Source organism: Triturus cristatus, chromosome 8, assembly GCF_964204655.1.
Source record: "Triturus cristatus chromosome 8, aTriCri1.1, whole genome shotgun sequence".
Classification (NCBI taxonomy): Eukaryota; Metazoa; Chordata; class Amphibia; order Caudata; family Salamandridae; genus Triturus; species Triturus cristatus.
In genome coordinates, this window is record NC_140591.1 from 329,639,278 (window position 1) to 329,711,366 (window position 72,089).

The following is a 72,089-nucleotide window of genomic DNA, read 5'->3' on the forward strand; positions in this document are numbered from 1 at the left end:
TCCATCCTGTGTCATGTAAGTTGTGCAGTAACAACGGTCTTTTACTCCTCAGCAGTGCTATTCTCATATCCTAGGTGAATCTTTGTTTGTGATGAGAATCTCAATTTGTGGAACAATAAAAACTGCTCAGAATATGCACAAGATCAGTCTCATGATGATTCTTTTGGCTCTAGAGAGATAAAAGTACTGTACAATTGATATTTTGAATGGGATCACTGACACAATTTCGAGAACAACATTGTGAGAAAAAATATTGTGTAAAAAATATTGATTTCAAAAATATTGTTTCCCTATACTTATAATGGTAAGTACAAATTTGATTTTTTTTAAAGTATTGTTTCACACAAATATTGTTAAAAAACATACAACCATATTGTCTTTAAATATATAGTTTAAAATAGTAAATCTTACATATTTTAATATATAACAATGACATAATGTAATTTAAACCTATTTAAATAATATGTAATACTATATTTAAATATATACTTATATTAACACACACACATATATTTATATATATATGTGCATGTATGTTTCTATATACATATATATAATATAACACTTATATTGAAAATATCTAAATTACATTATATAAAAAAATTGTGAGTTATTTTTTTATTTACTAATATATATATATATATATATTATCTACTGGCGGTCGCCAGTAGATAGTTATAGTTAGGACTGAGTTCCCATAGGAAATCTGAAAATTGTATTTTGAATAACTTTGGCGCCGGTTGACTTATGTTCGTGAAATTTTCAAAACTAATGGGGCGCTCCGCTCAGCTCCTACCCTGAAAGTCTCGGGGTGATTCGTCAAGCGGGGGCTGAGAAAAAAGGGGGTACCAAAACGCGTTTTCCCCATGCATTTTCCCATAGGACCTTTAGTCGCAGGTACAGCCCGAACGGCTGAACAGAATTACATGAAATTTGGCAAAGAGGTAGTCCTCAGGTCAGGCATGTGCCTTTTGCATATATGGTGTCAATCTGTTCAGTAGTTCCTGATAAAATTGCAGTTAAACGTACATAAATATCTATATGCGCGCACCAAATGTCCGCGAGCGTAATTCTGATTGGTGGTTAGATGTCAGTCAACATTACAATCGGTCGAAATCAGGAAGTGTCGGACTCCATTTTGTGTGTGACAGTGAAAAAGAAAGGTGGAGAACGTGAAAAGGGGGCAGGGTAGAGAGTTCCTGACCCCCTAGCCTTTGTCAGGGGGTCCCCGAAGGATCCCGAAGGGTGAAAAAAACATTTTATTTTGCTGTTGCTAAGTTTATAGAAGATATTAACTATGCTGTTCAACTTTATCCAAATTCAAAATAAAAGAACTGAGCCATTCCATATTAAAGGATACAGTCAATCTATAACTATATACATAGGTAGTTTATTGTAAAAAAATATAATAATACATACATAAATTAGCATTTAAAAAACCTTACAAATTCACTAAAAAAAAACATAGGTTTCACACACGCTATAGTTAGGAATTAGCATTTAAAAAACCTTGCAAATTCACTGAAAAAACCATAGGTTTCACACATGTTATAGTTAGCTGGACATTTCATTCTGAGGAAATATGAATTTTCATGGTCAATTGTGTCCCCTATCTTAGACCCCAACGGCTCCATGTACATGCTATAAGTACATGTATGTTCCCTCCAGTTCCAGCTATGAAGACGCAAATACATGTGCGTCCAACGTCAACATGCCCTCTTTCAGATCCGCCATGAATGGGTCGAATATTCCATTCCTAAGTATGATTGGCCACCGACTTTATATGGTTCACTTTTCTAGTTTTACAGTTCAGGCTAGTAGGCCCTGAATTCTGCCATCAAGCCTTTTTCTGCTTCTGCCTCTGAAATGCTCCAGCCTGGACCTGCATCCGTGTCCATGAACTTTGTCTTACTCCCTGCGCGGCTAGCGGTGCCTGACGCGGCCTGTTGCCTGCCAAAAACTGTATTCAGCCTTCAAGTTATCTGCTCCGCTCCTTATCCAATGCATTCCTGTCTAGTAGTTTAGGTAAACATCCTTCCAGCTACCGAGCAAAAGGCTCGGCCTCGCTATCTCTATGCAAGTAATTCATAGCCCCTGTCACCATGGAAGATTCCTGCCCCCTCGCATCTCATGTAGACACATAGACGCTTGTACATGCACTAACAGTCAGTATAGAATAGATTCCGTCCGAGAGACCTTTCCTTTTGGATAAACCAGTTCCTTAAACAAAGATATTAGATACAATTTGGGATTAGGTTGACCTGACCCCCCAGACTTCTGTCTCCATATGTAGAGCTAAATGTCAATTCCCCTTCACCCTCTAGTTGCACGTCAATCACACGTCATGCGGCTGCGCGCGCATCTCTGCCAAATATTTCTGCTGACACTGCAGGATTCTCTTATGGATCCACCCACTTGTGACATCATTTTAAATGACGTTTCTAGTATACGCCTGTATTTACGCCTATTTTCATTACGTATGTGTATTCTTATCTGTATTATCGGCTGTTACGCCTCCTGCATCTGTCTTAATGCAATGCTTTTCATATATATATTGTTACTTGTCAATAATGTATTGCCTATCCCTTCCTGAACCTTCGTGGTGATGGAATAAGATTGCCTGGTTCGAACCATAATTCCTTTGTAAGGAATAAAGTCCTTTTCAGAACCTCTAATACCACGGATTCTGCCTCTTATTTTGACTGAGTTATTCTTACTAGACTTTACCGCATAAAAAATAGTACAGGTAATTTAAATATTTACCACATAAATTGGCGCCCGAACAGGGACACTTTCTCATCTCACGCGCCGGAGGTGCGTTGCAGGCCCGGTCCCCTGCCACAGCTGAACGGACAAAAACGCGTACCCGCAGGATTTCCTGTATCTCCCTCCGGCCAAGCGGGGGTGACTGAGGCTGCGATCAACACCCAGACGAGGCGGTGAGAAGTGCGAAGTATCCCGACCAGAGCCTAGCTGAGAGAGCAAGATCCGAGGTATACAGAGGCCCACCAGGTTCCGAAGTTCCGAGTCGAGTCGAGTCCAGTCCGGTCCAGTTCAGTTCAGTTCCGAGGCCTTCCGTTCCGTGCTACCCGGTGAGTACCGTTGCTGGGGAGTCATTTAGACGTGCACATTAATTTGTGCCGGTCCTGACGGGTTTGGGTACACAGATCCGGTCTGCACTGTTTTAGCAGTGTATCTGTACTGTTTAGCAGTATATCCAGTATGTTCATGTATATAATTCAGTATTATCTAGTATTAGTATTATGTCAGTAACTAGTTTTCTTCTAATTATCATTGTTCGTTAAATGTTAAATGTTTTACTGTGTTCAAAAATTGTGGTATGAATGAGTGTTCATTATTGTGTTTATCGTATTAATTGTGTTCAAGTCCAGTTTGAGTAAGAATCAAGTAGGAAGGTTTAAAGATGCCGTTCTTTTCAAAATTAAGACAGATCAAAACTAGAAAAGGAGTACTCGAAGAAGCTGTTCCCATTCCACCTAGGGACACTCCAGGGTATTTTATGTATCATAAACATGGCCTAGATGCCGTATTATATCTTGACTTATGGGTGGACTACACCAAGAATCTAGCAGAAAGTCAGAGGTGGCCCGCAGCTGGGACATGGGATACAGATTGCATCATGAGAGTAGAAGAAGAATTATGGAAAAAGAAAGCCAGACAGTCACAGAAAGATGCTATTGAGTTATGGCGTAAAGCCTATTGCTGCAACACAAAACACGACACAACAGATGTACCAGTATGCACAAAATGACTATCCAGAGTATCAGCGCTACACATGAAATAGCCTAGAGAGGGAAGTTGGCCTACCCCTTATCGAGGTTCCCGTAGATCAAGAGGGTCCTTATGTACAGAGTCAAGTGTTAGGGAAAGACCGAAAGTTTCTACTCGATACAGGGGCAAGCAGAACCACTATCAGTCATAGCGAAGTTCCAGGGGCACCCCTCTCAGGCTCACAAAATATTTCCCTTGGTTTTTCAGGAAAGCCCACTATTAACGAAGTATCGCAACCACTTGCATTCACAGTTGGTCCATTGACACGAACTACAGATCTATTGCTTACGAAATCATGTCCAGAAAACTTGTTAGGTATAAAAACATTGAAAGCTCTAGGAGCTATAATATGTTGTTCTCCGGAAGGAGTACGATTATTTTTGCGTGACTTTAAAGGTCACTACGTGTCTAGAGACATGGATCACCGGTTACAGAATCTACCTGCACATTTATGGGCGCAAGGCCCCACTGATGTAGGTTGTATGCACATTACACCATATCGAGTCACACTCAAAACAGGAGTGGTACTACCACGAATGCGACAATACAAATTACCACCAGATGCTGTAGTGGCTTTGCTGCAAATCATTGACGAGCTCATTGTACAAGGAGTGGTCGTGGAAACCGACTCCAATGTATGTAATTCCCCGATAATTCCGATTCTTAAACGAACTGATCCAAAAGCACCGCCAGTATATCGATTAGTTATTGATCTGCGCGAATTAAATAAATGCATTGTACCACAATACCCCGTGGTCCCAGATATCTCTTCATTACTAACAGCCATAGATTCAGAAGCAACGTTCTTTACTGTAATTGACCTCAAGAACGCCTTCTTTAGCGTCCCAATCGACCCGGAAAGCCAATATTTGTTTGGATTCAGTTTAAATGGACGAAGTTTTAAATTCACACGCGCACCTCAAGGATTCACAGAAAGCCCCAGCATCTATAGCCAAGCACTGAAAAGAGAACTTGACAGTATCCACATGCCAGCTAACACTGCCCTGCTTCAATATGTCGATGATCTGCTGATCACCGCCCGAAGCGAACCTGAATGTGAAAAAGCTTCACTGACGGTTTTACATTTCTTAGCCGACAAGGGGCACAAAGTGTCCCCTTCGAAGTTGCAATTTTGTGCCCAGCAAGTTGTGTACCTTGGGCACTTGCTGTCCAAGGGGGGAAGACAGCTTACACCTGACCGTATCCAGTTAATTGTAAACATGCCGCCACCTAAGACACAAAAGGAGGTACGAGCATTCATAGGCCTCACTTCGTACTGTAGGCAGTGGATCCCTCAATATGCATTTCTAGCAAAACCACACATTCAGTTGACAACACAGGAGACAGCGACATCGACTGTCCTCCCTTGGACTCAGGAACATACGCAAGCTTTTGAAAGCTTAAAGAAAGCTTTATGCCAAGCACCTGTTTTAGCAACACCATGTTACAGCAAACGTTTTACACTTTTTGTTACAGAACGTGAAGGTACTGCTTTGTCAGTACTCACGCAGGAACAAGCAGGATCACACAAGCCATGTGCTTATTTTTCTAGTACATTAGATCCCGTAGCTCAGGCTCTTCCTGCATGCCTGAAATCAGTCGCAGCAACAGCTTTAGCAATCAGACAAAGCGATGCCATAGTGTTAAGACATCAATTGACAGTACAAGTACCACACGCAGTAGAGGTTCTCTTGAACCGGACCCAATCACAACACTTGACTATAGCAAGACTGACGGGTTATGAATTGACATTGTTCCAGCCACACATAGAAATCAGACGTTGTAGTACATTAAATCCTGCCACACTTTTGCCATTAAGTGGAACAGACCCATTGGCACATGACTGTATTGAAGTTATTACTATTACGACGAAACCCAGACAAGACTTGACAGATATTCCATTATCAGATCCAGACCTGACATTATATGTAGATGGTTCATGCATGAGAACAAATATAGGAGAGTTAGTGGCCGCTTATGCAGTCACAACAGACACTGAAGTTATTGAAACAAATTGTATCGATACCTTGTCAGCTCAAGCAGCAGAGCTCATCGCTCTGACACACGCCTGTATTCAAGCCAAAAATAAGAAAGTCAACATATACACAGATTCACGTTATGCATTCGGAGTCGTCCATGACTTCGGCGTACTTTGGCGAGAGAGAGGTTATTTAACTTCTCACGGTGCCCACATTCAGCACGGTCCCCTTATTCAAGCTCTGTTAGATGCAATACATCTGCCGACTGCAATATCGATTATGAAGTGTAAAGCCCATACAAAAGTGACTGACATTATTTCTCAGGGTAACGACCTAGCTGACAGAACAGCTAAACAGACTGCTCAGAATCAGACTCATCCAATTGACACGACAAAGACAATAGTTCCGACACCAACACACTGCATGACAGTTAAGGATCCCGCCCTTGATGTAATTGACATACAGACACATGCTACACCAGAAGAAATAAAGAGATGGACTGAATTAGGAGGGATCCAAACGGATCAAGGATGGATGACGAAGGGAAAATCTATATGGTTTCTCCCCGACTCAATGGTTCAGGTCATCATTAACACAATACATAGTCCAGCGCACCTAGGAGAGAAAGCTATGCTAGACAGCATTCAACACATTTGGTTCAATAAACACTTGCGAGCAGCAGCTAAACAGAAAGTACGTACCTGCATGATTTGTTGTCAGTTCAATCCAGGAAAAGGCGTACCTGTAGAACAGGGTGGATTTCAACCCCCCGATCACCCTTTTGAAGTCCTCCAGATGGATTATATCCAGATGGAACGATGTCGAGGATTCAAATATGTCCTCGTAGTTGTATGCGCTCTTTCCCGGTGGACAGAGGCGTATCCCGTCTCAGATTACACTGCCCCGACTACTGCCAAACAGTTAGTTCGAGAATTCTTCCCACGGTATGGTTTGCCCCGTATCGTGTACTCAGATAATGGCCAGCCATTCTCATCCGAGCTAATGAAACATGTTTCACTTCTGTTAGGCTATCAATGGAAATTCCACTGTGTCCGACATCCCGAGGCAGCAGGTCTCGTGGAGCGACATAATCAAACTCTGAAAATTAGACTGTCCAAAGTATGTAGAGAAAAAGGTGTCGACTGGATAGTAGCTTTACCGGTTGCGCTCTTTTACATGAGAATGGTAGCACACTCTCGAACAGGGCTATCCCCGTATGAGGTGATCTTCGGTAGACCACCAAATATGTGGGGGACGCCTATACCTCGTAAAATAACTGATGTTGATTGTAATATGCTGACAGATTACCTGGCTTCCTTGATGTCTGCACTACAATCTTGTCGTTCACAGGTAGCTGCAGCTTTTCCCGATAACACTGAGGTGAAGCCCCATGACGTGGTTCCGGGAGATATTGTACTTGTAAGGAACTTCGACAGAAGGAACCCGCTGGAGCCTCGCTGGCAGTCGCCTAAACTCGTCTTATTGACCACAAGGACAGCTGTAAAGATTGAGGGACGTAAAGGGTGGTTGCACTCGAGCCATATCAAAAAATTTCATGGACTATCATCCGACTTGAATTATCAGCCCTGCATTCCCTCACAGACTGACTCAAAACTCCCCCTGGTTGACAAGACAGAAAAAGAAAACTATAAACTGAAACTAAGGTCTAGCAAGTCAGACAATTTGATTGTTTAAGTCCTCTCCAAGGTGAATCGGTTGAATTTGTCTCTGACATGTATCCTCTAGACCGGAATAGAGAGAGAAATAGACAGAAACAGCTCAAGAAACATGCGTACTGTAAATCACTTCGTAGTCACTGCATAGTGACATTGTTAATTATGTTTTTTCTAAGTCTTCTGATTATCATTGCCAGTATATTATTACACATGTATTACCCTATTTCCAAGCGTGCTTCCAATGCTACTGCCGAACATTCTTTTAGCGAATTACCCCCGCATGAGTTGTCCTATAGATTTGCGCTGCGCAACAACACATTAATTAGTATGTTACATCATTCTCATCAGCCCAGCAATGCTACAAATTGTTGGATATGTGGCCGACTCCCTCCCTATCAGAAATACAAGGGAGTTTTGCCCCTCTTTCCGTATCCATTCACACACAATGGCTCCTGTGGAGCATGGTTTAGTTTGATTAATTCCCTAGATTCAAATACAGTAGTTTATCAAGACAACTGGGTATGGGGAAACCTGAACCTAGTTTTACTTAAAGTCTGCTACCCTAACAAGGAGGGACTTCCCAAAAGAACAGGAACTGATCTAGAAAATGAAGTATATGGATTAGGTAACTTTACACTTAATCTCATGATCCTGAATGTTGAATCCGAAGCCACATCAATCTTGCCCGCTATGTCAGTATTTCCAGTTAGAGGCGAATTATGTGTAAGAAAGAATGGTTCAATACACATGGGCCATAGTAAATGTATCACTGTAATAGAATTCAGTGATAAAGGCAAGTCTACATTTAGAGCTTCTCGTCACTCCTATTTCGTCTGTGGTCACACCGCATACATACGCCTACCCCTAGATTGGGATGGTACCTGTTACATTGCATTCCTTCTACCACCTGCTTTCCTAGCCCCGCCTGATTATCATAGGAACACCCATTTAGTACACAATAGACAGCAGAGAGATCTCCCGATTGTCGACTACACTGAAACAGCATGGGAGAAATACACAGATTTCAATAAAGGTTTCTTTCCCTACATAGGTACAGTCACTAATAGTAAGCTGATACGTAGATTAACTAGAACCCTTGAAGCAGTAGTGAATGAAACTACTTCCGCCTTGGGCAACTTAACAGAGGAGCAGTCTGCGATGCGGATTGTTGTTCTCCAAAATCGTCTTGTCCTTGACGTCATTCTGGCCGATAGGGGCGGAGCTTGTAGGGTCATCGGATCAAGTTGCTGTGTTTTCATACCAGAAAATGCGCCGTCAGTATATAAAGCCATAACTCGACTTCATAAGATCGTAAGCCAGATACACCAGAATCCAGGCACCTGGACTTGGTCCGGTTGGTTCTGGAGCGTGTTGTCAGCCTGGGGATGGAGGATCCTATCCTTCCTAGGTATTGGCTTTCTCATACTATTCAGTTGCTGCTTGTGTCTACAATGTGGGCCAGCGATTTGTGGTCTGTGTGCCACATCGTGTATCCCGCCTTCAAATTTTCATTCAAGATCCCAGAAGAAGAAAGAAGAACAAATGATGCTATATGAACAGATTGATGGATTGATGAAGATGGATATTTCATGAGGGTCCGTAGGGGACAAGGAGGGAATGAGGAAATATGAATTTTCATGGTCAATTGTGTCCCCTATCTTAGACCCCAACGGCTCCATGTACATGCTATAAGTACATGTATGTTCCCTCCAGTTCCAGCTATGAAGACGCAAATACATGTGCGTCCAACGTCAACATGCCCTCTTTCAGATCCGCCATGAATGGGTCGAATATTCCATTCCTAAGTATGATTGGCCACCGACTTTATATGGTTCACTTTTCTAGTTTTACAGTTCAGGCGAGTAGGCCCTGAATTCTGCCATCAAGCCTTTTTCTGCTTCTGCCTCTGAAATGCTCCAGCCTGGACCTGCATCCGTGTCCATGAACTTTGTCTTACTCCCTGCGCGGCTAGCGGTGCCTGACGCGGCCTGTTGCCTGCCAAAAACTGTATTCAGCCTTCAAGTTATCTGCTCCGCTCCTCATCCAATGCATTCCTGTCTAGTAGTTTAGGTAAACATCCTTCCAGCTACCGAGCAAAAGGCTCGGCCTCGCTATCTCTATGCAAGTAATTCATAGCCCCTGTCACCATGGAAGATTCCTGCCCCCTCGCATCTCATGTAGACACATAGACCTACCATCTGCAGTGTGATGGACAAATAGGTGTAAATCAAACGATGGGGCAGAAGCTCTCAGTCTTGCTGAGGCTGGTTACAACAAATCAACCCATTCAGCTGGGATTTCACATTTATTTTGCCTGTATGGTGCCAATTGGAGTCCATTCCATTTCAAGTACCATGGATAGCCAGATACCCTCTGTGAAAGAACAACATCAGCATTCTAGGACTTTTTGGAATAAGCTAAGAAAAATCTTCAAGAAGTCAAGATGGCATACACAAAGCAGTCATATAAACACTGACAATCTACAATACCAACCTAGAAATCGAGTTTTGTTAGCCACCAAACAGCTATTGTTACAAGGAAGAACAAAGTTTAAAGCTATGCTTTATTAGATCCCTTTAACATATATTGTATGATTAAGCCAATAACAGCTATGTTAGTTCTAACAGATACTCTCCTTGTGCGTCCTGTTTTTCATGTTTCTTTGCTCAAGCTCTATAATGAATACAGTAGACCTGATCATCCTTTACCACACATGAATGGTCATGTGGAATATAAGGTGAAAGCCATTTTGGACTTCAGGTGCTCCAGAGGGCACTTGTTTTACCTAGTAGGCTGGGAAAGATATATCCCCGAGGACAGGTCAAGGGAGCCAACTAAATATACCAATTGTCCAAGTTCTGTTCATCTATTTCACTCTTGTCATCAAGAAAAACCTAGGCCTATTGGACAGTTTTTTGCTATGGGATACTGTCATGGCTTGTTTCACATGCTTACCCTCACTTCCACACAACTATAGTCCAAGGAATGGTTGGTTGTCCCTTTGACCGCTTGCTTAGAGCATTGTCACTCAGAATGTTGCCAGCATTGAAGTGACAGGAGTCATGTGGCCCAAGATTGTGGCTGTTTCGTGTGTGCTGCCCTGCTCTTAATACCCCTTCTGATTACGAGAACAATCAATGTTGCACTGACGCTCAGCACCCAGAAAGCTGTGATCAAGCACCCCATCTTTTTCGCAGCCTACAGCGGGAATTAAGAATCTATTGCAGGATTTGCAGATGCTGGGATTTGATGGTCTACCACAGGATTCAAAGATCCCGGGATATGAGGATCTACTGCTGGATTTGAGGATTCTGCAGTCTATTAAAGTCACACCCAAGGAATTGCCGGGTGCTTGTCTTTCCTCCCTGTTGATGAGAGGAAACCCCTGCTCAGGCTCTGCTCTTTGCCTGCATTCCTCTACTTGGGCTCAGCTGTGTTCTCCCAGTCAAGATTATCTTAAAGCCATATCCTGAAAACATCTTCCCAGTCATTTTGTGTGTTGTGGCACTTCTTGAAAATACTTCTGCAGCATCCCCTCAAAGACTTTCCCTAGCATCCTTTTAATGATTTGACTTCATCCAGCACAGTCGTCAAACACCTCAAGATAGTGACAGCTAGCGAGAGTTAGATATTACGGGGCAGATCTATATTGGTGATGCGCCACTTTTACGCCGCCGTTGCGTCACTTTTGTGACGCAGCGGCGGTGTAAACCCTGCGCCACGTTGCGCCATATTTACATCGTGACGCATCTATGGAGATGCGTCACGATGTAAAGCCCTGCGCCACGTAAAACCTGCGTCAGGTTTCACGTGGGCGTGTCGACAGAGGGGGGGGCGTTCCGTCGCAGGAACGCCCCTGAAAAGTGACTCAGTCAAATCTATAAGATTTGACTGAGTCACTTTCCCAACGCTGATGCGCCAAAACCCTGCGCCTGCTTGAAGCAGGCGTAAGGCTTGACGCAGCATGTTAGGGATAGGGTAGGTTGGAACAGTGCTGGAGTTGCGTCGCGCTTGCGACGCAACTGAAGCACTGCGCCAACCTTACGCCATCGGATGCGTCACGCATCTGTTTATTCCTGCGCCATGATGCACCGCATTGTAAATGCGGCGCATCATGTGTGGCTCAAGGGTAAACTTGCGTGACGCATCATTCCTGGCGCATCCTTGCTGATTTGCAGGGATGCGCTAGGAAACATAAATCTGCCCCTGAATGTTTGAATGTAGGGACTCCTGTTGTGCCCCTGCACTGTACACTGAACCTCCATCCTGTGTCATGTAAGTTGTGCAGTAACAACGGTCTTTTACTCCTCAGCAGTGCTATTCTCATATCCTAGGTGAATCTTTGTTTGTGATGGGAATCTCAATTTGTGGAACAATAAAAACTGCTCAGAATATGCACAAGATCAGTCTCATGATGATTCTTTTGGCTCTAGAGAGATAAAAGTACTGTACAATTGATATTTTGAATGGGATCACTGACACAATTTCGAGAACAACATTGTGAGAAAAAATATTGTGTAAAAAATATTGATTTCAAAAATATTGTTTCCCTATACTTATAATGGTAAGTACAAATTTTATTTTTTTTAAAGTATTGTTTCACACAAATATTGTTAAAAAACATACAACCATATTGTCTTTAAATATATAGTTTAAAATAGTAAATCTTACATATTTTAATATATAACAATGACATAATGTAATTTAAACCTATTTAAATAATATGTAATACTATATTTAAATATATACTTATATTAACACACACACATATATTTATATATATATGTGCATGTATGTTTCTATATACATATATATAATATAACACTTATATTGAAAATATCTAAATTACATTATATAAAAAAATTGTGAGTTATTTTTTTATTTACTAATATATATATATATATATATATTATCTACTGGCGGTCGCCAGTAGATAGTTATAGTTAGGACTGAGTTCCCATAGGAAATCTGAAAATTGTATTTTGAATAACTTTGGCGCCGGTTGACTTATGTTCGTGAAATTTTCAAAACTAATGGGGCGCTCCGCTCAGCTCCTACCCTGAAAGTCTCGGGGTGATTCGTCAAGCGGGGGCTGAGAAAAAAGGGGGTACCAAAACGCGTTTTCCCCATGCATTTTCCCATAGGACCTTTAGTCGCAGGTACAGCCCGAACGGCTGAACAGAATTACATGAAATTTGGCAAAGAGGTAGTCCTCAGGTCAGGCATGTGCCTTTTGCATATATGGTGTCAATCTGTTCAGTAGTTCCTGATAAAATTGCAGTTAAACGTACATAAATATCTATATGCGCGCACCAAATGTCCGCGAGCGTAATTCTGATTGGTGGTTAGATGTCAGTCAACATTACAATCGGTCGAAATCAGGAAGTGTCGGACTCCATTTTGTGTGTGACAGTGAAAAAGAAAGGTGGAGAACATGAAAAGGGGGCAGGGTAGAGAGTTCCTGACCCCCTAGCCTTTGTCAGGGGGTCCCCGAAGGATCCCGAAGGGTGAAAAAAACATTTTATTTTGCTGTTGCTAAGTTTATAGAAGATATTAACTATGCTGTTCAACTTTATCCAAATTCAAAATAAAAGAACTGAGCCATTCCATATTAAAGGATACAGTCAATCTATAACTATATACATAGGTAGTTTATTGTAAAAAAATATAATAATACATACATAAATTAGCATTTAAAAAACCTTACAAATTCACTAAAAAAAAACATAGGTTTCACACACGCTATAGTTAGGAATTAGCATTTAAAAAACCTTGCAAATTCACTGAAAAAACCATAGGTTTCACACATGTTATAGTTAGCTGGACATTTCATTCTGAGGAAATATGAATTTTCATGGTCAATTGTGTCCCCTATCTTAGACCCCAACGGCTCCATGTACATGCTATAAGTACATGTATGTTCCCTCCAGTTCCAGCTATGAAGACGCAAATACATGTGCGTCCAACGTCAACATGCCCTCTTTCAGATCCGCCATGAATGGGTCGAATATTCCATTCCTAAGTATGATTGGCCACCGACTTTATATGGTTCACTTTTCTAGTTTTACAGTTCAGGCTAGTAGGCCCTGAATTCTGCCATCAAGCCTTTTTCTGCTTCTGCCTCTGAAATGCTCCAGCCTCGACCTGCATCCGTGTCCATGAACTTTGTCTTACTCCCTGCGCGGCTAGCGGTGCCTGACGCGGCCTGTTGCCTGCCAAAAACTGTATTCAGCCTTCAAGTTATCTGCTCCGCTCCTCATCCAATGCATTCCTGTCTAGTAGTTTAGGTAAACATCCTTCCAGCTACCGAGCAAAAGGCTCGGCCTCGCTATCTCTATGCAAGTAATTCATAGCCCCTGTCACCATGGAAGATTCCTGCCCCCTCGCATCTCATGTAGACACATAGACGCTTGTACATGCACTAACAGTCAGTATAGAATAGATTCCGTCCGAGAGACCTTTCCTTTTGGATAAACCAGTTCCTTAAACAAAGATATTAGATACAATTTGGGATTAGGTTGACCTGACCCCCCAGACTTCTGTCTCCATATGTAGAGCTAAATGTCAATTCCCCTTCACCCTCTAGTTGCACGTCAATCACACGTCATGCGGCTGCGCGCGCATCTCTGCCAAATATTTCTGCTGACACTGCAGGATTCTCTTATGGATCCACCCACTTGTGATATCATTTTAAATGACGTTTCTAGTATACGCCTGTATTTACGCCTATTTTCATTACGTATGTGTATTCTTATCTGTATTATCGGCTGTTACGCCTCCTGCATCTGTCTTAATGCAATGCTTTTCATATATATATTGTTACTTGTCAATAATGTATTGCCTATCCCTTCCTGAACCTTCGTGGTGATGGAATAAGATTGCCTGGTTCGAACCATAATTCCTTTGTAAGGAATAAAGTCCTTTTCAGAACCTCTAATACCACGGATTCTGCCTCTTATTTTGACTGAGTTATTCTTACTAGACTTTACCGCATAAAAAATAGTACAGGTAATTTAAATATTTACCACCATTGAAATTCCCCCGTTATAGTTAGTTCAGATAACTATAACTCGCGCGACCGCAATCCACTGCTGATGACCTCACATATTACATCACTCATGACATGGTCAGTGACATCACTCATGACATCACTGATGACATCTCAGATGACATCACTGATGACATCATCCAGTGAATATGTGTCTTTCTGAAAAATAAATATTTTTTATATATGTATGTCTAAAGGTTAATGGAAGAATAAATGGGTAAATAAGTGTCTAAATGGATGTTTTTTTTTGTAAAATTAATTGTATAACTGACTTATTAACAGTATCTTAGTGAATACAGTGATGTAATATGTGACGTCATCAGCAGTGGATTGCGGTCGCGCGAGTTATAGTTATCTGAACTAACTATAACAGGGGAATTTCAATGGTTTTTTACGAGTGAAATGTCCAGCTAACTATAACATGTGTGAAACCTATGGTTTTTTCAGTGAATATATATATATATATCAATACTTATACCTCGGTGCTGAAAACACCGAAAACCGCCTTTTCCCCGCCTCTGTCGATGGCGGTGCGTGGCGAGGAAGCGAACCTCAACAAATGCACCACAGCTGAATTTTTCGGAATACGAAAGTAACAGCAACTAGGGACTCTTCAGGCTTTTCAAATGCACAGGTTTATTTTGCAAAAACGGCCGTTTGCAAAATAAACTGTGCATTTGAAAAGCCTGAAGAGTCCGTGGTTGCTGTTACTTTAGTATTCCGAAAAATTCAGCTGTGGTGCATATATATATATATATATATATATATATATATATATATATATATATATATATATATATATATATATATATATATATATTCGCAAACACTCTCCTTTATCGAACAGTGTCCAACAAACCGAGTAAAGGGAGCACGGACCACAGGCTTCTTGTTAAATATCTGCTTTATTCGTTGACTCAGACAGACAAGATGGCCGTTACGTGTTTCATCCCTCCTGGGGGACTTGATCACATGACACAGATCTACCAATGACATTTGGTTTTTAAAGGTTGCATTTTTTTCTTTTTTTAAGTGTCATTCAACGTGATTGGGCAACAAATAATCCATGCTTTTCAGTGAAAGTAATATTAGATTACAAAGCAGATTTGCATAAATTGTTCAAAGTTATTTTATCCTAATATCAGGATAAATCCCTGTATACTCGTTCAAAAGTCATTTGAAATATCAGTTAAATATGCCAATCATACAGCTTAGTATTCATACCTTCATAAATTCTTTCACAATGGAATGAGGTAAAAAAAAGCTGTCAATGTGCAAAAATATAGCCAAAAATATACTTAAAATTTCTTCCACTTGATCAGGAGACATACATGCTTAATTCTGAATATGTCGTTTTAAAGACAAGAGTAAATACCATGAATAAATAAACATCCAAATTTGACACGATCAATTAAATGGTAAAAGAATATATATATATATATATATATATATATATATATATATATATATATATATATATATATATACACAAAGTACATCTACATATAAATACCTGTAATAAATATTTAAATATATAAATAAACATATATATGCATAATAAATATTAAACATTATAAAATATCTAAAACATCATCACAGATACAATATTCCTTGAAACCATGTTAGAATCATGCCATATGGACACCGTATTTTATATTTGTTCTTTCAGTGCCTCACTAATTGTGGGATAGTATATATTATGGACCTTATAAATTGCAGTATGTTAGGCTTGATCAGGCAAAATGTCTGTTAATAATATTCCAATTTACATTTAATTATATGTTAAACAAATTTATTTAAATGCCCAAAATGTCTAAATCGAAAAAGGGAAAGGGAAGGTCAGGCGGGGACGTGAGGGAGGGGTCTTTTTTTATGCAAAAAATATATACTCAAAATTGTATATATAAAAAACTTGTTAATGTGCAAAATATATTATACACTGCTCCGAGAAGGAGACAAAAGGGTCTGAGGGAAGATTTACCGACCTGATCTAGTTCCAATCCCCCATACTTATATTAAACAAACATGTAGGAACTGATGGTCTAAAGGAAAAAGGCTTCTAAGAAACTGCACCACCTCTAGTGTATAAAGAGAAAAGTAACTATACATCTCCAAATAAACATTACCAATTAAACGTTTAGACAAGACACACCGAGAGTTGTCAGGATTTCCATCAACTGCCAAAGAGAGGCCAGTGTCATCATCTGGTCATCCTTCAATCATGGCCACTTTTCCTCAAAGCCTTGAGGGGAATCATGTGGCTACCAGATTGCAACTGATCCAACAAAGTATAGTCACAGAAGGAAAGAAACCAAAGGTAACTGTTGATTGTAATGTTGAGATATAGTGTGTATTCTCTTATTTGGTGGAGATGATAATCGTGCAGTGCAAAAATAGTGAAAGATAAAAAGGAGTTGGAGAAGAGAGAAACAGCCTTTAATCACTATCTCTATACCACTCCTCTTAAAAACGTGCTAAAGCAACATGGAACAAATAAGTCGCTTCACAGTGGGTCAACTAGTTTCAGCCTAGATGGAACATTGTCCGGCTTTCTTCAGGACCTATATAGCAAGGTGTGCTACTGCACCAGTGAATTTGTGATTTAAAATCCAAAAATTGTCAAAAAGTACAACCTTATATGATGAGATCTCAAAAAGGACAGGGTGATCTTCACTCCTGTACCTTTCTAGATACAGACCTCACCTCACCTGGTCACTAACTCAGGGATAGGGAGACCCCGCTCTGTCCATCGGTGCCTCGGGCTCCCCTGTGTATGTGCAAAATATACCTACTTAAAACCAAGGTGATTAAAACTAATGTGTTTTAGGGAGATTTCGGGGGGAGAAGAGCCATTCAACTCAAAACATCCGAGAATAGAATTTTGGTTGCTAGTGTGCTAAGGCTCTTAACAGTATAGTATGATAGTAGGCGTCTCGTGGATCGCGCAGATCAGGGTAAAACAGATAGACTTGGTAACGTGTTGGTTGAAAGTGATATACAAATAGACATGATAAAGATATATTTCACTGTTACCAAGAAAATGAATACCGCTTTTAAATGCTCATGAACAGGTTATATAGTTTATAGACTAGCATGCAACTCCTCTGAACTGTTAAGCCCATTAGGATGTTTGCTGTCTAAGTTTAAAATATAGTGCATCTCCAATAGTCTAAGGGATTTCTCCCTATCACCTCCTCTTTTGTTCCTTGGGACAGAGTCGATGAAAAAATATTTGAGATCTTTGGAGTTGCCTGCATGTTTTTCATGAAAATGCCGCGCTACCGGGTACGCCTGATCGTTATTTTTAATGGCTCATAGATGTTGGAGTACCCGTTTATGACTCGGTAGTATAGTGCTACCAATGTACCTTAGATTACACGGGCACTCCAATATATAAACCACATAGTCTGTTTTACAATTTAGAGCTTTTGTCCACCAAATTGGGGCCACCAAAAGGAGTAGAGTAACTAGTTGCAGACACCCCATGTTGACAGGCTTTACAGCTCTTACATTTGTAAAATCCATGTCTTTGTGCCAGCCAAGATCCCTTGGCTGGCGTGCCACAAGGGTCATTGTCTACAAGTGAATCTTTCATTGATGTTGCTTTTCGATAAGTTATAGAAGGTTTGTTAGGTACCAGTTTGCCTATAATAGGATCCTGTTTTATAAGGTACCAGTTTTTGTAGATGATTTTTCTCACTGCCATTTGGTGTTGGTTATAGTCTAAGATGAATCTAAAATCACTAGTGGTGTCATTGGGAACAGTTTGCTGTTTGTTTTCTTATTCTCCAACGCCTGGTCTCTATCCTTTAGATTGCTTTTAATGAGAGCCTTATCCAGACATTTTTTGCTGTATCCCCTCGCCCTGAATCTTTTGATGCATTCCCGTTGAGCTTGTTTTAAAGCTTCCTCATGGCTACATATGCGTTTGATACGCAAAAGTTCGCCATAGGGAAAACTTTGTATTAGGTGGTTCGGGTGTGCACTGCTTGCGTGTAGAATTGTGTTCCCCGCAGTGGGCTTTCTATGGAGTCTGGTTTCCACTTTTTCATGTTCCACATATACTTCAACATCCAAAAATACTATAGTCGTTTTACTAATATTAGATGTGAAGTGGAGGTTGAGATCATTCTTATTTAGGGATCCAATGAATTCTTCTGCTTCCTTATCTGTGCCTTGCCATACACAAAATAAATCATCAATGAATCTCCACCAGCATTTAATATTGTTGGTGAATGTTACAGAATGCTTTGCCATGAGGACCTGCTCCTCCCACCAGCCCATGTGTAAACACGCGTAGCTCGGGGAGAAGCTGGCCCCCATCGCCACCCCTCTCAATTGTTGGTACATTGTATTCTGAAACATGAAAATGTTATTCATCAAACAAAGTTCGACCATATTTACAATCATTTTATTGTGTTCTTCAAATTGTATTCCTTTTTTGGCTAGAAAATATTTCATGGCTCGAAGCCCATCATTGTGCCTGATAGAAGTATAGAGTGACGTGACATCCAGGGTAATCAAATAATAGCCATCTTTCCATTGAAAGTTTTTGATTTTAGTTAAAAAGTCACCTGTGTCTTTAATGTAGGATCTTAGATTTTGAACATGTTCTTGGAGAAAGTAATCAACATACTTGGAAGTGTTCTCAAATATACTGTTCCTAGCTGATATTATAGGCCGCCCTGGTGGGTTATTTTTGTCCTTGTGCACCTTCGGTATAAAATATAAAATTGGGATTGTTGGATTTGCTATCCACAAATATTTATATTCATCTGTTGTTAGCAGGCCCTTTTCCCGCCATGCCATTAGGTTTACTCAGACGGATGCATGTGTTGCGTTCCAGGCTGCTCTGTTGCTGTTTCCATAGCATGATTTGTCATCTAGGTGGCTCATTGCCTCCTTAATATAATCATCTCTCTTCCATAGTACCACATTGCCACCTTTATCGGCGCCTCGCACAACTATTTCCTTGTTGTTTTTGATTTTAGTCATTAATGAGTGGTATTGAAGTTCCTGTACATTCTTTTTAACATGTCTTACCACTTTGTGCGTCATTCTATTCAAGCTCTTTAGATCACTTGTGACTTGGTTTTGAAATATGTCAATAGTGTCCTTTATCATCAACGGATAAAAGGAGGAAGGTGGTTTAAAAGGAGTTTTGCACACTATGCCTCTTGTTGGTTGAGCACCTCCCAAATTATCCTCAAAAGGCCCAATTGTTGGATTCCCTTCACAAACTAAATCATATAGTATGTTAATCATAGCCTGTGATTCATATTCGGTGTTAGATTCACTTTCAGTTTCCTGTATTGATGGTTTGTTCTTAGTAGACAGAGTTTCAGTTTCTGTAGATTTTTTCTTTTTTGCTTGTGCGTGGAATTTCTTTAATTTGAGTTTCCTGACACTTTGGTATATGTCAACTCTGGATTTTGAGTAGTTGAAAGAGCTTTCCGGGCAGTAGGAGAGACCTAACGCAGTAATTGTTGTTCTGCCTTATTAAGTGTCATATCCGTTAAATTGATCACTGTCATTTCGTTGGATTCGTCAGAAGGGTTAAGTTTCACTTCTTCCAGTATCTCCTCTGTTGTTTCTTTGGATATTTTTTGTATGTTCCTTCTTCTTTGGGCTTTTCTTCTCTCTCTCCGTTTTTTGTTTTTGACTGCACCCGATTTTCCCCGGTCTGTTGTTTTCTCGGCCTCAGGGATTGCAGCCGCTCCCTGCATAAAAAATCAACTTCTTCCATGAGGGAATGCCTTCGAGATGTACTTGGCTTTGCTTTATATTGGGTCTCTGCCTCAGACCCACTTTCAACTGCAGAACTTCCCTCTGATGCGGACGTTAAATCTATTGGTTGGTTTACTCTTTCCGCATCCTTTTTCTTGGTTTCCACGTTGTCTGCCTTGAGTGAATCAAATTTCCGGGCAAAGGTAAATATTCTGCCTTGTTCGTAGTCACAGCAGTCTCTGTGGAACTTAAAGGCCTTGCGTTCCCTTATTACATCTTCCTCCTTTTAGAGTCGTTTCTTCATGTCCGCTTTCAATTTCTCTATCTCCTCTTGTTGGTCCATTACTTCCAACTCTTTAATTATACTCTCAACTTCCTCCGCCAACTTGATGCAGTCTTTTTCTGCATATTTCACCAGGATAAAGAGTAATTTGCGAGATGATTCGAGGTTGGTTTCCGCCCATTCGCGCATCATGTCGCGATCGGGCGCCTCGTAACTTGGAGCTATAAGTATTCTTAGACCGCGGGGAATCCTCCCCACGTCGATATAGCGTTGCAGCGATTTGGCTTCCCACCAACGCTTCTGCTCCGTTCTCATCGCTTTTTCTAGCTGCTTGCATTTGTCTTTTACTCCCGTGTTCTTTCCCATTGCTGGGGCATTCTGGGTAGTGTAGTCTTTTGGAGGTATGCTCTCATCGCTAAACATTACTGCCGCTGCCTCCTACCTTTCTCTCATTGCGTCTGCTGCCATCGTGAAGTCTGTGATCGTCAATTCGAATTCAATTACAATTGCTGGCGATTTCTAGCTGGATCGGTTTATCCCTTGACACCTCTCTGTCACACAGCCAGTGTTCGCTTCGCTCGAATCACTCCATACCCAACCCGGAACAGTCAATTCACGAGCAAGTCTCAACCCTGAACAAAAACACCATTTATGCGCTAGCCGCGTCCTCCGACACAGCCATCGCTTACCTGTGCCTTTGCAGAGTATCCGACCATCCGCTCTTTCGATATGCCGCTTCCATTGGGGGTCTCTGTAGCTGTTAATCCTTACGGATTCCAAATTAACGCTCGTTGCCGGGCGGTAGCTCCTTTGCAGCAAGTGAGCCCGTATCATGGAGGGGTCCGTGTGGGAGACAGAAGGACTCCAGAAAACAGTCTTCAAATATTCGCAAACACTCTCCTTTATCGAACAGTGTCCAACAAACCGAGTAAAGGGAGCACGGACCACAGGATTCTTGTTAAATATCTGCTTTATTCGTTGACTCAGACAGACCATTACGCGTTTCATCCCTCCAGGGGGACTTGATCACATGACGCAGATCTACCAATGACATTTGGTTTTTAAAGGTTGCATTTTTTTTCTTTTTTTAAGTGTCATTCAACGTGATTGGGCAACAAATAATCCATGCTTTTCAGTGAAAGTAATATTAGATTACAAAGCAGATTTGCATAAATTGTTCAACAATAAAGTTATTTTATCCTAATATCAGGATAAATCCCCGTATACTCGTTCAAAAGTCATTTGAAATATCAGTTAAATATGCCAATCATACAGCTTAGTATTCATACCTTCATAAATTCTTTCACAATGGAATGAGGTAAAATAAAGCTGTCAATGTGCAAAATATAGCCATAAATATACTTAAAATTTCTTCCACTTGATCAGGAGACATACATGCTTAATTTTGAATATGTCGTTTTAAAGACAAGAGTAAATATCATGAATAAATAAACATCCAAATTTGACACGATCAATTAAATGGTAAAAGAATATATATATATATATATATATATATATATATATATATATATATATATATATATATATATATATATACACAAAGTACACCTACATATAAATACCTGTAATAAATATATAAATATATAAATAAAGATATATATGCATAATAAATATTCAACATTATAAAATATCTAAAACATCATCACAGATACAATATTCCTTGAAACCATGTTAGAATCATGCCATATGGACACCGTATTTTATATTTGTTCTTTCAGTGCCTCACTAATTGTGGGATAGTATATATTATGGACCTTATAAATTGCAGTATGTTAGGCTTGATCAGGCAAAATGTCTGTTAATAATATTCCAATTTACATTTAATTATATGTTGAACACATTTATTTAAATGCCCAAAATGTCTAAATCGAAAAAGGAAAAGGGTAGGTGAGGCGGGGACGTGAGGGAGGGGTCTTTTTTTATGTAAAAAATATATACTCAAAATTGTATATATAAAAAAAATTCAGCTGTGGTGCATATCTATATATATCTATATATATATATATATATTCACTGAAAAAACCATAGGTTTCACACATGTTATAGTTAGCGGAAATTTTACTGATAAAAAAACCAGTGAAATTGCCCCGTTATAGTTAGTGCTGGCAACTATAACTCACGCGACCGCAATCCTCTGCTGATGCTAATACTGTATTTAGACACTTATTTGCCCATGTCTTCTTCCATACATTTTTAGCTATACATATATTACAAATATTTTTTTTTCATAAAGACACATATGTCATCAGCAGAAGATTGCGGTCGCGTGAGTTATAGTTGCCAGCACTAACTATAACGGGGCAATTTCACTGGTTTTTTATCAGTAAAATTTCCGCTAACTATAACATGTGTGAAACCTATGGTTTTTTCAGTGAATTTGCAAGGTTTTTTAAATGCTAATTCCTAACTATAACGTGTGTGAAACCTATGGTTTTTTCAGTGAATTTGTACGGTTTTTTAAATGCTAAGTTACTTTACGCCATTCGAGGCGTGCGCGCCCACTTAACGCAGTTCGTTCCGTGCACGGTTTTTATCAACTTTAATAAGCCCTGTACATTTGGTGGCCTTCGGCCACCAAAAGCACAGGGGGTGGGGTCAATGTGGATAGTGTTTTTTTTATTTCGATTTTATAATTTCATGTTGCCAAAATTTAGTTTTTTTTACCTATTAATAAGCCCTGTACATTTGGTGGCCTCCGGCCACCAAAAACACAGGGGGTGGGGTAAGTGTGGATAGTGTTTTATTATTTTTTTTTTTTTACCGTACGCTTACGGTAAGCGTACGGTAAGCGTACTCGGCGAAATTGCCGAAAAAAAAATAAAACCGTTTTTGCTCTTGGGGGATGTTTGGGGACTCCCTCAACATGACTGTGTGGGAGGGAGTTGTCAAAAATGCCCCGTAACATGTTTTTGGGCATCAAGTTTGAGAAATAACTCTCAATGCGAGAGACAAAATGGCGGACGCCGCTTCCTGGTTTCGGCCGATTCGAATGTTTACTAAGATCTAAGAGCCAATCAGAATCGCGCTCGCGCACGCCACCGTACGCTTACGGTAAGCGTACGGTAAGCGTACCGTAAGCGGGCTCAGATATATATATTGATTTAAAGGCTATTTTCTCAGAATCTACTGAACAGATTTACACCAAACCTACAAAAGGCACTTCCTTGACCTAGGGACTACCTCTCTGCCAAATTTCTAGTAATTCTGTTCAGCCGTTCGGGCTGTAGCTCGTTCTAAAGGTCCTATGGAAAAATGCATGGGAAAAACGCGTTTTGGGACCCCCCTTTTATCTCAGCCCCCGCTTGACGAATCCCCCCGAGACTTTCAGGGTAGGAGCGGAGCGTAGCGCCCCACCTATTTTGAGAAATTCGCGAGGATTCATCGACCGGCGCCAAAGTTATTCAAAATAGAATGTTGAGGTTTTCCTATGGAAAAGGGGTCCTAACTATAACTACCTACTGGCGACCGCCAGTAGGTAATATATATATATATAAATATATATATATATATATATATAAAACTCCAACGCCCATTGGTAGAATGCCAGCGCTTCTTCAGTTTGGGGTGGTGCGCACTTTCTCCCGCAGGGCGGCCGGTCAATATCACCACACGTTACCTCTGAAACTCAGAGGTTTGCGAAAAACGCACTCACTCGGGATCTGTGATAAAAGCAGCTTTATTGCATATCAGCAGCCATAGCCCTGCCTAACGCGTTTCGGTTCACGCCTCAAACCTTGATACACCATATATTCATTGTGATGCAATAGAGGTGTTTGAAAGAAGTGTTATCTAAGATCTTAAAAAAATAAGATATGAAATGGAGGGTAGAGCAAAGAGAAACTTAAACAATGAACAGTTCAAAGCAATACAAGATTTGAAGAATGATCAGTCCATTGTTATCAGGTGTTCTGATAAAGGTGGAAATGTTGTAGTTTGGAGTAAGAAGGAATATCTGAAAGAAGGTTTGCGTCAACTCAGCGACCCGCTATGTTATACACTAAGTAGTCAATCAGAGGTCCTTCAATCATACTCGAAATACAATGAAATGCTAGTTAACTGGAAAGATCAGGGGTTACTAGAATGGGAGGAATTTCATAGTTTATATTGCAAACATCCTAAACTGCCCATTATGTATTTACTTCCCAAACTGCATAAAAACAAGGAGAAACCTCCTGGGAGGCCTATAGTGTCTTCAATGGGCTCCCAATTAGAAATAACTTCTAAATGTATTGATCATTACTTAAGAACATTCGTTTGTGCCCTACCAGCGTATCTTAAAGATACAACACACTTCCTAACACTAATCGATGGTGAAAGTCTGGAAGGAAGATTTGCTATTGGTTACGCTGGATGTAACTAGCCTTTACACCAGCATTCCGCATAACCTGGGGCTCCAGGCTATGAGACACTTTTTGAGAGCTAGGCAAATTTCACTACTGTTGCACTCAGAAATGTTGCTAGAGATGACTAAATACTGTCTAACAACTATTTCCTTTTTAACAACAGCATCTGCAAACAAACACAAGGAACAGCGATGGGCACCTGCTTCGCCCCAGCTATGCAAATTTATTCATGGGCTGGTGGGAGGAGCATGTGTCCCAAAACTGGGAGATGCAGGGTGACAATATCGTGACATGGGCGAGATTTATAGATTACATTTTCCTGATCTGAAGAGGGGATGAGTTATCGGTCAATCTTTTCATTGAGACATTAAACACCAATGACATGAATTTGCAAATTACCTCACACATTAGTAAGACGCAGATAGTGTTTTAGGATGTTGAGATTCAGGTTAAAGATAGAACCTTGGTCACCAAGTTACATAGGAAGAAAACGGCAGGTAACAGCCTCCTTAATGCACAAAGTGCGCATCCATCAGCTTAATACAGAGCATCCCATATGGAGAGCTGTTAAGAGCTAAACGTAATTGCAGCACGCAGTATGAATATGAAGTTGAAAAGTCAATAATGTATGACTGATTTAGAGAACGTGGGTACAGCCACAAAAATATCAAGACAGCGGTGTCTAAAGTTGACGCGCTTCAAAGATCTGATTTATTGCGACCCAAGCCTAAAACTGAGTAACAAAACGACAATGTGAGATTTATTACTACCTTTTCAAATAGTGCTTTTAAAATCAGGAGATTGTTCAAACATAATTGGCATATTTTACTAAGGGATGCTATTCTACAGAAATGCTTGAATGATACACGGCAAATAGCATTTCGCAGAAATAGATCACTCAAAGATGAATTATGCAACAATGCCATTTCCTCTATTGACATGGGCAGTGTTAATTGCAATGCTGGTTTCAGGACATGCAAGCATTGCAAAGCATGTGCGAACAGCAGGGATTGTAAGATCTTGAAATTCCACAATACCAATAGAGAATATGCTATTAGGGGTAATTTTACATGCGAAACAGATTATTGCATTTACTGCCTAATGTGTCCTTGTGGAACATTTTATATAGGCAGTTCTGTCCATCAAGCAAAAAAACGAGTTATGGAACACTTACGTGCAATCAGACATTATGATGTGCAATACCCAGTGGCTCGCCACTTTTTTAAGGCACATAATCAAAATGATAAATTGTTATCTTATGTAGTGTCCCATGCTATCACAAGTCAGGAGAGGGGAGGTGACAGAGAGCGCCAGTTGAGGCGTATGGAGTCAAGGTTCATAATTGACTTCGATACCCTGATACCTGCAGGATTGAACTCTAGTGAGGAGATGGCTGTACATTTATAATTGGGTAAACATGGGATCATGTATTTTTATCTTTTTCTTTGGAAGTTTCTGATGGATGATTAATGACTGTTTTGTGGATTATTTTGGAGACCTGTGTGAATTTGATGGTATTTTTTATCTAAATGAGAATGAGTAAATAAGATTTTTTTTTCTTTTCTTTTTCTCTTTTGTTTGTCACCCTCCTTTTTCTAATACTCACAAATTTAGGTAAAGGTGATTTCCAGAACAAACAGAAGACGATCAGCAGCTTTTATGTGAATGTGTGTGATGATTTGTAAAGTTGTTTTGTGTTAGATGCTGATTTATTTTATTTTTTGAAAGCTCACTTGGGCAAGACTTCTCTTAAAGACTGCAGCATTTGCCTATTGTCAATGAATTTCAGAATGAACCATTTTATTGGTGTTGCAAATCCAATACAATGAATTATTACAAATATATGTAAAATTGCATTGGCTTGAGTATATGGTTTTGCCCACTGGGGCTCAATCGAAAAGTGTCCATTTAAATGGCAATGTTGATTCTGATGCCGCTAAATTTGGTTTATCAAAATTGTATGTGTCCTTACACATTATGTTTGTCCACTGGGGCTAAACTATTTAGGTCATTTACAAAACGCATTTTATCTGAATGACAAGTTTGTAAAATAATGAGTGTGTTGTTTTTCATGATTCTGTCAATTAAATGTGATATTTTGTTTCTAAAAACCACTACAAAATGGCGCCCAAACTCAGACCTAGAATGTAATGGTCTTTTACAGTCCTATTTTTGTGCTGTTTACACGATTGTATGTAAGGAGGGTGCAATCAAAATTTTCGTCATACCGTGAACAAGCTTTGATAGCGAAACACATTGGTGAGGCGTCACTTTGCCTTAAATAAACTTTGAACAGCACTCCTGGGAGTCCTGGATTTCTTTCCTTGCAAGGATGGAAAGTTGGTGGTGAGATTGACAGGGCAGCGGAGCCCGTCTAGGACCGCCGTGTTTGAAGCTCCGTACTTCCGGGGTTTGGAGTAATATATATATATATATATATATATATATATATATATATATATATATATATATACACACATACAATTAATTTAAAATTATAAAAATTAACAAATAATAATAAAACATATGTTTAAACAATATTAAGAAAAGTTTTGAAGTCTGGGAAGGATAGATATCCTATTCCTACTCCAGTTTATGCAACAGTAGGGAACGTGTGGGGCTTTGGAGGGGTAAGATAGACAATTCTCACTTCAGTTTGTGCAGCAGTAGGGAAATTGTTGGACTTCGGAGGGGTAATGTTTACTACTCCCACTCCAGTCTGTGCAGCAGTAGAGAAAGCATTGGACTTCGGAGGTGCAAGATTTATGTTTCCCACTCCAGTCTGCTAAACAGTAGGGAAAGCGTTAGATTTCAGAGGGATAATGTTTATTATTCCTACTCCAGTCTGTGCAACAGTAGGGAAAACGCTGGACTTCAGAGGGGTAAGATTTACTATTTCCACTCCATTCTGTGCAGCAGTAGGGAAAGCATTAGACTTCGGAGGGGTGATATTTACTATTACCACTCCAGTCTATGCAGCTGTAGGGGAAGTATTGGACTTTGGGATGTTACATTTACTAATCCTACTCCAGTTTGTGCAACAGTAGGCAAAGTTCTTCAGTTCAAATACATTACATAATATAATAACCCTATTAATTTAGAACAAATATAAAACTCTTAATATTAACATTTTTAATTAATCAAAATAAGTCATGTGTAAAAAATAAATCACAATTATACAATAGACATGATTATTAATGATAATTTAATGAGTAATTATCAATTACTTTTTTAAATGTATTTATTACTTAACTTCTCACACTATACCCCCTTAAACCTAGCAGCCCACATTTAAAATATAACTAATATAAATAAGAATACCACAATTTAAATAATTGATAATCATGTAACTAATTAATTAATAATTAATAATTATTTGTTAATTATTAATTAATTATCATCCTACCCAATACCCCAACAATCCTAGCAACTCACACCTAAAATATAACTAAAATAAATCAATATTACAAAATGTGCATGATTATCAATTAACTATCAATTAAATAAATAATCAAATAGTAAATAAAAAACTAGAATTATTACTTAATTAACTTCTCACCCTATATCCCTACAAACCCAACAGCCCACACCTTAAATATAACTAATTTATAAAGTCATTACACATTTTGCAGAACTAATCATCAATTAAATAATTAAGAAAAAATAATATTTGTAAATTAATTCTTACTTAATTAACTTCCAACTCTGTACCCCTACAAAACCTGCAGCCTCACCTAATATATAACTAACAAATATAATTAATACACAATGTAAATAATTAATAATGAATTAAATAAAAAATAAAAAATTGATAATTATTACCTAATTACCTTCTCACCCAATATCCCTACAAATCCAACAGCCCACACATGAAATGTAACTAATTTATAAAATTATTACACATTTTACAGAATTATTAATCAATTAAATAAATGAAAAAATTATTGTTAATTAATTATTAGTTAATTAACTTTCTCATCCTATACCCCTACAAACGTAGCAAACCGCTGCAAAAATTACTATTAGCAATTAAATAAAAAATTATAAATCACTTAAAATTACAACTATATTATTGAAAACGACATTAACAAAACGATAGTCTTGACAACGATAGTTCGACATCACAATATTTTTATATCACATTTTTTTCTGATATTTCTGTATCCCGATATTTGCAACTCTATATTTTGTCCAAATACCTTTGAATGTCTACAATAGTGAATCAGTTATTAGTGCAAATCTTTTGCATGTCTCATTTACTGTAGAATATTACCATTCACATAAAATCCACGTAAAAGAAAGACTGCATACATATTAAGTAATGAAAGAACAGAGAGCATCAGTAGCCCTGTGTTCTGTTTAATAAATGAAGGTTGTCATTCGTGAGAAGAAACTGCAGAAAATAGAGAGAACCGACATCAGACAAGACAAACTGTGTGGATACAAACTGATGTCTTTTGTGTGCCTTCTTTCATATCCCTATTCCCTTTCCTGCTGTCTTCACAGTCAGTACTGAGCACAGTGATGGAAGTGTTCAGCACTGTCGATGGAGGAGGAGACTGGTGGGTTCCATGTCGTTCTTGTAGCAACATTCAGATCTACAGGTTAGTGGTGACTTGAGTTTACTCTCTCGCTGAAATTGATGTTTGAAAACACATTGCAAAAGTTAAACCCTCAGCCAATTGTTTGTGCCTGGATATGGGCACATTGCTAAAGACATGACCTTGCATCTTTTGATTTACCTGACAAATTTAATAAAGCTCTCTTGCACAGTGAGTATTCCCTGACCAAGTCACTTCTCCATTAAGAAAACTGACAACAAACGAAGAAGATCTCAACAATTTTCATCTTGTCTTAGGGCTCCTCTTCCAGGAGAAAGTCCTTATAAGTTGTATTGCAACTCAACTTGCACAACACACCTCAGTTGAGGGTCAGAGAGGGCTGCAACACTGAAACTAGGGAAACATTGTTTACAATCAGGACAGAACATCAAATGCTTCACAACAAAGGCTTTACACTGAAACTGTCTGTACCACAACTGTTTTCACAACAAACTTACCACTCGCATTGAGAAATCCGACCGCGCGCATTGAGAAATCTCGCCAGGAGGTTGATTTTCCATGCTTGCGCTCGCCAACTTGACGTTGATGATCGCAAATAAGGAAAAATCTCACGGGAGGTGGCTTTTCCTGGCTCGCGCTCGCCAACTTGATATTGATGACCGCGAGCAAAGAAAAAACCTCCACTACACAGAGCGGAGCGGAGTTTTTCAGAACTCCTCGAGTTCCGCGTAACGCGGAGTGTGGAAAACTCCGCAAACTCCACGAGCGGAGTTCACCACCCAGGGTTAGTAATGATGCACATATAGATGACTTTATATGCTCTTATTACCCAGCATCTCCATCAAGGTCCAGGGCATGCTATAAGGGAGTTGGCAACCTGGGTGAATATCAAAGCAGGAGGCAGTGTGAAGGCCCTTGAGCTGGCTGATGCCAATTTCCTGACAGTGAGGTATAAAAGAGGCCGGACATTATATCTAACCAATTTCTGCATTATGATTTTAGTAGTGTTTCCAACATCAAATTTATAACCTTATTCGAGCACATATCTTTCCTCCAGAAAACTGTTGGTGACAGCGGTCAAACTGCGAGTTTTTGTATATCGGGGAGATTTTAACGCAATGTTTTCCATAATAATTCCACCGCCATCACATATAAGGAATCTATACCCCAAATCCACAGAGGGCATTTCTTAATTAAATAGCTTGAACTTAAGAGGATGGGAGCTGGTATTTCTATTGGCAGCCCATGGCGTAGTAAATGCTATGGATATTGCTCATAGCGATATTGATCCACTCCCTAAATTTAGGGGCCAAGGTCAAACATCTATAATATATTACATCTTTATATCCTCCACTTTGAAGATTTTTTGTTACATGGCAAAGTGATCCCTTCTAGCTATATTCAGCCTATTGAAACGTCTTTTGCACTAGCCCCAAAACTGTTATACAACAGAGAGATTGAGGCTTGTCACTTTAACCCTTCCTTGGATGGAATAAGGTTAAAATGGAGAGCTGTAGCACCTGAGCACCATTTTCAGAAATTGATTAGTGATAATCTCCCCGTGGTGTAGGCATGCCTCACTGAGGCTGATACTGGTAACCCTGCAGTCTTTGCTTTTGCCCATCTTTGTGATAAGATAAAAAAGGGCTTATGTTTCCAATCAACTCATTATCAGATAGGCCACAATGGTTTAATCAGGAGTGTTCCATTGCTAACCATCAGTTGCAACATATTCTTCATATTCTTATTCTTAGTGCTTTTTCAAAGAACCCCCAGATAATAAGCAAATAATCAGAACAGTAAACTTTTTTGAGAGACTAAAATCAGCGACATTATTCCAAGTCAGGACTGTGTGGCCCATTTTTCTAGAGTATATGCCCTGGAACAACCTGACACTGACACCATGCCTGACTATAATCCTGCTTTAGTACGATTGTCCTTGGAAGAGGTAGAGGAGGCATTGTATCAGAGTGTCAGGCCAAGGCCCATGGCTCAACGGGATCCCTATTGACCTCTTGAAATACAACCCCAGTTTCTGGGCACCGCTATTGCTGAATGTTTTCAACAGTCTTGTCTTAAAACCTGCTCCTACGACAACGTCACCCGCCATAATAGTACCTATTTTTAAAAGGAGGGGCAGCTCCCAGCCTATTTACTACAGGCCCATTTAGTTAATTGATACCACATTAAACATTTTAGGTAGGGCCTTATATAACCATAGAAAGGAGTGGGCTAGAGAGAAGTCAATACTCTACCCCAATCAGTATGGATTTAGATTTAAGGCGGGCATGGTAGAGCAGTGCCTTAACCTAAACCTAATCATTGGAAAATATACCATAGCCAAAAATTCCCCAATATATCTGGCTTTCATGGACCTGACCACAGCGTTTGATAGTGTAAACCGTTCAAAGCTGTGGTCTATTTTAATATATCCTGGTCTGGACTAAGCACTAGTGCACTTTTTGGCATATTTTCACAGAGTACTGAAGGCAAGAATTAGAATCAACACTCAGGGGGAAGTATTTGATGATGTTGACATCCTGAGAGGTGTGAGACAAGGTTGTGTTTTAGCCTCACTTTCATTTATTTTGTATATCGATGACCTTCACCCTTTTTTACTCACAACCTCCTCCGTAGTTCCCAAGATCACAAGTTCTTTTTTACCAGCACTGCTATATGCTGATGACGCCGTGTTGATGGCCTGCTCTCCAAAGGCGCTTCATCAGTTAGTGAGTGGTTTAGTAAATTAAATGGCATTATTAGATTTGCAAACAAATTGTAATAAATCTTTTATCATGTCTTTTGGCCCAAAAATATATAACATGGCATCCTTAAACGAAGGTGATTCAAGTTTATAATGCACAAGCACTTTTTCTTGGGCATGTTTTTTGCTGATAACGGTTCCTGGAAACCCCATATAGCAAATAATGAGAGCAAACTCTCCAGAGCCATAGGCTCCCTACTTAGTTTACCCTGTCCCAGGAAGGGGAAAGCCTTAGCCCCTTTTTTAAAGATCTTTAAGATACAATACCTCTCTATTGCTATCCAAAGGGCTAAAGTTTGGGGAATTGAAAATTGCCATCAAATCCAACTGGAGGAGCACAGATTCTGTTGCAAGATTCTGGGGACGCCGATTTCGAGATCTGATTATGGATGTTATAGCTAGCTGAGCATCCCCTACATCAAGGATTAAATCAGTGCCCACCCATTACTTTTATGGTTTGCAATTTGGAATAATATGGAGGGCGATCTTATAAAATACATCATAAAAGACTGCCTCTCTTGTGATAAAGGCAGAAACATCCCATGGTTGGCGTATGTAGAATCTCACATGCACAAAGTAGACTGTCAACAATTGTTTGAGAATCCAGGTGGTCTGGTAAATCAGGAGTGATAGCTTACCTGGACATAAGTCCTGAAGGGCATGCCTCACCCCAAAGATATCTGACGAGCCCTACGGGAAATTGGGAGCGCAGTTTGTTGTTCCACTTTAGGGAAGGTGCAGTTAAGTGCCTGCTAAGCCTCCCATTAGGTTACCAAGCAAATGTTGATACCCACCCCAGCCCATGTAATGGGTGGTTGGGTCAAACAATGTTAAAATTTTTACTGTTCTGCGATTTTTATTAATAAAGTATTTTATCACCACTAATTGAGAGGCTACAGATTACTGATTTTAGAGAAGCTTACAACGTCTTGCTCCAGCCGAACAATGAGGACATTTTCTATCATGTTGGATTGTTCTTGAAGTTGCTGTAAGGGCACGGCAATCAATGACTGCTTTATAGTTTTAGCTGTATATTTATTTGGAGACCTATAGACTTATCTGTTTAGGAAGATAATGAGTTAAAGTGTTTGTATGTTTTTAATTATTTAGCCATGTTTATGTGTGTACTTTCATGGCTGCTTGTGTAGCCGAATAAAGATTTCGAAGCTTTGAATCTGATATATATAAAATTTTGAATATGCATATATAAATTTATATCTATATTACCTACCAGAAGTTATAATTAGGACCTATTTTCCATAGGTATAACGTTTTTTGTTTTGCGCCGCTTGATGAATCTTCATTAGATGTTCACAACTTATACTTTAGTTGGTTTGGCTGCTGTGTTGAAAGGCACGAGGTGATCCGGCAAGTGGGCGGCGAGAAAAAAGTGGGGGTCCCAAAACACGTTTTCTCCATGCATTTTCCCATAGTGCTTTGGTACAAACCTACAGCCCGAACCGCAGAACAAAATTACACCAAATTTGGCAGAAAGCTAGACGTTGGTCTAGAAATCGTGGTTTTTGTGATTTGGTCTAAATTCGGTCAGTAGTTTTAGAGACATTTAAGGACAAAATAATATAGATCTATCAGGGCGCCGATCCTTTCAGTGGACTCACGTATCCGCTCGTCAAAGAAAGATTGTCATTGGCTGGCCGAAACCTCACAGAAAAGCTGCAGCCACCATTTTGCTTCTTGCATCAGCTGGAGGGTGGAAAAATGGGAGTGCAAAAACACATAAGTGGTCAGGATACAGGTAACTTGACCCTATAGGACACATAGAGGGGACTGCCTTGGTAAAGTGGGTCCATACATCCTTAAAAAGGAGGGCTGTAATAGAATGAAAAAGGTGTCTTGAAAACAAAAAAACTTTGAAACAAAAAGGCATTCAATGTCCCCACCCACTGATAGGGCTAATTTAACTGTTAGGAATCACTAGTTCCAGAATGCAGCACAATGGAAAACCCATTTGGGTGGCCCACTAGAGGTCCCAGAAATATATAATGAGCAAACTAACAAGTGACTGGCAACAGTGTTGATGAACTGCCATCTCAACTGTGAACACGGCCATTTAAGACCGAAATACGTTACATGCAGCGGATTGCGGATTTTTAAATAATTAGAGTTGAGATGACCAATTCGTAAGTATGACTCACCTCTCTTTGGGAAGGAGTGTTTTGAAGATATCAGTGGTGCAGTTGTGCCTCAGAGTACAGCACCACCCCAGTGAGCGCTGTTTTTTTCATCCAGGACCATCATTTGAATGTGTTTGAAACGTGCAACATGAGCTAAGGCTGCCGCTGCTGACTGCCTTGGTGAAGTGGATCTGTACAGCCTTGAAAAAGAGGGCTGTAAGAGAATGCAAAGGCATCTGCAAAACAACAAACATTTAAACAAAAAGTCATTCAATGGCACCGCCCACTCAATGGCTTAAATCAACTGTTTGGAACCACTAGTTCAAGAATGCAACACAATTGAAACCCCATTTGGGTGGCCCATTTGAGGTCCAAAAAGTATATAATGAGCAAACTTACTAGTGACTGCCAACAGTGTTGATGGACTGCCATGTCACCTGTGAACAAGTTAATTAAAGAATGAAACACGTTGGGTGTGAAGGATTGCTGATTTTAAATAATGAAATTTGATGTGACCAAAACGGGAGTGTGACTCACTTTTCTTTGGGTAGGACTGTTACTAAGATATCAGCGGCGTGCTTGTGCCAAGGAGTACAGCACCGGCATAGACAGTGCCGTTTTGCCCATCCAGGACGAGCATTTGACTACGTTTGAAATGTGCATTTTGGCTTAAAGCTGCTGCTGCAGACTGCCATGGTAAAGAGGGTCTGTACAGCCTTTAAAACAAAGGCTGTAACAGAACAAAAAAGCATTGGCATAGCCAATAGGTCTCGCCTTTGGGACCTTATAAGTGTTTAGCCATGCAACAGTTGATGTAGTTGCACCAAGGATATTGTGCTGCATAACTAAATACTTAGAAGGTCCCAAAGGCGAGACCTATTGGCTATGCCAATGCTTGTTTAAGTATATCCGTTGTCATGAGGTACCAGGCCCTCGCATCTTCTTCTGTAATTCTAAAGCGTGTGGCGTGCAGCATGCTGACCTTGAGAGGCGGGCAAGTCAGCAAATAAATAGGAAGCGGCAGGCTGGCCCGACGAGCCGGGACATAGAAAGAAGTCTTATACAAATACCACAACTATCTTTTGTTGACATTTTGAAGTGTTTCAATGTAGTGTAATCGATTCCATTACTGCACTGGGTGATGTACTAAAAACTCTTCATTTATAAACCTAAACTTGCAAAGAGTCTGTAAAAAGCACCACTGTTTCACGATGCCCTGATGATGTTGCCATGAGTGAGCCAAAGACTTTTCAGTGGGCGAATAATGTAAGCAATTTTATTCATAAATATGGAGTGACACTACGATCCTCTAAGCCATATAGGGGCAGTGCTGTTCTTTTGTAGAGTTCATTCTCTGCACCGTAGTACTTCTAGATGCTCTCGAAATTGTTAAGAAATATGATCCACAACGAAGAAAAACAGATTGGCTCAGAGTGAGGCACTTTAGGGGTCTGCTGCGAGTTGCAGATGCACGGGTCCTGAATTCACCAAGTCCAGGCGGTAATTCCACCCCTGTACTGTACAATCACAAGTTTAGGGGCCCATTTGGGGGAATAACCCTGCAGCTCCAGGATTGCAGGCTACTTTTCATGTGATGTCACTTCTGTGCACCTTTCTGAAAAAGGTAGATGGGAGCAAAGCACGCTGGGGGGTGCGTGAGGGCGGGCGGCTGAGAGCATGTGTCATGTCCCCACATGATGGAGGAAGAGGTCATTGAAAGGTGCCCTTACCGGGTGCGGAAATGCATCTGGCAAAATTGTAGCAGGAATTATAGCAATGAGAAGTCTGTGCTGGATGGAATCGGCGCCTCCGACGGATGGGGGAGGGCCTGAGCCCACCAAATGTCCCTTGCACACAGCAGTTCATTTACTGGACCGTCCCTCCCTCTCTCTAGTGTTATATAACAGAAGCGAGTCCTTGTGGTTAGCTGACCTACATTATCACGCGGTATTCAATAAAACAGATTTAAATAAACGCACCACAAGCTAAATCAATCTGACACCACATACGAAGCATTACTCCTTAGGCAAACCAACTCACCTCATCTCAGCGCCCAAAATAGGTTGTGTATGTGAATATGCACCGAGCAGTCCAGTAAACGGCACATCTGGTGTTACTTTTCATAATACAAAGGTAAGTGTAGGGCAGAGCGCTCTATTTATATGTTAATAGCAATGTCCTCCCTGACTCAGTAAGGGGATGAGTGAGGTCGGAGGTCCCCGGATGCAACTTGCCAGCAAGTTAAAAGCTGCACATTTGTGAAACGCAGCTGCAGTTCTTAGGTTCACTTTTGCTCACTTTTTCAAAAATTCACACACAGTTCCAGTGGGAGAAGTTCAAGGAGAAACACGAATTTCGGGCTTGCCAGTTGACATTACTTTTAACAAGATGCAGCACTTCTTTTTCTCTTCAAAGTTGCATTAGAAAGGGGAGGGGGAGTCTGCCCTGGGACCTTGGCTTGGCTCTATAATGACGTTGCAGTTCCACGGAGCACGGGCCGAGCCAGACATGTAACCAGAGTCTGACTCGAGCCGTTATTGGCCCGCCCACAAACATGTATCATTGTTAATTTTTTTACAAAATGCTTTTGAAAGTATCACCGACAACACATAAAAAAACACATTAAAGGCTTTATGACCAACAACACATAAGAAGACAACAGAACATGCTGGGTCAGAATAAATCACATGTAATGGATGCATCGCCTCCAGCCCGCGAGTGGTCCGCGCGTGAGAGAGAGGGGGAGCAGGAGGTGGGCCCGAGAGTGGCACGCGCATGCTTGGGAGAGCAGTCTGCTCATTTTCAAACACTGCACTCATGCTTGTGGCGCGCTGCTGCTCGCTCCCACAAGGTGGATGCCGCCACAAGCACAAGTGTGTGCTTGAAAATGAGCAGAACGACGGCTGAAGGCCCTCCTAAGCAGCGCATGTGCACTATGTAGGCGAGACCTAAAAAATAAATCTGGAAAACAACAAAAATTGAAACAAAAAGGCATCCAGTTGCAACATCTACTGGAGGGCTTAGTTCAGCTGTTTGGAACAACTAGTTCTAGAATACAAAATAATTGAAACCCCATTTTGGCGGCCCACTAGAGGTCCAAAAAGTATATTATGAGCAAACTAACTAGTGACTGCCAGCAGTGTTGATAGACTGCAATGTCACATGAACAAAGATAATTCAAAACTGAAACAGGCCAGGTGTAGAGGATTGCTGATTTTGAAATAATTAAAGTTGAGATGACCAATTTGGGAGGGCGACTCATCTCTCTTTCAGAAGGAGTGTTTAGAAGATATCAGTGGCGTGGTTCTGCCGTAGAGCACAGCACCTCCACAGTGAGCGCCGTTTTGCCCATCCAGGACCAGCATTTGACTATGTTTGAAATGTGCAATTTGAGCTAAGGTTTCCACCACGGAATGCCATGGTAAAGTGGCTCCGTATAGCCTTGAAACAGAGGGCTGTACTAGAAAAAAAGGCATCTGGAAAACAACAAACTTTGAAACAAAAAGGCATTCAATGGCATCACACGCTGGGCGTAATTCAACTGTTTGGAGCCATTAGTTCCAGAATGCAACACAATTGAAAACCCATTTGGGTGGCCCACTTGAGGTCCAAAAAGTATATAATGAGCAAACTAACTAGTGACTGACAACAGTGTTGATGGACTGCCATGTCACCTGTGAACAAGGTCATTCAAGACCGAAACACATCGGGTGCAGAGGATTGCCGTTTTTTAAATACTTAAAGTTGAGATGATCAATTTGGGAGTGCTTATATATATGTTAATAAAATAACTAGAAATGGGGTTTAACTTACCTGTTCATTTTCTACTATGCATATGCCTTTACCATTCTTTTGCAATGGAAAACTGAAAGCATTTCCTACTGAGGAAACTGCAGTAAATGATAAGATTAGGGAGCTTCATGAAAAATAAGTCTCCCAAGATGGCCACCAGAAAAGAAAGCTTCCAAATGTAGCACAAATATCACCCAAAACCACTAATTGTTTTTTTTTTAAGTTTTATATAGTGCAGACTTGACCTGAATGTATTAGAGTGATTTACATGATCATCAGTTGCATTACACAAGGGCACATTCATTTTGGCTTTAGACAAGGAGCCTTACTGCCATGCCGCCGCCTGCTGATGTCACTGCTGGGCCAGTGCAGTGGTTCTGATGGCTGGGAATATTTTTCATATATTTCGATGCAGGTGTGTACTTTGACTGCAGTGTACACATATGCATGACATGTGAAAAAATACCTACTACCGGTACTTTTCCAATGCTGGAGTCTGGACCATTTTTGCCAAGTCCAGTCAATGGGTAACCACTGCAAAACTGACTTACCTGACAAGGTCGTTTTCTTCGATGTCAAGATGCTGCTGTGAAGGGGGGAACCTGGAGGAAGGTGCTTTACATGAGCATCAGTTACATTACACAAGGACACATTCATTTTGGTTTTAGGCATGGGGAAATTGAGTGATTTGCCCAGAATCACAGGATGTCGAGTTGATGCCAAAACTCGAATCTGGTTCCCCAGTTGCCAAGTCTGCAGCTTGGCCGTAATGCCACATTCTCTCCTCTAAGTGTAACATATAATCAAGTGATCAACTGGATAAAGTAACCAAGAATACAAACAATTTAAAAGTGCTTTGTCCCTATTTGAGAACTCAGAAAATATGTCCTCCTTTTAGTTTTTTAGAGCACTAACCATAATTTTTATGGGAATAATAGCCTCTTATTTTTATAGTTTTTAAAGGAAATGTTTTAGGTTTACAGTTTTGGTTGCATCAGGATGACATCAAGCGTGCCAGACTTGTAATAAATATAGAATATTAGCAATCTAGTTGTTCATTAGAATACTGTGAGGAGGCAGATGCCAGGGGCATGGACTTGGATAATTGAGGGCAGGGAGGAGGCTGCAGAGGCAACAAGTTAACCATGCTGGGCAGGCGGGAGGGGCAGTGGCAGCACAATGGACCATGGAGGGCAGGGGAAAGGGTGCAGAGGCAACAAACCAACCATGCAGGACAGGCAAGAGAGGCTGTGGCAATATAACAGACCATTGAGGACACAAGGAAGAGGCAGTGTCAGTACAACCATACATGCCAACAGACCCAATTCAGGCAGGAGACTACCAATGTTTTTAAGCTCAAATCGCAGCCGCTGTCCGTACAGGTAACAGCGGGGCAGTGGGTCCGGGTAAGGGGGGATTTTGAGGGACGATGCCAAGGAAAAATTCATTATTTATTTAATTTTCCCTCTGCATCGTCCCTCGAAATCTCCCCCACCCGGTCCCACCGCCCCACCGATGTTACCTGCACGGACCGCGGCTGCCAAATGGGCTTCATGTTATCTGTCTCCTGCCTAAACTCTCCTCTTTTTCAATGTGAATCAATGAGGAAAATCAATTCCCCTGTTTTTTTCCAAAATCTCACTCTTACCAAGTTTAAAATGTTGGCAAGTATGGTACATTGGATCACGGAGATCAGGGGGAATGGAGTGGGGACTTGGAATAGGATAAAAGAAGGCAGGAGGGAGGTGGGCAGGGGGTACAAACTGAGCTTACAGGGCAGGTGTCAGGGGTCGCAGCAGCACAATACATTACACAGGGCAAGCGGGATGGCTGTGCAGCACAACGGACCATGGAAAGCAATGGGCGGGGACAGGGTCACGCACATGGACAACAGAGAGCAGAGGGGAAAGATGCAAGGGCAGCAAGCTGACCATACCAGTCAGAGAGGAGGGACAGTTACAGCATAAGGGGCCATGAAGGGCTGGAGGGAGGGTCCAGGGCATGGCAATGGACCAGACCAGGCAGGTGATAGGGGAAAGGGGCCTGCACTTGGAAAACAGAGGGCAGGGGGCAAGGGCGCTGGGCAGGAGCAGTAAGCGGACCATGGAGGACTTGTGGGGTGGGCACTGTAAGCCCAACACACCATGGAGGGCAACAGTGAGACTGTAATGCCATACATACAGACAACAGGGGAAAGGTGGGGGTCAGGGGCAGCAAGGTGACCACACAGAGCTGGTGGGAGGGGTTTGTGCAGCACAGATGACAATGCATGGCAAGCAGGAGGGTTAGTGGCAGCACAATAGCCATGGTGGGCAAGAGGGAGGGGGCAGGGGCATGCACAAAGGACCACAGAGGACAAGGGAGGAGTAGAATCTGGACACAGATAAGAGACGGCAGGGGAAGCGGCTTCACAACAGAAAACACAGGGCAGGCAGGAGGAGCAGTTACAGCACAACAGAGCATTGAAGGCAGAAGGGAGTGGTGGCAAAATGGACCATGGAGGACAGGAGGGAGGGCATAGGGGCATGGAACCCAGACAGGCAGGGTGGAGGTGACAGGGACGGGTGGCAGCCATCTAACCATGCTAGGCAGATGGGAGGGGCAGCCCCAGTTCAACAGAACACTCCGAGTGGGTAGGATGGGCAGTGGCAGATCTATGGAACATGGTGGGCAAAAAGGAGGGAGCAGGACCATGCACACAGACAGTGGAGGGCAGGGGGAAGGAGGATAGGGACAGCAAGCTAAGCACAGAAGCTAAGCAGGAGGGCAATGATGGGGAATATAATTGGGCAATGGAGGTCAGGAGGAGTGGGCAGGGACACCAAGCTAAATGGAGGACAGTGGCAGCACATCGGACCATGCATGGCAGGAGGGAGGGGGCTGGTGCATGTACTCAGACAACCGAGGGTAGGGAGGAGGTAGATGGGGCAGCAAGCTAACTGTTCAGGGCAGGGAGGAAGAGCAGTGGCAGAACAATGGCCACAAGGGGCTATAATGAGGTAGAAGGGGCATGATCTTGGACAATGGATGGGAAGAAGGAGGGTGGCACGATCAGCAAGCTTGGTTGGGGGAAGCACAATCCCAGGTCAGGCCCTGCATCGAACCCCCACGGCCCCACCATAAGTAAGCCTGGGCAAAGCACTACGCTACGCTTGCGAAGTTTGCGAAGTTTGCGCTACTTCGCACTACGCGAATTGCACATAGCACAGTGCAAACGCGCGTAGCGTAGTGCAGCGGTCATTTTTTGCTTGCTCGCGGTCCTCAACATCAAGTTGGCGACCGCGAGCAAGCAAAATGTCATCCCGGCGAAACTTTTTCCTCGTTCGCGATCAGCAACATCAAGTTGCTGATGGTGAGCGTGGAAAATAAACCTCCCGGTGAGCTTCTCAAAGCGGGGAGGTCAGGTTTCTCATTGCGAGTGGTCGCGTATGCTCACGACCGCTTGTGATGAGAAATTACCAGTCAGCGTTGAGAAAGCTGCCGCTCGAGTAGAAATCTACTTGAGCGGCAGAAAACGACCACTTGCACTGTGCAAGATGCAGCTTGCACTGATTGCATAGTGCGGACAAGCAGTGTGCAATCAGTGCGAACAGCATCTTGCACAGTGCACTACACAGTTTGTGAAGCTACGCGTAGCTCGCGTAGTGCGAAGTGCACTTTGCGTAGCTACCAGTAGCGCTACTTCGCAAACTACGCCCAGGGTTACCCATAAGCATTGCAATGGGTATCTTACTTAATGTTAAAAAAAGCCCTAGAAATTCACTGAAAAAAACAAAGGTTATAGGGACGTTATAGTTAGGAAATAGAATTTTTTAAAAACCTTAGAAATTCACTAAAGAAATCAAAGGGTACAGGGATGCTATAGTTAGGTTCAGATTTTACATGCACAAAATCATAGAAATTCAGCTTTTATAGATAGAGTTATTTAAAGTAACTATAACTCGAGCCCTTAGATAACTATAACTCATGCCCTTGTCATGCACTACTAACTACACCAGATACCACATCACTCATGACATCTTCTATGACATCAATGATAACATCACTGTAACATTTGCAATACAATTATTGATGAGAAAACTGTGCATGGTGAGTAACCCTGGGCAAAGCACTACGCTACGCTCGCGTAGTTTGCGAAGTTTGCGCTACTTCGCACTACGTGAATTGCACGTAGCACACTGCAAACACATGTAGCGTAGCGGTCATTTTTTGCTTGCTCACGGTCCTCAACTTCAAGTTGGCGACCGCGAGCAAGCAAAATGACATCCTGGCGAGACTTTTTCCTCGTTCGCGATCAGCAACATCAAGTTGCCGATTGCGAGTGTGGAAAATAAACCTCCCGGCGAGATTCTCAATGTGTGGAGGTCAGGTTTCTCATTACGAGTGGTCGTGTATGTACCAGTCCGCGTTGAGAAAGCTGCCGCTCGAGTAAAAATCTACTTGAGCGGCAGAAAACTACAGCTCGCACTGTGCAAGATGCCGTTTTCAATAATTGCACAGTGCCGGATGCTTGTCCGCACTGTGCAATCATTGAAAACGGCATCTTGCACAGTGTGAACGGTACAACGCAGTTCGCAAAGTGTTACGTGTAGCTCGCATAGTGTGAAGTGCACTTTGCATAGCTACGCGTAGTGCTAATTCATGAACTACGCCCAGGGTTAGGGGCGAGTTTATAGTTCCTTAAGGCACAAGACAACCGTCGTGAGTGCATGATACTTCAATCCCCTTTGGGAAACTTCGTATCATCTATATTATCTGCTGGCGGTCGCCAGTAGATAGTTATAGTTAGGACCGAGTTCCCATAGGAAATCTGAAAATTCTATTTTGAATAACTTTGGAGCCGGTTGACTTATCTTCGTGAAATTTTCAAAACTAATGGGGCGCTCCGCTCAGCTCTTACCCTGAAAGTCTCTGGGTGATTCGTCAAGCGGGGGCTGAGAAAAAAGGGGGGTCCCAAAACGCGTTTTCCCCATGCATTTTCCCATAGGACCTTTAGTCGAAGGTACACCCCGAACGGCTTAACAGAATTACTTGAAATTTGGCAAAGAGGTAGTCCTCAGGTCAGGCATGTGCCTTTTGCGTATATGGTGTCAATCTGTTCAGTAGTTCCTGAGAAAATTGCAGTTAAAAGTACATAAATATCTATATGCGCGCACGGTGCGCACACCATAATGTCCGCGAGCGTAATTCTGATTGGTGGTTAGATGTCAGTCAACATTCGAATCGGTCGAAATCAGGAAGTGTCGGACACCATTTTGTGTGTGACAGTGAAAAAGAAGGGTGGAGAACGTGAAAAGGGGGCAGGGTAGAGTGTTCCTGACCCCCTAGCCTTTGTCAGGGAGTCCCTGAAGGACCCCGAAGCGTGAAAAAAACATTTTATTTTCAAAAAATCACGGGGTGCGCACCGTGCGAGCACCGTGCGCGCACCATGAAAAACCCTTAAAACATTTTAAACTGTTTATAAGTTTATAGAAGATATTAACTATGCTGTTCAACTTTATCCAAACTCAAAAAAAAAAGAGCTGAGCCATTCCATATTACAGGATACAGTCAATCTATAACTATATACATAGGTAGTTTATTGTAAAATAAATATATAAAAAATATAATAATACATACATAAATTAGCACTTAAAAAACCTTACAAATTCACTAAAAAAAACATAGGTTTCACACACGTTATAGTTAGAAATTAGCATTTAAAAAACCTTGCAAATTCACTTAAAAAACCATAGGTTTCACACACGTTATAGTTAAGAATTAGCATTTAAAAAACCTTGCAAATTCACTGAAAAAACCATAGGTTTCATACATGTTATAGTTAGCTGGACATTTCACTCGTAAAAAACCATTGAAATTCCCCCTTTATAGTTAGTTTAGCTAACTATAACTCGCGCGAGTTATAGTTAGCTGAACCAACTATAACGGGGTAATTTCAATGGTTTTTTACGAGTGAAATGTCCAGCTAACTACAACATGTGTGAAACCTATGGTTTTTTCAGTGAATATATATATATATATATATAAATATATATTCATTTAAAAAAACCATAGGTTTCACACAAGTTATAGTTAGCTGTACATTTCACTCGTAAAAAACCAATGAAATTCCACGTTATAGTTAGATCAGGTAACTATAACTTGCGCGCCCACAATAAACTGCTGATGACGTCACATATTACATCACTCATGACATGGTCAGTGACATCACTCATGACATCAATGATGACATCTGAAATGACACATTGTGGATTGCGGTAGCGCAAGTTATAGTTACCTGATCTAACTATAACGTGGAATTTCATTGGTTTTTTACGAGTGAAATGTACAGCTAACTATAACTTGTGTGAAACCTATGGTTTTTTAAGTGAATTTGCAAGGTTTTTTAAATGCTAATTCCTAACTATAACGTGTGTGAAACCTATGGTTTTTTCAGAGATTTTGTACGGTTTTTTAAATGCTAAGTTATGTATTTATTTTTAATTTTTGCGCGCACGGTGCGCTTTGCGCACCGCGCGCGCGCTGTGGGCACTCGGTGCACTTCGCGCACCGAGCGCCGACATTGCGCATTTTGTACCGTGCACGCCTCGCCATTTTTTACAAAATATCAATTGTTTTTTTCTCCCTTGGGGGTCCTTAGATTTATATATTAAATGTGATTGTTAATTCTTTTTTATTTTTTTTTACCGTATGCGTACGGTAAGCTTACCGTACGCGCACTCCGCGATTTTAAAAAAAAATTATTAAATTTATTTTTCATACTTTTTGGTCCTTCGTGAACCCCCTGACGAACGCTAGGGGATCTGCAACTCTCTTCGTTGCCCCCTTTTCATGTTATCAACCTTTGTTTTTCAGTGCGAGAGACAGAAAATGGCGGACGATACTTTCTGATTTCGACCGATTCGAATGTTTACAGTCATATAACCACCAATCAGAATTGAGCTCGCGCACGGCACCGTACGCGTACGGTAAGCTTACCGTAAGCGCACGGAGCACGCTTACAGATATATATATTGATTTAAATGCTATTTTCTCAGGACCTACTGAACAGATTTACACCAGACCTGCAAAAGGCACATCCCTGACCTGAGGACTACCTCTCTGCCCAATTTCAAGTAATTCTGTTCAGCCGTTCGGGCTGTAGCTCGGACTAAAGGTCCTATGGGAAAATGCATGGGGAAAACGCGTTTTGGGACCCCCCTTTTTTCTCAGCCCCCGCTTGACGAATCCCCCCGAGACTTTCAGGGTAGGAGCGGAGCGTAGCGCCCCATTAGTTTTGAAAAATTTGCGAGGATTCGTCAACCGGCGCCAAAGTTATTCCAAATAGAATGTTGCGGATTTCCTATGGAAACACGGTCCTAACTATAACTATCTACTGGCGACCGCCAGTAGATAATATATATATATATATATATATATATATATATATATATATATATATATATATATATATATATATATATATATATATATATATATATATATATATATATATATTCACTGAAAAAACCATAGGTTTCACACACGTTATAGTTAGGAATTAGCATTTAAAAAACCTTGCAAATTCAGTGAAAAAACCATAGGTTTCACACACGTTATAGTTAGCTGGACATTTCACTCGTAAAAAAACAATGAAATTTCCCCGTTATAGTTAGTTAAGCTAACTATAACTTGCGCGCCCGCAATGCACTGCTGATGACGTCACATATTACATCACTCATGACATGGTCAGTGACATCACTCATGACATCACTGATGACATCTCAAACGACATCACTGATGACATCATCCAGTGAATTTGTGTATTTCTGAAAATTAAATATGTTTTATATATGTATATCTCAAGGTCGATGGAAGAATAAATGGATATATAAGTGTCTAAATGGATGATTTGTTTTTGAAAAATTGATTGTATTACTGACTGATTAAGTGTATCTTTTTGAATACATGGCTAAGTGAGTAATGTTTAAATGTGTAAATACCTGTGTCAGTCTCTCACTTTGTGTATAAGTGTCTGCATGGGTTGGTGAGTAGCTACATGGGTGTTTATATAGGTTATTATTTGGTTTTTTGAGTCTCAGTATGAGTGTCTGAGTGTCTGCATGGTTCGGTGGGGGGTATTACGTAGTGCATAGATGCATGAATGAGTGACTCACTGTTTGTATGTGTTGAAGACAGCATGTGTACAGGACTGTATGGGTGGATGAGTGTGTGTATGGGTGTGTTAGTGAGTGAATGGCTGTCTCAATAGTGTCTTTATGAGTAACTACATATGTTTTAAACTAGTATATGTGACTATTGGTGTATATAAGTGAGTATATGTGTGAGTGAGAGATTGAAAGAGTTCCTGTATGAATAAGTATGTGTTTCTATAAGTGATTGTTTAAAAGACTAAGTATGTGTAAGTTTCTGTAGAAGTAAGTGTGGTGGTGTGTGTATAACTGTATATGCAAGTAAATGTATGTTTGATTCTTTATTAGCATGAGTGACTATGTGTGTGAGTAACTCTATGGATGAGTGGCATTGTGTTACAGGATGTATAGGTGTATGAGTACATATGATGTGTGAGTACACGTATGAGTGACTGTACAGGACTGTTGGTGAATGAGTGGATGTTTATGTGGATCTTAGAATTATTGAAGAGGTTGTTGTAATTGGTATTGGTATGTCCATTTTTTTTTAAATTTCAGTCTCTATTTTTGAATGTTTGTATCAAAGGTTATATTAGGGTGAGAGGAGGTCTACCACTCTGTCACAAGGATGATGTCATCAGTGATGTCATTTGAGATGTCATCAGTGATGTCATGAGTGATGTCACTGACCATGTCATGAGTGATGTAATATGTGACGTCATCAGCAGTGCATTGCGGGCGCGCGAGTTATAGTTAGCTTAACTAACTATAACGGGGAAATTTAATTGGTTTTTTACGAGTGAAATGTCCAGCTAACTATAACGTGTGTGAAACCTATGGTTTTTTCACTGAATTTGCAAGGTTTTTTAAATGCTAATTCCTAACTATAACGTGTGTGAAACCTATGGTTTTTTCAGTGAATTTGCAAGGTTTTTTAAATGCTAATTTCTAACTATAACGTGTGTGAAACCCATGGTTTTTTCAGTGAATTTGTATGGTTTTTTAAATGCTAATTCTTACCTATAACATATGTGATTCCCATAGTTTTTTTATTGATTTTGTATGATTTTTTCATTATAAATTCTTATATTAAATGTGGTTTTTTTTTAAAAAAAAACAAGTTTTTTTTTAATCTTTTTATTCTCTTAAAATACTATGTTTTTTTTAAAAAAAATCTGCAATATATCAATTTTGCTCTTTTTTTTTACCAAACAGGTAAGATATATTAGTATAACATAGAAAATATATATATTTTTTTTTTTAGTGTGCGTACGGTAAGCGTACGGTTTACGCAATGTTCGTAATTTATCTACGCTGTTTGCGTATAGTTACGCAATTTGCGTAGCCGTGCGTACTGCGCGTGGGGCGCGTAGGCGTGTACGCTACACGCGCACGTTACGCGGAAGTGTTGTGGAGTGACTGTTTTGCGCATGCGCGCGTGCGCGTGTCTTTTTTACGCGCATGCGTACTTTTACCGTAAGCGCACCGTAAGCGCACCGTAAGCGTAACGTACGCGCACGGTGGGTCATGTGATCAAGAAACAACACTTTTGATTGGTTTTTACTACTTTCAGTTCTAGAACTCTCCTACACCACACCCATTCCCCTCATTTCTGCTTGTGATCCCTTTGGAGAAGGAGCTGAGTTGTCTTTGTGATACGATGGCAGAACAGCAGACCTCTTCAGAGAGTGAGGCTAGCAGCACTACCTTGAGGCAGAGAAGGAGGAAACAAAAGAGCTCTTTCATATGGGAGTATTTTTCTTTTCCAGAGGGCAAGAAAAAGGTAAATGCACCTTTAGTGACTTGTAAGCTGTGTGACCGTGTACTTTCAAGAGGGAATCCTAACAAGAAGTATTCCTTCGGGAATCACACTATGTTGAGACACCTTCATGATGTACATGGTAGGACATATGCTCGACATACTGGAGGAAACCCTTCAGTAAGTCAACCAAGCACATCCACAGCAGCTCAGCCTGGTCCATCATCTGCAAGGCCGAGTCCATCTTCGGCAGGTCAGCTGAGCCCTTCATCTGTGGGGGGAGCATCTCCTTTTTCTGGTCCTCTGGAAACTAACCCTCGGTTTGCGAGGGTTACAATGCGGTGTGCCACTTGTCATGGTCTAATTTGTCGTAGGGAGACCAGTGTTGCCCTAGTTAACAATAAAATAGACCAGCACATTTGTCCTACCGACTAATATTCCCATTCTTTCTTTCCTCTGTCCCTGTACGAACACAACGGCTCTTTTAAGAGCCAACCTTACCTTTCAACTTTTTTTATATATTTTTTTAAACTTTTTTTTGGTTTTTTACGAGTGAAATGTACAGCTAACTATAACATGTGTGAAACCTATGGTTTTTTAAGTGAATATATATATATATATAACCTACTGGCGGTCGCCTGTAGGTAGTTATAGTTAGAACCTAGTTTCCATAGGAAAAGTGTTTTTTGATTTGCTAATAACTTTGGCGTCGTTTGACGAATCTTCGCGAAATTCTCAAAAAAAAGTGTATACAGTTCAGCTCCTATCCTGAGAGTTTGGGGGTGATTCGTCAAGTGGGGCTGAGAAAAAAGGGGGTTCCCAAAACACTTTTTTCGTGTGTTAATTTCCATAGGAAATTTTTAGACAGGCTACAGCCCGAACTGCTGAATGGAATTTCCCAAATTTGGTAGAAAGGTGGCTCTTGGTTCAGAAAGAGACCTTTTTTTAAATGATGTAAATCCGTTCAGTAGTTGCTGAGAAATTCAAAAAATAAGAGTCAAAAAATCTATTTCCCATAGGAAAATTTAGGCAAGGCTACAGCCCAAACTTCTGAACGGAATTACCCCAAATTTGGCAAAAAGATGGTGCTTGGTTTAGAAAGCGACCTTTTTTTTAGAAGGTGTAAATCCGTTCAGTAGTTGTTGAGAAATTAAAAAAATAAAAGTTTTGATATCTATGGCCGTGGTGGGTTCGCGATCCCTCCCAACCACGCGCTTCATTTTAATTGGCTGCCAACACTCCAAACCAGAATGTGTTGGCAGCCATTTTCTGACTCGATAGCCCAGCTAGAAGAAATGAGGTAAAATTAAAGATGAAAATGAAGAAAAGGGGGCAGGTTACAAACACCCTTGGCCTGTTTAGGGGGTCTCACAAAGCCCCCCAGGGCAAAAAGACCTCCACCCATATGTTGTAAAAAAAAAAAATTACATGTGGGCATGCCTTGCGGGATGGGGTCTCTGAGGCGAATGTAAATTAGTGAAAGTAGATGTTTTAGAAAAAAATTGGAGTCGCAACCCTAGCGTGGTTTTCAGCACGACCCCCTAGTGTGAATGCAATGGGTGGGCGGCTGTCAGTGCGGCCCCCTGTGTGAACGCGATGGGTGCATGGCTCTCAGCGTGGCTCTCGTGTAAACGCAATGGGTGCACAATTTTGGCGCGATCGCAGCGCGACCCCGGAAATACGTGCGGGGAGAGGTTGCGCACAGTAAGTTGCTACACCGCAGATTTCGTAACTTTACTTTCGTCAAAATTATATTAAAAATAATACTTTAAAAATTATTTTATAAATCAATTTAGACAAACACTTAAAGGAAAACTTTTATTCATAATTAATTTAAACATATTTCATACTTTACAAATTACGGCAAAGTCACGACCCCAGCGCGACTTTTCAAAATGGCTACCGGAATGCGCGTAGTCATTGTGTAGGATGCGCGAAGGGTGCGAGACTGCTCTGTAATATAAAAAAAAGAATAAATCTAGTTTTCGTAACTAAAAATTATTCACAATTTTTATAAAATATATATATATATATATACGTATATATATAGAAAATAAAAAAAACATAGGATTCGGGTACACTAGACTTACAAATTTTCTTTTAAAAAAACCTTTGAAATTCACTGAAAAAACCATAGGTTTCAGGAACGTTATAGTTAGAAATTAGCATTTTAAAAACCTTTGAAATTCACTGAAAAAACCATAGGTTTCAGGCACGTTATAGTTAGAGATTAGCATTTTAAAAAAACCTTAGAAATTCACTGAAAAAACCATAGGTTTCAAGAACGTTATAATTAGTTGGACATTTCACTCGTACAAAACCATAGAAATTCCAGAGTTATATTTAGTTCAGCTAACTATAACTCCCGCCCCCGCAATACACTGCTGATGACATCACATATAACGTCATTCATGACATGGTCAGTGACATCACTGATGACATCACTGATAACATCTCAAATTACATCACTGATGACATCATTGATGACATCATCCAGTGACTGTGTGTTTCTATAAAGTTTAAATATGTTTTATATATTTGCCAAGGTGTATTGAAGAATGAGTGGGTGTATAAGTGTCTGGATGGAGGATTTAGTAGGTGCGTGACTAACTATAAGGGAGTAATTAAATGTGTCTTACTGAATGCATGGGTTAGTGACTAAACTGTGTGAATGTCTGTATCAGTCTGTCTGTTGTGTAAGCTGCTGCATGAGTTGGTGAGTAGCTACATGAGTGTCTATATGGGTTATTGATTGGTTGCCTGAGTATTTGTATGAGTGCCTGAGTGTGTGTGTGGGTGGCTGGGAGGAGTGTGACTCTGTGCATAGTTGTGTGAGTGGCCGATTCACTGGGTGCAAAACACCTCCATTCTCAAAAGAAGCGGAATCGGCACTCCGTACATTTGTGAATCTGACTTCTTTATTTAGAGTAAAACATCTACACATTTCGGCCGTTACCTCACGGCCTTGTTACGATATCTGCACAATAGTACTTGCGCTGCAGCGCAAGAAAATGCCAACACTCCAGGAGATTTTCAAAGAAGTTTATCCGGCTGACGCGTTTTGACCTGCCCAGTCTTTGTCAAAGCTGCAATACCAGTAGTGAAAGTGTCCTATTTTCTACAAAAAGAGGTCTGTAACAAGAATAAACAAGGAAAGCAGAATCGTAGGAGCTCCTCCAATGAAAGTGTGTTAAAAAATTGAAAAAAGACTGGTTTATGCATTTTCACAAACACACAGAAAAGAGCAGTTTACTTCATAATACACAAACTATGTTTAAACACATCATGTCCTTTCGCTATTTCCTTTTTTCAATTAAGAAATGATTTTGTTAAAGTATTTGCACAAACACAGGTGTTCACTATTCACATTGGGTCACATACCCCCTGCTCTGTCCAGTGGGGAAATCATATTAACAAAATTATGCGGACACAACCATATTCACAATTATTGACCAGTGCCATATCTTTGAAAAGACAAAATAAAATACACTCAATTCATAATTGAACTGCCACTGTGTGCGCTCTTATAAGTTAATCTGGATGGTAATCACATTCCGCCTAGTGGCACAACCTAATCCATGAACATTCCACCAAGTATTGTCAACCCAGGATGTTGTCTCAAAAATACTCAATGAGAAGAAAAACCCATAAAGCAAAGCAAAAAAGCAACAACAAAAAAAAATAGTAATACATAAGAAAACAGAAGAAACAAGAACACTACTCAAGGTACAGCCTGCCTACAAAAAAATCATCATTCTTGCCCATAATATCCAGTCAAAAATATTGAAAACACCTAGGATCCCATAGGAGACATGGAAGGGCTATGTACAACCAAATGTACATCATCCTGGTTGAGGCCACCAGGATATTTGCTGATGAGTTTAAATTATGCATTCCGATACCAGTTTCCTCAGAGCTCGCTCTCTGTCTCCCCCTCTTGCCTGCACTGGAATCCTGTCAATGCCAAAAAACGAGATTTTAGAAAAGTCATCTTTGCTTGGACCATGTATCTGGTTGCAATGTTTAGCGATAGAATACCTCACATCATTATTCTTAATGCCACGTAAATGCTCTAATATCCTTTTCTTCACCCAGAAGATGGCACTCCCTACGTAGCGTAACCAAGCCACCCACAAAGACACCAAAACATACACCACGTAGTCACTGTATACATTTCTTTATCTTTGCTTTCCTTACAGTGGGTAGAGAATACATTTTGACATTGGTGCTATTAGCACATGCTTTGTATTTCCTACACTTGTAGAACCCCAGGAGTTCTCGCAACCAAGATCCAGAGGCTCCTGTCCCTTGGCTCAGATGGCTATGCACCAGCATATCTTTGAGCAAACTGCACTTATGATAAGTGTTATGGGGACTAGGACTGACAAAGTGCGAGTACTATTGTGCATCAATATATGGGTTCTGTGCCCGTCTAGCCCTGCACCAACCCCACGAGGTCGGAAGAGCTGCAGGGAGCAGTTCACTGCTCCCTGGGTTATGCTTACCTGTAAAATACTTATATTTTCACAATAAAGGCATTTGTGGTAAAAGCATACTCGTATAAAAAAGTTGTTGCAACGAATTTGGTTGAAATGACACTATTTTGGTTAAAGCGTAGGTGTAATGGCATTAGTGGTAAATGCCCTCATTGTTCCATCATGCATCCCAGAAACTACCTTGCTCCAGGCATACTTCAAATCCATGAATCTGGCAACTCCTCTCTCCTTGACCTTTTATTTCTCTCAGCTGCATTTGATACCATTAGTCACCCCTTGCTCATTCAAACTCTCATAGAATGTATGGGCATTGAAGGTACTGACCTCACATGGTTCACTCCTACTTGAGCAAGCAGACACAACAGATTAAAATTGTCAAATTATTCTCTATTTTCTTGACACAGAGGTGCTGCATCGTGCCATATTGGATCCAACTCTTTTCAGTCTCAATATTGAGCCTTTTTGTGTTCAACTCAAAGAATTCATTTACAACATATTTTATTAAAATTTTATATTTATTCAAATTAGCATAATTTTTAAAATATTTAACTAATAAAGTAACAAATAATTGTGATAAAGTTAAATTTAAAATGCTATTTATTTGTTTTATACATTTCCCTATGTGCTATTCCTTGCCTTGAAACGAGAGTGGGGAGCAGAAGTAGTGGTTGTGCATCCATAGTGCTTAACTTACTGCAAGGCTGGGCTAGACTACATTTAAACCTGTTTTGTCAGTAGCACTACTGTAGTAGATTTAAATGTGTATTTGCAAAGTGCAGTTGTCCGACCCTTATAAGGGGAGTTCGTCCGTCCCAAAAACCCACCTTCAATTTCCTTTAATACTGCCCATCCCACCCATTTAGGAATAAGTATTCAAATTTTCCAACCACTCCTGCTTATCCCTCTGACAAGGACTACTAAATCGTATACCGTGATTAAACCCCTCCGACAGCTCTGTGGAGTAGTCGCCGTCTGAGGCAGACCTTTAATTCCACCCACCTGATGTAGATGGGCAGCATTAGAGATGAGTTTTCACTGCTTGTCAACACCAGGAAATCCTGGCAGTAAGGGTCAGTGAAAACTGCTAAATGCTCCCCTCTCCATGGTTGAGGACTCCTATAATGAGGGGGAGCATTTTCTTTTTAATTTCCAAAAATAAACTCCTGCTTCGGGATTTTATTTTTGGGAAAAAAAAGAAAACTGTTTAGTGCAAGCCTCCCCTATGTTAATAGAACCCTGCACCAAACTGCAAAAAGCATTGACTGGAAACTCTGTGATGGTGATTCCTAGTAATTCTTCAGAAATGACTGTCAGCTGTGCAGTCATTTCTAATTTAGTGGCCCATTATGATGCCGGACAGAAAAGGCATCCATCCCCCGTGCTCGCGGCAAAAATTCACCCGCATGACCCTCGGTATCTCCGTCGGTCAAATCATGATGTAGTGCATGAAAAATCCTACCACGGAGGACGGAAAACACAAATGACCGTCTGCCAGGCTCGGAAAAGATGCATATCTGTTTGTGGCGGATGGGGAAAGCAGTTCAGGGGACCAAAATGTCCGCTCTGGCCGCGGGATGACTGCATGGCCAATTATGATGAAGCCGCGGAGCTGGAGGACGGAGCATTGCATACCGATTTCCTTCTTCGTGCATAGAGCCAAATGAATGCCGAAAGTAACAAACTGAACAGCGATGCACAAAGTGTGCCTACACACGATGCTGTCCACAATCACATCGCACACCCCACAATGATGCACCCCAAATGTCCATTGGCAACATAAGCCATGCCCAGCATGGAAGAAACACCTGGAGGACATCACACATGTGGATACACCAACATACCACTGCATAAATCCAACCCCTTCCTGTACCAGCATCCTTTGCACACCAGAAGCCGACACTGAGACACAGGACACCATTCATGCACATAGAACAACATCACATACACCCATCTCCACACAACACCACTACTCACCCACACACCTGACACACGTCACATAACTCCACCACCCCCTGCACCCTGCACCTTTCTCACCTTTGCACCATGGCCAAAAGGCAAAAGACCAAATTCACTGACACTGAGTTGAAAGTGATGGCAGACGAGATAATAAGGGTAGAACAACATATGTATGGGAGCCTGGTCCAACACACCCCACTTGTGCGCAAAACCAAGATGTGGACAAGGGTCTACAACAAAGTCAATACTGTAGGGACCCCCCTACGCACACTGCGTGACATCAAAAGGCAGTGGCTCGACCTCAAGGCCCGGGTCAAGTATTGGGCCCATAGGAACCACGAGGCAGCCCTCCCATACTACCACTAACCTTCACTGAATGGGAGGAGAAGATGCTTGCCATACTGCATCCCGAGAGTCTCATAGGAATCAAGGGGGGAGTGGAGGCTGGTAAGTACAAACAAAATGATCACATCCCACTGTAATGTACTGTTGTGCACAACAAGTGAGCCTCAACTGCCAAACAAAGTCAAACTCATGTACAATGCACGCTGTCAACATGAATGTCTCATAAGGCTAGCATTTCTTTCCTCTGCTTCACTTATCACTTAACAGGTAGGTAGCCATCTTACTCGGGAGGGAGTTGTTGGGGCCTGACAGCAAGGCCACAACTCCCACAAGGCCTCTGTCTACCCTTCCAAACAGCAGGGAGCTATCTGACCAGCACATCCTGCATTTGTGAGCCAACTCTGTCAAGCTGCATAAGTTGCAGCCAGTGCACACACAGAAAATACCATTGAAAGTTCACATGAATTACAGTGTCATTGATCAAGTCACATGTAACTGCAAAGCAAAACCTCCATCCCTCACTGTCCCCACCACCACCACGACTCCCACAACAGCTGCAACAACAACGCTGACCCCTGCAGCACTGACCTGTGTGGCAGCCACCTCCACAATCACCACCGTTGTCTCCAACACTGTCCCTGTGCCAGTTGTAGTCAATACCACCAGGCAGCCTCGGGATGCTGGGGACAGTATCCGGCGGGAGCGCCAGGCGCCGGAACAGGTCCATGGCAGCAGGGCATGTGGGAGGACAACTGGTGGACAGTCACAGGAGGACAATGAGACAGAGGCCCAGGCCACCGTGCAAACTGTCCATGGTACATAACAGCAGGACCAGGGCAGATGGGCCAGGTCCTTGACGAACTGCGTGAACTCTGCCTGCTGCAGACTTCCATGGACACTCGTTTGGGACAAATTGCCGAGTACATGGGCCAGCTTGTGGGTCTCCTGAGGGAAATGCATGCAGCACAAACAGCTGGCAACTCCCCCCATGGGAAGCCGGATGACAGTCACACCACCTCAGTAGCAGCCACAGGGAGGGGTGAGTCACATCACGGCGAATCCTCAGACACCTCCGAGCATGCCGCAGGTTCCCCCAGGCCCAACATCGTAGGGGACGGCCGAAAAAGTCCAAGGGAGGATCACGTGGCAAAGCACCATGCCGTACCAGTTCTCGGAGACAACGTTGATGTCACCAGTGTCACACCGAGCATTGACTTTGTTGTAAATGCGATCCAACATTGCCACAAGGATGTGAGTGTACTGTTGGACAGTGGAATCCCGCCATTGTGTGCCTCACCCTAACAATCCAAGTACCATCACTTTCAACTTCAACCCTCACCTGTCACTAATTTACAAATTAACACAAATCACACCTGTATGCCTTTGTGTCAAGAGGAATATTTATCATAGTAAATAGCATGTCAACTCACATTGCAAAGTATCATGAGACGTGAATGCGACAATACATTGACAGAGAACAGGAACCTGGAACCACCCTAGGAGAATTTAGTGATTTGAGATATAATGGTAGTACAGGAAAAGCACCGTCCTAGGTAGCAATGCACAAGATGCATAACAGTTAACACAGGCCAACACCATCAAAATGTACAGAAGGGAGATGTGAGCACACAAATTCACCTCCCAGCACAGTTTACCCCTCAGCATCCTGGTAAATGCACTTCAATTGAAATACTTACTTGTCTTTCCGTGGAAGTGAGTCACCACGGCTGGATGCAGGTCAGTGCTGTCAATCCCTAGACACATGTGTGTCGCGTTATCATCCTACATCAGTAGAGGCAAGATAAATTGTGATCGGTGTCTGCTGAGGGAGCGTCCCCAATCCACTCAGGTCTCTGTACCTTTCCCTGCCCAACTCAGGTGTAACACCTCAGTCCAATGACAAGTAAGCATTGTGACTGAACTGCATTCACATGAATTCTAAGGTATAAACTGTGCTGGGAGGTGAAGCAGTGTGCTCCCATCCCCCTAACAACATCAACATGGACAGGACGGAAGTTGACACAGATTACATAGCGCAGACCAATTAAATCCTTAGCAATGTGCCCACAAGAGCCAGCATCACAACACATCCTGTCATGTGAACGATAGTGACATTGTCGCATTCACACACTCAAGTACTGTTGCACAGGGCTTTTCATGTGACATGTGCGATTCATGCGTGTTTAACCACATGAACACCAGTCCATGACAACATACCCACGCTAAATCTATGTACCAACCAAAGTTATCTTCCCCTGAATGAGCACAACTGATGTGGTCACAGGGCAGGCATTGCGTATATAGGAACTGTTGCACACCGTGTTCCTTGCTGTAGCAATCTTCTCCTTACTCCCCCATATGTGATTGTGGATAGTCATTTGTGGCCTCACATTCACACAGCGAAAGCATAATTCAATGAGTGTGCAGGCACAATGGGCTTCTGTTTGGACAAGTAGTCGCTCCCACACCAGCCCGGAGACCTTCAAATTCCAGGTGCCTTGACTGTCCCGCGTGATTCAGTCACAGCTGAACAAGGCACTCCCACTTTGTTCTCGGGGAACTGACGCACAAATTATTGATAACTTCTGATACTGAAGGCCGTTGCACACTTTTTTCGAACTTGTGGGCTCTGGCCTTCTCTCTTCGTTTCATGTTATTTCTGGTGTCCTACCGGGTGTCATTCCTCAAGTTTACATACTGCATTTAGCGGTTACAGATCATTACTTTGGCTATACAGCTGAGCGCTGGTTCTTAGATTGCTCTCACGCCATGTCTGACCGTCCTGTGGTTCAGGCCGACCCCTGTCAGTTGCAACTGTACCATGACCGCATGCAGCTTCTCTTCGGATGTGTCCTATTAGCTGTGCTTCGCATCAGATTTAGTCTAACTTTCAGCCATGCATATTTCACCTGCGTACAACCTGTGTTTCACTGTCGAAGATGCCACTTTCACTGGGCCATGGATGTCTGCCTTTCCAACACATCCCTTGCTGCCCTGGATCATGAGTTGTGGGTGAGTTCTTTGTTGGTCCACAACCAGGAGTGCTTCAGTGATACACGTTTATGGGATACCTTTCAATGTCTCAGACAGGCTGTTCTGCTGTGCCTTTGCGCAATGGCTCCTGTGCCATGCCTACATCGAGCCTCTCCCAGGTTGCCATGGGATGCTCCGCTCAATCTCGTGGTGCGAGGAGCACATCTGTTCCTTCATACAGCTGGATTGGATGGCGGTCCTTTTTGCTGAAGATGATTTGGATCGTCTTTTGGAACTGATTACCTTTGAAGCTGCTTGGATTCGTAACTACTTCACAGCAACAGGGACTGTTGGTGACAAATTCAATGTCCTTTTGCCTTTTACATGCCCACAGACAGGTACTGTCATTCAGCTCTCAGAATTTAGCCCTATCTGCATTAGCTTGACTCTGTTGTCCTATGTGGTCTGTTTCGCTTGGTACCACAGAAATGAGCAATGGGAGGCTGTCATCTGACCGTCATGGACATTGTTGACTGGCATGAGCCCGGCTTACATTATGCAGCTGAAGCACACAAATATTACATGGCGTAGTAGTTTTGCAAGTACCTTAGTATATGTCTGTCACATGAGAAGTATCCGCAGAGCTTGTCCTCTGCGTGGTCCCAGGGTACTGTCTGAACAATCTGTCCGTGGTCAGAGAACATTGTTCCTTGTCATTCTGGTCTGGCCCTAGCACCCCGACTCGACAAAGTGTCACAGCTGCTAGAGGACACGGATGCCTTTTAGATGTCATCGGAAGGTGGGCTAGATGCCCCACACTTGGAGAGTGATCCATCCAGTGATGAGAGCGCCACAGCACATGTGATGTACATTTCACCATGTTTAGGCTGAGGAAAGGGGTCTGCTGACAAAGCGAAGAGACTAGGGACAGCCCTTTAAACTCCTTCCTGCAAGGGGTGGGGAGATATGCTCGTAGGACTACGTCCAGAGGTATTATTGATGTGACGTCTTGCTTAATGTGATTTGGAAGTGTCACTATGGTAACTGGTTTAGTACTCATGCATTCTCAGCTTGTTGTGGCATGTATGTTGCATGTTTTGACACTGTAGTAAAAAATGCCAATTTCAAAGCGTTTCTTGTCTACTGATTATCTACTTGTGTACTTGCGCATGAATACCTCTGAGTAAGTAGGAGAGCTAGTGGGGCACCATTGCAATTTTTTCCTGTGCTTATGGTTGCTTCTGGGTGCTCAGTCCATGCCTGGCCAAGTTCCCTGATCCTGCGCATAGTCCTGTATGTGTGCAAAGAGCCAGCGAGAAATTTCACATTTGTGAGACAACAGTAAGGCACGCAGACACAGTCATAGTCGCTCATTGTTCTCTTACACTCAACGGAAGTAGTTGACGATGAGCTGTTGACGCTGGTCAGGGCCTACTTCCTCACCACTGACATCGTCATCGTTGTCCAGAATCAGGGGGATTCTGCTGCGCAAGGCCAGAGTGTGTAGCATGCAGCATGCAACTACTGTCTGGCATGCCTTCTGTGGTGAGTTAATAAGTGCACCGCTAGTCTTGTCCAGGCACCTAAATCTTGACTCGACCAGCACAAAAGTGCGCTCCAACACACAAAGTGTCCTCCCATGTGCATCATTGTATTGTACTTCCCCCGGCGTTGGATTCCGCAGTGGGGACAGCAACCACGTACGATTGGGATACCCAGAGTCACCTAGTTGTGAGACAAACAGGCAAACAGTGTGATCTGAATAGGTGAGGAGAGCAGCATGTCACACATACATCACAGTCATTGACACAGCCCACTCACCAACAAGCCAGGCACACTCGGGCTGCAGATTGACCATCAATTGGAGTATGGTGCTGTTCCACAAGATGTGGGAGTCATGTGCCGACCCAGGACACTTTGCACACATGTGTGGGATGATCTGATCCACCTGGCATACCACTTACATGCTGATGGAGTGATAGTGTTTGCGGTTCCTTTGGATGTGTTCACTTGCCTGTGGCGGAACAAGTGCAATGTGGGTACCATCAATGGCTCGCACTACATTTTGAATGCCTCCTAGGTCATAGAACTCCTCCTTCACAGCTGCCAATTCATCCCTCCTCGTGAAGTGGACATGTCTGTCCTTGTCAAGCATCAATGCTGACAGGACATGATGCAAATTCATGCTGAACATGGGCTGTGACATCCCACCGGCGCTGGCCACAGTGTACTGGAAAGATCCGGTAGCGAAGAAAAGCAGTGCAGCCATACACTTCACTGTAGCAGACATTGCAGCTGGATATATTCTTTTGTGTTTCAAATGTGGATGGGCACATAGGTTCCGTAGTGTGCGGCGATCCAAACAGAATTTCCGAAAGATTGAGATGTCCTCCATCGTCGTCAGGTTGGAGACAGTGCGAAAGATGGGTTGTCTCCTCCTACGTATGTCAGAGTACAGAAGCATGGGCTGAGATATAGATGAGATGTGGTGAACAGCTTACCCAGAGACTCACAGAGCCACAGCATTGACAGGTCTCATGGTCAAGTGAAATGCACAAGTGACCTGCATTCAGACATTGTTTTTCTTCACTCACTAGACATACTGACACTACAACATCCAAAGAAGTCAATGTGTATGGCATATAGTACACTGCTACATCAAGGATGAGCTGCCCTGTGGTTAGATGGCACAGTACTTGTGTTTCCCAGCATCAGTTCTGAGTTGCATGTCACTGCTGTCACGGCATGAGTGCAAGCTTTAGTCCCACAATACACAACAACATTACGGGATGAGGGCAGTGTGTGTCATCTGGACAACGCAACATGGATATACAGCACGGTGGACAGAGACATGTGGGCATTATGAGGTCAGTCCTGCTTGAGTGTGTGTGGAATTTGCGTGACAGACATAGCAATGTTCACCTGAATGAGGCACAAATGCAAGTTAATTGTGTATACATGCCCACATGGCTGACAATGACCGATGATGTCGGGCAGGGCTATGTTTGTTTGTTCCACATGTGCACTCCTATGACGTGTGTGTGAACATCTACAGGCAATGGCAGCTAGGCACACTGCACGCCACACCAGTATGTGTGTTGGGAGTGCTAGGGATTACATGTATGTCTGATTTGCAGACAATGTACACCTCTGATTGTCTGCCTAAGTCACTGGCCCTTCACAAGTCGACCCCTGGTCAAGAGACGCCAGTCAGATGTCAAGGGATATTCAAGTGATGTTCACAGGTTTGATGTTTCATTGCACAACTTTGGTACAGTGCGAGTGACCATTGTCCGTTTTGACTGCTTCCCTCATTTCAGTCCATGCTGGCCACGAGGCATGAATATGTATGTAATTTCACTCTCATCTTCTTGGACATACCATGTATGTGAAGACCTGACTCAAAGGTCACACTCTCTCATACCTTCACAGTGTAGTGACCAGCTGGTCACTATTCTAGTTGTTCTGTTGTACCAGCCACTCCCAGAGGGCTGGCTTACCCCCCACCTCACAGCCACACAGCACAGATGTCACTGGACATATGACCCTGCCAACAAACGGGTCCGGACGCATGAGCCCAGGGCCAGTTATCGCATGCAAGCACGGTGTCTGTGTGGTTACTTTATATGCATGGGGGCCTCGTGCCCCACAACATTACACATGGGGTGCACCAATCACTTTAGGCAAATTAGTTGTGATGTGTGATGCAATTCGCATGGCGACAATACTAATGCAGAATGTGTTTGCATGTGTGCTAGCTACCATCCGCAGCAATGATATGCATTGGCCCCAGTTGAATGTTGCATGATTGCGGTTGCAGCTTCCAGGCCACCGCGGTGTGGCACACACTATGCAAATGAGCCATCAGCCAATGTGAGCCTTCGGCAGAGTACATTTTTTGGTATTGCGGTGTGCGCGCTCTGCAACTGCGTGGCTCGGCATTGGCCCCATTTGCCTTCAGGGGCACCGAGGGTCACTCATGGGGATTGGGTGGGCTTTGTACTTTGCATTTGGCAGGTTGCCACATTCATCGTGGTGCCCGCAACACTTGCTGGGAGTTGTAGTTGTTCAGGGGTTGCATGCGTGTGGATGATTGGTATGTACCTCTGCTGTTGAACGCGGCGGCGTCTTGTCTGCCGGAGGAGCATCAGGTAGAGCTGCGGGAAGGCCTGTAGTGCAGGGTCCATGGCGGCTTCGGTGGTTTGGATGGGTACTGTATCAGCTCTTCCTCTCCGTTGTTGTGTTTCCGCCATCCGTGACGTGGTGGTTTTTACACGGCGGGGGGAAGGGCTGTTTGCAACATCGTAATCTGGTTGGTGGACGGAACGTGTTTCCGGTCTTGCTCTATAGGCTCCGTCCGCCACCCTTGCGTACACAAAAAAGCGTGCGGAGCCTGACAGACCCGATGGACGGAAAATGGCCTCTGTTGGACCATTGTGATTCGGTAGTCGCAATTACCGCACCTGGAGCGGGAAGATGTACGTTTTCCGCCAACAGTGCGGATGGGCTTCCGTCCGTCATCGTAATGAGCCCCTTAGGCAGCTGACACCTCCTTCAGTGCGACGGAGTAATTTACTCCGTCACCCTAGTGGATAACGCACACAAACTTCTGCAGTGTTGTATTAGCAAACTGAGGTTTCATAATCTTAAAGAGTGTATGTCCATTGATTAGTTTAATTTTCATTCATTTTCCATTTAAGATATGAGCAATATTTTATATGGAGTCACCAAAAGACTTAGAATAGTTTGTGTGTTTTTTAACCAGGTCTTCGACCCTGGCCCCACACTCACTAACCCCTCTCCCACTAAACACAGTTGCCATACATTCTTACATTGAACTTCAACCGATGACCAAATAAGGTTGAAAGAAATCCTAGGAATAGAAGCATGCAAGGCCTTCAATACAAAACAACCGATAGAAAATACCACTGTTCGGGAAAAAAAAGTGATAAATGGAATGGAACATTTTAGTAAATTGTTACGGAGAACTGTACAGTAAAAAGTAACAAAGCCCATGAAATATAGAAATGGAAGTGGAAAGGCACAGACAGCGGGCACGAGAGACTATGACAGGTGCAGGCGCACTGGAGACATCCATCATGGCCGCCTGCGAGTGTTACAAAGTCATTTGTGCACGCTAACGCCCCTCGTAAAGGAGAAAGGCCTTGCACCTTCATTCTGATGTATATGAGTAGGACGGTGGAGGCTATGAATACCTCTTGGCGGGGCCGAAGAAAATCAGACGAAACGGGGCTCTAATGGCCATGACCGCGTGCAGCCCAGATGCATTATCACTCTGTCCCTGTGGGCTTGAGCGACATTAATGATGACCTTCACTCTGGCGTGTCCAGGTGCAAAAGGGAGCAAAGGGGAAATAGATAAAACTGCCCCTCTGCGCTCCAGACAAAGCGGTGGGAGGCTTACTCTTGATTGGGCGTGAGGAGCCAGGAAAGGCTCGCAGAATAATTATACGAACGAATAATGGCTGCCGAGTATTTTGTTTTGCAACACGCCAAAAGGGCGGCGCGGCTCGTTTTTTGAACAATATTAGACAATCGCACAAAGTTGCATAGGCGCGCCTTCCATCTTGAAAGAGTATGCGGCAAACATCAAGCTCGCCCGTCTCTTAACACCCACATGAAAGTTATTTACGTGCATTTTATTTCTTACGGCTGCAAATGGTACCGTAAAATATGCAACCATAAGGAACGTCCTTCTGATATTATTTCCCTTTAAGTCTTTAAAATAGTAATATTCGCGTATTCCATATTTTTAGCTGGAGCACGTCTCCATCTTTTTCAGGGTGCACGTGCATAGAGCAATACCTAGGTGTCCTTGGGAAGGCTGGGTGGGTTTGCTCGCCTACACACTTAGCAGGCAGTTATTTCAAAAGTCGTTGCCCGTAACTGGCAACGTGCACATAAGAAGTGTTAACAGCTTAATATTTTTTTATAAAATATTCTTCCAATTAAACTTGAGTTCATTACATTATTCTTTGAGTAATAGTTGAACCGCATCTAGAACATATAAACAAGATTGATACACATCCTTAACTCATGAATAAGATAGGTGCACAACCAGAAGCAATTGCGAAAATAAGTGCAAACTGAGACCAATCAACAAGATAGAAGCACGTCTAGACCCAAGAACCAAGATAGGTGCACGTCCAGAACCAGTGAGCAAGATAGGGGCACACCCAGACTCAACAAACAAGATAGGTGCACACCCAGAATCAACGAATAAGATAGAGAATCAACGAATAAGATAGGTGCACACTCAGACTCAACAAACAAGATAGGTGCACACCCAGAATCAACGAATAAGATAGAGAATCAACGAATAAGATAGGTGCACACTCAGACTCAACAAACAAGATAGGTGCACACCCAGAATCAACGAATAAGATAGGTGCACACCCAGAATCAACGAACGACATAGGTGGCCGCCCAAGTCTAAGGACAATGATAGATGCACGCTCAAAACCAATGACAAAGATAGGTGCACATCCTTAACCAACGAACCGGATTGGTGCACATCCATAAGCAATGTACAAGAAAGGTGTACATACAGAACCAATGAACATGACAAAGATATATATATATAAACAAAGACCAAAATAGGTTTGTTCCCAGAAAAAAATACCAAGACAGGCGCACATCCAAAACAAAGGTCCATTTTAGGTGCACATCTAGAACCAATAAACAAGACACGTGCACATTGAGAATCAAGGACCAAATGAGGAGCACATCCACATCCAAAGATCAAGAAAATTGCACATCTGGAGCCAATAAACAAGGTAGGTGCACAGCCATAAACAAATACCAAGGTAAGAGCCCATCTGGAACGAATGAACAAGATAGGTGTACCTCCAGAACCAAGACCATGATCTGTGCACATCCTGAACCAAAGACCAAGATAGGTGCACATCCCAAGATTTGTGCACATGCAGAATTTATGACACAAGATTTGCACATCCAGAGCCTGTGACTAAGCAATGCTAGATGCACATCCAGAACCAATGAACAAGATGAGTGCATCCTGAGCATATGAACAAGAAGGGTCTACATCCAGAACCAAGGAAGAAGATAGGTTCCCATCCAGAACCAAGGACCAAGGTAGGTGCCCATCCAGAGCCAAAGAGCATGATGGGTGCATATCCAGATCCATTGAATAGGAGAGGTCCATGACCACAAACAAGTAATATAAATAGGTCCATTCCCAGAACTAATGAACGCAACAGGTGCACATCCAGAACCATCATGTCGTGCCCTGTTGAGCTTCAGTTAGTCCAAGATCCCTGTATACAGATAGAGGACATTTACTTTTGTACAGTCCATGGATTCCCAGTACCCACTGACAAACAGATATGCAAATAGCACAAGAAACATGGAGCAGGCCTTTCAGCATATTCATACGCACGCTGCTACACTGGAGTATAATGAGAATACATGTCCATATGGCACGAATTTTGCTTACATATGTATGTGGCTGTTGCGTTCTTCCTCAACATGTACACCATCAAGCTGTCTCACACAAAAGAGGGAGGAATGCTTGCAGTATGTCTAACCACTGGCAATTGCTCAGGGTAGCATTGTTGCCCATTGTTGTTATCCTCTCCATGCTCCCTCAGTTTGGACCCAGCCATATGCAAATCAGTCTTGACACTGCTCCAGTCGAAACAGTCCAGCCCATACAGTCAGGCCAGATCCTCCATGAATTGGAACACAAGCAAACCAAGACCAGTTTACCCTGATTGGGGCTCTTTAGCTAAGCAATATATTTACTCTGGGTCTCTACTTTTATTGATAACTATTCACAGGATAGGACCAAATAATAACTTACCTCTTTTTATTAGGGATATTTTATAAATATTAAAGCTGTGACAAAAACTAGACCTCCATTTTCCTGTCGCTGTGTGCTGGAGATGCCCATATGGTATCCTGTCAGGGATTGGAAGTGGGGAGACTACCCCAACTTCTTTGGATCTTTGAGTTTTCTATCTCCTTCCAGCTGCTATACAATCTGGATTGCATTCAATGTTCACCCTCTCAAAAATATACTTTAAAAAGTCTGCAATTCTAACTGGGATATATCTTGGTTCCCCTCTTATCAGCGGTGGTTCCCTCCTCTGAAGGAGTGACTTACCTGGCTCTAGCTTGACTCTGGGAACCAGGGACCTGACCCTGACTAATCCAGGGATGGTCCCTGGTAGTGCTTTAAAAACGCACTACGGTGAGTGATTTTTCTTTAGAAAGAAAGATCCTCACCCAGACTGCGACCAGATTTGAGTGTCCTATCATCTGCTCCTCACTTGGCATGATGCCTTGCCTTTGACCATGGCCTGTCAGTGTCCGTCTGCCCAACTGTCCAATGAGAATTTCCTGCTGCCATGTCCAGTAGGCCCTGGCCACAGTATGTTCATTTACAATGCATGCCTTCACAACGCAGTTTTTACATCGCAACATCCTTTACAATGTATTATTTTACATCGCATGCCATTACATCGCATTTTCAGAAACTACATTTACAATGCATTCCATTACATCGCATTATACCTTTACAATGCATACCATTACAATGCATACCATTACATCGCATTTAAGGTAAGTGTTGGATAGTATAGGGGTAATAATTACTATTCTAACTCCAGTGAGTGCAACAGTAGGGTAAGTGTTGGATAGTGTAAGGGTACTATGCATTGTAATGGTATGAATTGTAATGACTTGCGATGTAATGACGTGCATTGTAGTGACATGTGATGTAATGGCTGCATTGTAATGACATGCGATGTAAAAGATGTTGCGATGTAATTACTGTTATGTAAAGGTAGTGCGATGTAATGACTGCGTTGTAAAGGTTGTTTCCCGTAGGCTATGGGCCCGGGCTGTACCCCATAGCTATACGACGTATTTACTCCCTCTGGCCTCAATTCACACAATATTGTGGCTTTAGTGCTCATTCTCACTGTTGCTAAAGCCAGTTCGGTACAGCCGTGACCAATAAAGCAAGCTGTGAGTACAAGGTGAGTCATACAGCCAAGGCCTGTGTGCATTCCCCCTGTGCCCTTCTAGCTTTGGGTACATGACAAGACCTATGACCATGCCATTTGCTCAGGCTCAAGACCCCACTGGGCAATAACCTCAACAATTCTCTGATTAAGACTGTACTTTGCATTCACTCCCCCTGGCCTCAGTCATACTGGGAATGGCCTTTAGCCAGAGCCTGCAAGTTCTGGGTACAGGATGTGACATATGCATCTTAGGCATTTTGTTTCTCAATAAAAGTCTTTCAGAATAAATACCAGTGTGTTTATCGTGTGTGTAGAAGACTGGGAAAGAGTATTAAATAGAGATGGAGTCTGGCAATAAGCCCCTTGCTGGAAAAATCATATTTATCAAGGAATCATTCTGATGCTTGCCTGAGTGGACTGCGGTTCTAGTACGTAGACCTGCACAGCAGGCTCAAGTTTGACTAGCCATATGATCACAATAATTAAATTTTAAGATCCTCGAAGGGACCTTGTAGTCTAGTCTGACACAGTCGGCCCTCTCGGCATCCATAGGGTGGTATAAATCCTGAGATCAGCCAATCACACACGCTATAATTCTGAATTCTTACGAGTTTTGTGAAGCCATTCATCTAAAGGATGATCATCATCTTTTCTTGCACAAATCTGGAAAGTTCATTACTTGCAACCCAAGTTTCTCTGCTGTTGATGCACTCATTGGAATAAGCCCAGACTCTGATTGAGAAAATCATAATAACAATTTGTTTAAAGGTGAATCTATTCCTGTGACTTTTTTTTTTAAAGGTTTGCGTTTTTTGTGTTGGACATGTGTCTGTCAATGGCCCCTCACTTCTGTGCTATCAGCTCCCCAGTCTGAAAGACACAGTCCTGAAAACTTCCGATTTCATTGCGGCCTTCCACTTGCATACACAAGGAAATGTCACTCTTGCTCTTCGAATTCTTGCTCTTTGGATTCTGCAGGAAGTTGCCATCTGCTTACAGAGACAGGCTCAACCTGAAGGGCTTGGGATTACTGCTCACCAGAATGTAGGGTGTTCTAAAAAGGAGTCCTGTTACCTGTGTCCAAACTGCTTCAATGCCCCCAAACACTGAACATAGCCCACACTGGGCCAAGACCCATGCCACCACAGGGAAACGGTCACCTTGGCAAGCCTGGGAGCAGTGCCGTTCTAACGAATGGGCACGCTGGGCAGCTGCCCGCGGACCCACGAGCATAGAGGCCTCATGCAGACCAGAATTCAAGTTTTCCATTAAACATTTTATTCCTGTGAATGGTTGTGTACACAGGGCCCAATGCACTGCTTTGCCCGGGGGCCTATAATGCTGTTAAGACGGCCCTGCCTGGGAGCTAACAGCCACTGAAGCCTGGCCTTGCCACCATGATGAAACAGATTGCTTTGTATGAGTAAGATTGTCCAGATTTATGCTTTTCGTACTGGCCCAATATCTGCTCTCATACCTGTTTTCTCCATGGCAAAGAAAGGTGACTGATGAGTATCCGTTATACATTCCCTGCCATTCCAATGTCCAAGCTTTGCTCAGAAATTTTTAAAGGGAATCAGAGATCAAAAAGAATTTGTAGAGTTTGTAAAAGTTGGGAAAAAGATGAGACAGGGCGAACACAACCACTCTTCTTCCCTGGCTGCAAGAAACCCAATCTATGTGTGTTGCTGTGAAGAGGAGCACCTGAAAAGTCAGCTCCTGTGCTATTATGCATGGAAATGCGATACTGGATTTTTGAAAGCATGACACTGCTATAGGAACTTATGTACCCTAAAGAAAAGCAACCCACTCAAAAAGCATTGGGGCATGATATAGAACACTGATGTTGAAAAATCTATTTTGGAAGAGTGTATAATAGACTAGACTGTTGTCAGACTGTTAACACAAGGAATTTATTAATACATTTGCCCTGTAGTATTAACATATGAACTCTAATAATATTATTAACCTTGTATAATCTTGGAAAATACTTAAGTAAGCACTACTTTTGTGGAGCGCTGCTTGAATATATACCAATTGGTGGCATACCTTCTTGTGGTTTATTAAATTCACCTAGACCAGTGGATTAAAGCAGGAGGCACAAAGCAACTTCTTGAGGCCTCTGTAATACCTGAAACACACACATTTGAACAGCTAGAGTGTTCCTGAAGTTGGAGGGTATTTCTCTGCTTGGTGAATAACAGAAGAAATAGACAATCGCCCAAGAACATCAAACGTCCAGGACCCCCTCTCAGTTTCACTGTTCCCCCTTCAAAGAAACCCAACGATGTCACCGGACACGCTAACTTCCTCTAACCATTCCATTTCGACCTACCTGAAACCTCACGGTGCGAACTCCTCCACTATCAGCTTCCCCCCAACCTCTCCCTTAAGCGAGAAGAAACTTCAAACATAGACTGATTAGACAGCACACAGAAACACTAGTCGTGGACACATGCCACTGCTCCTCCAAAGGGCAGATTAAGATGGATTTCATCTTCCACACTGTAAGTCCCGACAACTGGAATGCCACACTCAGAACACAACTTTACATCTCCAAAACCACGACTACCTTGCATTGCTGCAAACTGAGGACCTCGCTCACTAACCGCTCTGCAAGGGGTGGGAACACATCTGTGACCATCTAAACGAACGGCACAGTCCTGATACAGGCAAACAATGACAACCTAGAGGCCTTCGACTCCCTCTTCCCCGCACTCCAAACCACCCACCTCCACTTGCTTCGACCTTCCCTGACCCAGTACTCACCCCTGGACAACCTGTCCCACCAGGCGAAGCATACATTCACTACCACACACAACACCACCACCTCCCTCCCCCCGAGTCACCTCCCACTCCTTCGCCCCCAGGATTGGCGATCTACAACTCCCAGAGGATCGCCAAACCCAACTGCCCTCCCTAATCCCCCCACACCAACTCCTTGACCCTGCCCTGCTGACTCCAGCCACCACCCACACTAGCACTCCCGCAGACTCCAGGAGGACGAAACCACAACATGACCCAATGCACCCCTTACCCAAGGTCCCAAACAGAGGCAGCACGGACCACACAAGGAGCAATAGGCATCATAACTTAGTCACGACCGGGGCCCCTAACAGAGGCAGCACGGTCCACACAAGGAGCAATAAGGACCATAACTTAGCCACGAGCTCCACCACACGAGACGACCCTACCCAAGACTCCATCACCGCTGCCCAAGATAACATGGCGCTGTGGCTTGCATTACTAGAAAGCCTGCTAGAAACGATACTCAGGGGCCTGACCGAAATTCTAACTAACCTCGAGAAGGCCCGAAAGCCCCGGCAATACCCTCCCAGGGCGCCCACCCTGACCAGCTCCAATCATCCAAAACACCCTTCCGGGCCCTTACCGATCCCCGTGACTCGATCACAGAGACCCTCTATAAAGGACATTGAGTTCCCATCACAGAATCCCTTAGGAACCAAAGCCCCCACGCCCAGGTTACAGAGACTCTTAAATACCGACACCAAGATCCCGAGACTAAGACACACAAGATACAAAGCCGCAATGTCTCCGAAGAAGCGACCGATCTAGCCTCATCATACGACTACCCCCCTACAGACTCCCCTAAATCCAAGATCCAAGTGATCACGGGCTTCAGAAGAGACTACTCCCTCCCGAAACCTCCGAGACCCCCTCCCTTCCTCACCACCGTATCTAGGGCCTCTCCTGGAAAGAACCACAGCGAAAAAGAGCTTTCCACCAGCTGCATGCTCATTAACTGCAGATCAGCCTCTATGCATGCAACTGAACTAGCAGAAGCCATCCTCTCGCAGGACATAGATATTGCATTCATCACGGAGACGTGGCCCAATGACCTCTCCGCACCATGTTAGACATGCTTGTGCCCCCAGGTTTTACCATTATCAACAAAGACAGAAAAGACCAACGAGGGGGAGGTGTAGCTATTTGATAATGCTTCCATACCCCCTAACAAATCCTGGCTAATCTTCCAACCCATTCAAGAAGCTGAGATAGTCAAACTTATCTCCACCTCCAAGCCCTCTTCTCACGCCCTAGACCCTATACCCCCCCAACTGACCAAAAAACGGAAACTCTCCCTAGCACTGCACTGGTGCACGATCATAAACAGCTCCTTGAAAAATTGAGCCGTTTCCGATTGCCTTAAAGTGGGGCAAGTCAAACCCGGCCAGGACATAAAGGATTTGAACAACTTTAGACCCGCCTCCAACCTTCCTCTTCTATCCAAAATCCTCAAAAAATGCATACTCCAACAACTAACCCAACACCTGGACAACATCGACCTCCTTGACTCCCATGAGTCTGGCTTTAGAAAAGGATGCAGCACTGAAACCGCGATCCTCAACATCATCGACGATATCCACAAATCACTCGGCTCAGACCAATGCTGCCACGGTAGACCACAAACTTCTCATTAAGGCTCTCCAAGAAGGAGCCGGACTTGGTGAGGTGGTCCTTGAATGGTTCTCATCCTTCCTACACAACCGCAAACAAAGAATCAAAATCAAAAACTTTGCGTCCAAAATGCATCCAGTCAACAAGGGAGTCCCGCAAGGTTCACTGCTCTCCCCGCAACTTTTCAACATTTACATGGAACCCCTAACCAAACTACTCAAATAAGCCAACATCCGCTTCCATCTTTATGCAGACGATACGCAGATCTACCTGGAAACCTCCTCCATCAAGGACATCCAAAGACTCAATGACATACTGAGAGACGTCCAACACTGGCTGTCTAGCAACCACCTTAAACCAAATCCTGATAAAACCGAAATTCTCCTCATCTCAAACAAAGAAGTGAACCCCCAAATTGCTGAATGACTAAAAGCTATTGATGCGCCCAATGGGAACCTCACCCTGGCCGACTCTGTCAAATCACTAGGTATCACGCTAGACCCGAAACTGAACATGACCTCACACATCAAGAACTCAGCTAAGAGCGCCTTTCTTAACCTAAAACTACTGAACAAAATAAAACCTTTCATCCCGCCCAATGATTTCAAACAGGCCACCCAAGCATTGGTGTTGTCAAGACTAGACTATGGGAATGCAGTCCTCTCAGGATTAGCAAAATCACATCTTTCTCCCCTCAATACAACGCTCAACACGGCAGCCAGAATGGTCATCGGAATCAAGAAATGTGATCACATTTCTCCGGCACTCAGAGAACTTAAGTGGCTCCCAGTGGAAATGCGGGCTAGCTTCAGAACAGCCTGCCTCACACAGAAAGCCTTGCACACCAGCAAACCCGAATATTTGGCGGCCAAACTCA